General features: G+C 33.3%; 1 protein-coding gene across 1 annotated transcript; it reads right to left on the reverse strand.

The window, feature by feature from the left end:
- Nucleotides 1–31,494: 31,494 nt before the first annotated feature.
- On the reverse strand, nt 31,495–46,677 carry LOC131855650 (uncharacterized). Its single transcript, XM_059206947.1, has 2 exons — nt 46,635–46,677; nt 31,495–33,107 (listed from the first exon to the last, which is right to left on the reverse strand). Exon 2 carries the CDS (start codon nt 33,102–33,104, stop codon nt 31,707–31,709), a length of 1,398 nt encoding a protein of 465 aa, XP_059062930.1. The 5' UTR covers nt 33,105–33,107; nt 46,635–46,677; the 3' UTR covers nt 31,495–31,706.
- Nucleotides 46,678–52,497: the final 5,820 nt, after the last annotated feature.

Genomic DNA, 52,497 nt, shown 5'->3' on the forward strand with positions numbered 1-52,497 from the left:
ACAATTTTTAAATTACAATATGTCATTACTAATTTGGCAGTAAATATACCGTTTCGTATATCAAACTAAAAGATATGCCCCGTCGATATCAATCATGCTATAAAATTTGAAATAGAATCTTGTATTACATATATTTGGGGCTCACACAATATCCGTTTCAATAGTTAGAAAAAATTCTTCATATTAAAAAGAAGAAAATAAATTTAGTAAATTCGTCAAATGGTTGAAAACACTACTTTATAATAAGACCTATTACCACCTCACTTAATATTCATTTCAATATATAGCAAACAATATTGATATTAAAAAGAAAAATATAACTTTATTAAATTCGCTAAATTGTTGGGGCAGTAAAGTCCTCGAGTGGCGACCACGGACCGGAAGACGCAGCGTGGGAAGGCCTCCAGCAAGGTGGACCGACGATCTGGTCAAGACCGCTGGAAGGCATTGGATGCGAGCAGCGCAGGACCGATCGTCGTGGAAATCTTTGGGGGAGGCCTATGTCCAGCAGTGGACGTCTTCCGAGCTGCGATGATGATGATGATGATGATAATTGTATTACTTTTTCATTAATATATCTGTTCAAAAATGTAAGTAGGCAAATTTTGGCTGCCCTCTTTTTTCCCTGCCATAATGTGGACTGTTGAAAAGAATAACTTACCGAGCCAACACGCGCGAGAGACGTTCCTAACCTAAAAGTAATAAATTAAAAACCTTTTCAACTCTGTCAACATCAACGTTAGTATTACTAGCAGATAGACACAGTGCATGCTTATAAGAGCAAAAGAGAACATAATTTTCTCATCAAATCATTTGGGAATACAAAATAATCGAAATAAAATTTTCTCTCTACAAGAATTTTGTTATTGAAAAAATAAATATGCAGGCCGCATGTATCTTGCGGGCCATGTTTTGGACAGCTCTGCTTAACTAATAATCCCACAGTTATTATATTTTGGCATTAGACACGTGTTAAGTGGACTGCGTCATCCGCATGAGCCACATTACTTGTATTCTCCGTAAAGTACATATTACCAAGATATGTATGAAGATATATAAATAAACATAATTGTATAAAATCATTAAAATATGACGGCCTCGGTGGTCAAGTGGTATAGCACACTGCTTTACTTCCGAAGGTCGCGGGTTGTTTCCTCGCACGGCACAATCATTTGTATTCATGAGTATGATTGTTTATCGGTCTGGGTGTTTTCTATATATATTATGTATACATTTGCAAAAAATATATGTATTTGTATCAGTTGTCTAGTACCCATAACACAAGCTGCTAAGTATGGAACTAGATGGCGCTGTGTCCTGAAATACTATATTATTATTATTATTTAATCAGTTCCATTATACATATAGAACCTACATATAAAACCTAAACTTTAATATAATTTACATATACATTTTAATGTAAATATTTAATGTGACAATGATGTTGATTTGTATGAGTAAATTAAGGAAATTTATTACCTTAAAGGTAATTTGTTGTAAGTTGTTTCTCCAAATAAAGATTAAGGTACTGGACAATGAACATTTTATAATACTGTGACTGGAATTCAACAAACTAAATAAGTATGTAGACTCGTTTAAATAAAAGTACTATTGATCAGAAAGTATATTAAATGTACGTGAGTATACTGTGAGTATAGTTGGCCGAGATATATCGAGTTCCAATAGTAATAACTAACAAAGACGTGTGAAGGTAGACGAATATGTTTACTCATAAATTATTTATTTAAATATATACGAGTATAAAAAGATTTTTTTTATACTGTAGTGGCAAATAAGCATGCGCCCCACCTGATGGTAAATAGTTACCGTAGCCTATGGACGCCTGAAACACCAGGGGTGTCACGTGCTCATTGCCGACCCTTAATATAAGAAGGGTTTCTTGAAAAACCCCATGCTGTAGTCTCGTGAGAAAACCTCAGCAGGAAGTTCAGTCCACAATCTAAGTGTAAAACATAATTCATTCAACATCAATCATACGCTGTATTCACACAATGATAATCGTACATACATACAGAGAAACACACACGCATATACTACTATGTTGCCTAGTATTGCCTGAATTTTTCTTATTCTACTCAAAGTTGTATCTGCCTTACCCATGAGCCGAGCGTGGGGGCGGATCTATATAACAGGTTTTCGATTGCGATGGTGAAAGGTGGCCGTAGGCATCATGTCGAACAATTCCTCAGAACACAGTCCGTTGTATAATCGGTAGAACACACAAAGCGAAGCGAAGTCTCGCCTCAAAGTAAGTGGCTCGATACCGTCAGAGAGATTGGAATCATCGACAATTCTCATAGCACGTCTCTGAACCGAGTCAAAAGGACCGAGCTGATATCCAGGTGCTCCCGCCCAAAGATGAGAGCAGTACTCCATGTGCGGCCGAACTTGAGACTTATATAAGAGGAGTCTCTAGTCCGCAGTGAAATACCACTTCGCTCTATTGAGCACACCGAGTTTTTTGGACGCCAGCTTAACCTTTTCTTCGAGGTGACTACGGAACTCAACTGTGCTAGAGATGTCGATACCGAGAATCCCAAACTCTTAGAGATGGTAATGGACGTGTTCTGGAATTGCGGAGCCACAGCAAAAGGGGTTTTCTTAGCGGTGAACGCGCAGGCTTGTGTTCAAAGTTCAATTCAACCCTACCAAGAGGTAGGGTTGAATTGAACTAAGTTCAGTCGCCCCCAATCGGAGACTCTGGTGAGAGTACTCTTACTAGTACTTCGAATACTAATCATGGAGTGGAATAAATAAATTTTATTATTATTTACCATCTACTCGCTGCTCTTCAGTTTACCCGTGATCATGGCCGTTTCTGCCGAAATATCGGGAACTCGATATAAATAAAACGTGGTAAGATCCCGTGATTTACTTATCATAAGTACTGCTGATGTTAATATTTTTCTATATCTATACAGCTTCGTATTTTATACCTTATTACTTTAACAACAATGTCTTAAAACACAAATTATGTTTTTAATAAATTTCTTATTTCTAATGTATCACTTCATTGTGAAATTTGAAATTGGTTTATTTATTTTATAAACGAATTGAACTAAAAATCAATAAATTTCTCATTTCTAATGTACCACTGCATTATGAAATTTGAAATTAGTTTATTTACGTTAGAAATGAATTAAACTAATTTATACTATTTAAATTTATAAGATATAAATTAAATGTTGTATATATTTACTGTAACTATATTTAATATACATGTGAGATTGTTTAATAATTATTAAGAACAAAGAGTTCAGTTATCAGTTAATTCGTGAGTTCTACAAGTGACAATGAAATAATAAGTTATGTTAGTATGTACGTATTTATTGTAAACTTATTTTATACTTTTTTGTTTAATTTCTAAATTAACTTCTGTAAATATTTAGTATGTTATATTAAAGTATTGAAATTGGACAAATTAATAATGTTGTTTTTTATACGTTTTATTTGAAATTTACTATTTTTTATGAAGATTAACATTAGGTTTAGTTTTGTTGTATGTGCCCATACATTACGACTTGTAATAAAATTTATAATGAACACGACTATTGTACGAATTCAAAGTTTCATTTAGTCTTAAGATATTTTTTTTATAATTGATGCTACTTCAAATAATTTGTAAAAATCACGGGATCTCACTACGTTTTATATTTATATACTGCAGATTACTCGTGATCATGGCGGTTGAAACACTGCCGAAATATCGGGAACTCAGTATATAAATATAAAACGTGGTAAGATCCCGTGATTTTTACTAATTATACGTTCAAATAAATTATATATTTTTTTTTAATTGGAATGTGTTTATGACAAAGTTAATAGTGATGTAATTAATTAATCACTTTATAAATATACAAAAATGTTGTAAATTTACTTTGTATTATTTAAATAAAAGTTGATGTTGAATTGTTTTTTTATTTGTCATTCATCAAGCTCCTATTGATAGTAGAGTAATGTTTGTAATTAAATTTCTCGTTATCACAAGGAAATTAAACACGGCCGCATCCTGCATTAGAAGAAACAGTTTTCTAATTGAAAACGTGTCGGTCGACATTGTGATGGAAGCGGTTTTAAAAATAAAAGCTGTTATAATAATAATAATAATAATAATAATAATGTTTTATTTGTACAACCTCGAGATTACTAAATTAAAAAGGAGAGTACATAACAGTTAAAGTTCATTAGCTAGGTAATCAAAGAGAAGAAAGTTGTGCAATACAAAGTGAGGACCCTGATATCCTAAACTAGATATTACACGTGTGTTATATATATCAGTACTCTCTTGTCACATATACTATATATATATCGAGATCGAATCGAAAGCCAGGGCTAACTATATTTAATTGTACCGTGCCTTTATGAATAAAGTTTATTATTATTATTATTATTTATTTATTTTTTCTCAACTTTTGCTGGTTTTCTCCACACTTACGGGCCGAAACCAAGTAAGTGCAGTGTGTGTGTATGTGTGTGTGCGCGTGTATGTATGTGTGAGTGTGTGTGTACTTATTGTGTGCCTGGTGTGACTGGTGTTATATCATTTTCATCGATTTCGAGACATTTTCGGACTGTACGACAGGTATTTAAGATGGCAGCCTTTTGAATGGTGATGTAAAGTGTTTTTTGTATATCTAATTGTTTCAGGCTATGATGTGTTTGGGTATGATACCTGTAGATGAGAGGACTATGGCTATTATATAAACTTTTTCCTGTTTCCAAATTCTTGTTCTTATTATTATTATTATTATTATATCAAATCAAATCAAAACATATTTTTACATGTAAAAATATGTTTTGATTTCAGCCGCTTATGAAAGTAATTTTTTTTTATATTAATAATTTTCACTACGATGCAGTTCACTATATAAATACAATTTAGATAAAACCAACAAGAAACTCAACTGATTTAGTTGAGTCTAAGTCGTTAGATGTTGTTACTTATAAATGTATGTTAATAAGCTTGTTATTTAACTACATTGCATTGTATAACTTTTAAAAAAAAAACACAGAACACTCTAATTTTGAATTTTTCATTCTGAGCTACATCAATGGAGGGAAAATACAAGATCCTTTGTATTAGTACATAATATTTGTTTTATTTTCACAAGAACAAAAGGATAGTACAAACAAAATTATTTTTTAAAAGACTGTTCTGGCAAGAAACTCGATTATTTTTTTTATATTTTGTACTTACATAGTCTATGTCTAACATTAAATGAAAATTCCATGCATGAACAACTATTGTCTATATATTTTATATAGTCTATAATATTCCTCGATTAATGAGCTTTCGGACTACTCTAATGCTGGCCGCAGCTGGCCTTTACAGCTTCACCGGACGATAAGGAGCGAGTGCAGATGGCACTCCAAACTAAAGGAAGAACTTATAGAACGGCTGAAGGCCAACTTCCGCCTGACGGATACGACTTTAGTCTGAGGGCACCGCTAGGGGTTCGGACCTCGGCTCTGGACGTCATAATATCGATCCCCATTTGAATTGGACGGGGGATCGATCAAAGGGGGATTAATGAGCTATGTTACACGGATACAATTATCAAAATCGGTTCAGTATATCCATAAAGACCCTACAAACTTACAAACTTTAACTCTTTGTAAGATTAGTCTACAACAGAATGGCATCACAGAGGTCACAAACTATTTCAGTACGCGGTGTTTCACTGACAAATTACACATTTCAAAACTGAAACTCAGCTTGCAGGGCGAGTTACTGTATTAGGTATGATAGAGAATACCTCCATCTCAATTATCAGTTGCCAAACTACTTGTTTGCTTTGATAACTGTGTTTCGAATTTATAATAAATATGGTGGTAAATATTTACGGCCTCGATGGTCTAGCGGTTGTGCACACCGCCTTACATCCGATGGTCGCGGGTTCGATTCCTCGCACGGTACAAACACTTGTATAATTGTTTGTATAGGTCTGGGTGTTTTTTTATGTATAATACGTATGTATTTACGAAAAAACAATACAATACAAATACATAATTTGTATCAGTTATCAAGTACCCATAACACAAGCTTTAGCTAGCTTAACTTGGGTCTAGATGGCGCTGTGTGAATTGTCCTGAGATTATTATTATTTATTATTAAATATCTAGATAATAATAATAATAACACCCCTGTATAATTTACACAGCGCCATCTAGTGCCAACCTAAGTATATCTTGTGTTATAAGTACAACACACATGATAAAAACACTTAAATATTTTTTTTGCAAATGCATATATAATATACATAGTAAATGCGCAGACTGGTACTTGTACTCAGGAATACAAAAGTATGCACCGTGCGAGGAATCGAACCTGCGACCATTGGAAAGTAAAGCAGTGTATTATACAACTACACTACTGAGGGCGTCGAAAACATAAAGCTACAACAAATCGTCGCGGATTATTCATATCCAGCAGTACAGTATTTGTATGGATTATCTTTATATACAAATAAATAAAAATAGAAGTATTTGATTGTAATTTTAATATATAATAAAAAAAATATATACGATCCGCCTCTGAGATGGTAGAATAAAATAAAAAAAAGCTTGTAGTGGAAAGGGTTAATTTAGAGATGTTATTGTTAATTTTTATATTAAACACTATTTGACATTGGAAACAGAAGCTCAAACTGAAAGCTTAACTATTAGGCACTTACATCAAAAAGGTAATTAAATAGAAATAGAAATAATCTTTATTCAAATAAACTCATTACAAGCACTTTTGAATAGTCATATTTTGATTCTACCACTCATTCGGAATGCAGATTCATCACAAGAAGAATGAGCAAGAAACTTGTGTGTTGCTCTTTTTAATAGATGTTTTTTTTTTATATAAATAATTACAGTATAACAAGTAAGAGGCATGCGATAATCAACATAGAAGTCGCTACGCACTCATTATTAATGTAATCAGATAATGTTGTCAGTGCTCTGGATTTAAAGTTTTTCTATAAAAACATTATTATCGTTAACGAATTCTTCAATTTTATAGTAAGCTTTTTTGCAAAGGAACTGTTTTATTTGACATTTAAATCTTTTTTCTGGCAGATTTATAACAGACTCTGGTATTTTATTGTAAAACCTTACGCAATTGCCATAAAACGAATTACTAACTTTAGCCAAACGACATTTAGGTAAAATCAGTTTGTTATTGTTACGTAAGCTTTTATTAGTGCAATCACTAACTCTTTTGAATCTGTCTATATTCCTTCTGGCATAGATGATATTTTCATAAATGTATTGAGAAGCAACGGTGAGGATATTTGATTCCTTAATAAAAATTGTCTTCTGTTATAAATATATAGAATTTGAAAAGCAGCTAATATTTGAAAGCGATTAGCTACAGTAGTCCCGACTAATCGACTGAACTCATCACCAGTACCATTTTGTTTCATTCGCAAAACGTACCGTGAATAGACACTTTATACTATAGGCAAAAGTGAGGTGATATTCTTGGCGTATAACCAAAGTAAATAACAGAACCACAGAGAGAGCCCGACGTAATGTAGGCACTCACCTCAGGTCGTTACGTCACAAAATGTTCACGGTTTAAAACCATTCCTTTGTAGAGAGGCTGCGCAAAGTTTTTACGACGCCCTAGGGCTAAACTTTAACACTGTTTTAATTAGTTGGGGTTATTTTCTCGCTCTTGCCAAAATTGAGGTAAACTCACTTGAAGTTGTCGCGTTATACCCGTATGTGTTTAGTATATGACCTGAATATTTGACAATTTATATCAGGGATTCGAAATCATATCATTTTTATTGGGAAGTTTCAGAAACGATGACTATAGTGAGTCACGTGATGTTGATGGCGACATAATAGTGACGCCACCAACATCACGTGACTCACTATGGTTCCAAATTTGAAATGTAAGTAGTTTGTGAGTATGGATTATTGGGAAGTTTCAGAAATGATACATCGATGCAGTAGTACTTTTATTTTATTCCTTTTTCAAATTACACTACACATAAATTGCGTCGCTGTACATTCACGTGTGGTCGTCTCGGTCGCCTCGAACAGAGAAAGAGCAGCCCGCTCTCGCCTTGTTCCCGGCCTCTTTATCTCTATAACTATTGGTGGCGGTATAATCGTGACGTCACCAACATCACGTGACTCACTATGGTTCCAAATTTGAAATGTAAGTAGTTTGTGAGTATGGATTATTGGGAAGTTTCAGAAATGATACGTCGATGCAGCAGTACTTTTATTTTATTCCTTTTTCAAATTACACTCCACATAAATTGCGTCGCTGTACATTCACGTGTGGTCGTCTCAGTCGCCTCGAACAGAGAGAGAGCAGCCCGCTCCCTCCTTGTTCCCGGCCTCTATATCTCTATTACTATTGGTGGCGGTATAATCGTGACGCCACCAACATCACGTGACTCACTATGGTTCCAAATTTGAAATGTAAGTAGTTTGTGAGTATGGATTAGTGGGAAGTTTCAGAAATGATACATCGGTGCAGCAGTACTTTTATTTTATTCCTTTTTCAAATTACACTCCGCATAAATTGCGTCGCTGTACATTCACGTGTGGTCGTCTCGGTCGCCTCGAACAGAGAGAGAGCAGCCCGCTCCCTCCTTGTTCCCGGCCTCTATATCTCTATTACTATTGGTGGCGGTATAATCGTGACGTCACCAACATCACGTGACTCACTATGGTTCCAAATTTGAAATGTAAGTAGTTTGTGAGTATGGATTATTGGGAAGTTTCAGAAATGATACGTCGATGCAGCAGTACTTTTATTTTATTCCTTTTTCAAATTACACTCCACATAAATTAACGCGAGCGCAGCCGCGGGCAAAAGCTAGTTAATATATAAACCTACAAACGTAGGTAATCTACAGAACAAGGGAACTAGAGTCACACATATTGTCAACGATTTGAGTCACGCGGTGTCAGCTGTTCGCCCCGGAAATGAGGAAAAACCTTTGGACACAATTGCAGCAAGTGTGCCCGGAAAAAGAAATGAATCGCTTATACCCGTTGTCGTAATATTGACCAAAGTATGCGATATGTCATGTTGTATTAAAGTTTGAAGAATTTCGTGACAAAAGAAATGAGTTATGTAGCTGAATATAAAATATTAGTGGAGGGACATTATGACATAGTCAGCCAGACCGAGAGGATCTCAAGTTGTTCAATTTTAGACTACCTGTGCCCGCTGCCTGTGGGCACAGGTGGTCTAAAATAAATTGACCCGCGTGAAATTTATATACCTACGTGTTATTCTGATGTATAAGCTATATTACTGTAAAGTTTCATCAAAATTTATTCAGTAGGTTTTGCGTGAAAGTATAACAAACATCCATCTTTAATCACACACTTTCGCGTTATGGTATTAGTAAGATATTAGCTGCTTCTTTTTATAAAATGCTGCATATGTTTACGTCATTCAATGTCACAATTCATTAAGATTGGATCAGAAAGAAAGAAAGAAAACTCTATCATCTACGAGATTTTAATCTTTGATTCCTGAGACTAGGACAAATATTATTGGATTCATAAAGTGAGAATGTCGTGTCAATTAGGTACAATTTAGCATTTATAATATTAACATTAACACAAATAAAACCACTCTATCATCTACGAGATTTTAATCTTTGATTCCTGAGACTAGGACAAATATTATTGGATTCATATAGTGAGAATGTCGTGTCAATTAGGTACAATTTAGCATTTATAATATTAACATTAACACAAATAAAACGACTCTACCGTCTACGAGATTAATCTTTGATTCCTAAGACTAGAACGATTATTATTGGATTCATAAAGTGAGAATGGACGTTCGCACCTCTCCAGTCATTATGACGTCACGACAGATGTCCGATAGAAATTATGATGTTGACGACATGTCACAACAATGTCACAACATTGTCACGGTATAATTTGTCACTCAAACGCCCACACCCACACCTGTATGTTCAGCGGTCTGTAACAATTTTATGATACATGAGAATAGTTATTATGCTACCAAATAACGTGTATAGCTGTATTCCGTTTACAACGTATCCACGTGCTGTAATTTATTTTCATGGGGAACGTAAAGTTTTTACGTTGTACGAAAAGATTGCCGGGGAGCAGCGTAAATATGTGGTAATTTAGTACACTGCGTATGCAATCCACTTTGGAATCTTTATTTCATTTACCGTGGATTTTCTTAATTTAAAAACTAAAAGCATTTTCTATTTTTTCTTTCCACGAGCCGCTGTTCTTTTCTGTTATCTATATAGGCACGAATACATATTCTTATCTTCTATATCTTTACAGAATTATAATAAAATTGTGATGAAGCGAAAATAGTACTTTTGTCTGTTTGTATTTTAATCTTTCATTAGAAACGGCTGGAGCGATTAGAATAAAAAAATAAAAAAGAATAAAACTATGCAATACATACATCAGTTTCCACCTACCAAAATATCGTAATTCTCAATGCAACTGTACATTTTTATTTATTAGCATATTGAATTTAAAACTATGCAATACATATATCAGTATCCACCTACCAAGATATAGTAATTTTCAATGCAACTGTACATTTTTATTTGTTAATATATTGAATTTAAAACTATGCAATACATATATCAGTATCCACCTACCAAGATATAGTAATTCTCAATGCAACTGTACATTTTTATTTATTAACATATTGAATTTAAAACTATGCAATACATATATCAGTTTCCACCTACTAAAATATCGTAATTCTCAATGCAACTGTACATTTTTATTTATTAACATATTGAATTTAAAACTACGCAATACCTATATCAGTTTCCACCTACCAAGATATAGTAATTCTCAATGCAACTGTACATATTTATTTATTAACATATTTAATTTAAAACTATGCAATACATATATCAGTTTCCACCTACCAAGATATAGTAATTCTCAATGCAACTGTATTTTTATTTATTAACATATTTAATTTAAAACTATGCAATACATATATCAGTGTCTACCTACTAAAATATAGTAATTCTCAATGCAACTTTACATTTTTGTTTGCTAATATATTGAATTTAAAACTATGCCGTTTCCTCTTACTAACATATCGTAGTTCTCAATACAATTGTAAATTATTCAGCGTAATATTAGTTCTATAAAACGTTGTTACGTTTTATGTTTGGTGAGAAAGTTTTTGTTCAAAATATCGGTTTCTGGGGAAATAAGGGTAGATGTATGTGTAGGTGTATAGATATGTATGTAGGTATGTACCTACAATATTATATATGCTGGCTTACTATTTGTATTTAGCAGTTAAACCCAAATTAACTACCATAGTGGGTACTGCGTCGCAACTAGAAACGTCGGATCCCGTTTGTGAACTTAAACAATTCTAATAATCCTTCACAGTTAATCCCAGACTGTACCTTCCAAGAGGGTTGCTTCAAATTTAGATTCATTGAGTAAATCCAAAATTTCACCAGTCTAACCAGACCCCTGAACTTACATGAATTACTTCTTCACGGGTGTAGTCTGCACGCATATTAATAAATAACATATATCATGCTACGTTGGCCAGTCTATATTGGTACATTAGCAACAGCTGTTTCCATTTCATATGTTTGAAATGATTATATTGCATAAGTGGTACAATTATTTCTATAGATTTTGAGTATTTTTTCTTATCTATAGAAATTATAGATATCTATATAATAATAACAATATTTTTTAAGCTTACTATAAAATTGAAGAATTCGTTAACGATAATAATGTTTTTGTAGAAAAATTTTAAATACATAGCACTGACAATATTATCTGATTACACTAATAATGAGTGCGTAGCGATTTCTATGTTGATTGTCGCATGCCTCTTACTTGTTACACTGTAATTATTTATATATAAAAAAAACATCTATTCAAAAGAGCAACACACGAGTTTCTCGCTCATTCTTCTTGTAACGAATCTGCGTTGCGAATGAGTGGTAGAATCAAACATATGACTATTCAAAAGTGCTTGTAATGAGTTTATTTGAATAAAGATTATTTCTATTTCTATTTATGTAATTTGAATGATTAACAAGTTGGCTAGCCCAACCGATGGTAACTAGTAAACGTTCATGAAGGAAGACTACTGGCCGCAGTGAGTTGTGTATACGAAATGTATACGCAATATATTTTGGCAGGTATCTAATGTAATAATGAGTTACTTAAGTTACTTTTATTTTAAAAAATAAAGTTAAATTCCACGCGGACGAAGTCGCGGGATCAGCTAGTAGGCTATAAATTTCATGTAGATCAAACCGCGGGCACAGCCAGTACAACATACAGCTAGTGCCGATTTGGCACTGTAATTCAAACAGTTACATGTCAACGAAGATAACATTGTACAAATAAGAAACAAATATTTATAATAGCAAAGTGCTTCCAACAAAACGCGACGCCTTCTGCCTGAACGGTTTTAATGAAAATAGTACAAATATTAATTTCAGACATATATTACATGTCAGCCAGTTAATTAACTACAGTGTCTGTAAACTTATATTAATACCTATAGAAATATCACCAAGTTTATTTCTATTATTATAAAGTAACTGGCTGTTCTTGTCTTCTCATTTTATCATTACGTAGTATAAAACAAAGTCGCTGTCGCTGTCTGTCTCTATGTATGCTTAAATCTTTAAAACTACGCAACGGATTTTGAAGCGGTTTCTTTTAATACATAGAGTGATTTAAAAGGAAGGTTTATATATATAATACATGTACCCGTGCGAAGCCGGGGCGAGTATCTAGTTAATATTATAAACACGAAAGTTTGTGAGTCGTTGCTGTCTCTGGCTGATCCTATGTATGCTTAAATCTTTAAAACTACGCAACGGATTTTGAAGCGGTTATACAGTATGAATACATATAGTACATAATTTATGTATATATCATATCAAGAGGTAAATTAGTTAGATTTCAACATACAAGTCTAAATCTAAATTACCTACAAATTAGAAGAGGTCTTTGCCACAAGGCATTCTGTACTGCGGGATATAATGTAATTAATAAAATACATACATATGTAATAAAAATTCTCGTGTCACAGATTTCGTATTAATACTCCACCGAAACGCCTTTACCGATTTTTATGAGATTTTGTATGCATATGGTCTAACATACCCGATATCTGAGAATCGACCAATATCTATTTTTTATACCCCATAATGATAAGAGTGGTGATTCACCCGAAATGTTTATTTTTTATTTTTTTGAGAATGTTTCTTATTTTATGTAATATGATTAGACGTTTTTTTCTTTATAGGAACGCCCTTATTTCCATAGACTGAAGGACCATGCCGTTTATTTTTTTTTTGTAACATATAACGACATATAACTTAATAAAGATATTAATTTATACTAACTGCGCCCGCGTTTTCACACGTATGTAGCCTATATCGGCTATAAATTTAATCAAAACAACATACCTTATTATGATGTATAAGGTATATTACTGTAAAGTTTTATCAAAATCCGTTCAGTAGTTTTTGCGTGAAAGAGTAACAAACATCCATCCATACTCACAAACTTTCGCGTTTATAATATTAACTAGTTACTCGCCCCGGCTTCGCCCGGATATACATGTATTATACGTATAAACCTTCCTCTTGAATCACTTCAAAATCCGTTGCGTAGTTCTAAAGATTTAAGCATACATAAGGACAGACAACGACAGCGACTTTGTTTTATACTACGTAATAATAAGACATGACTTCTGATATGACAGTCGTATAAAAAAATACGTTAGTACACTTTAAAATATAAACACGCCCAAAATATGATTATGAATGTACAGCAGATGATGCTATGCAAACTATAAAGCCTGTATAACAACATAAATGTAGAATTCCTCCCCATCTTTGCATAAAATAAATATCTCCTTAGCTCGTAAAGACAACATGCCTAATATGCTTATAAAATATGTACCTACAAGCTGAACAAAGTCGTTGTCAACTCAACTAAAATTGGGTCAAAATATACATGCTCCGGAGTCAACGTAAACTTGTGATGTAAAAGTGCTTCTCTCGTGTGTTACTTTACTAACGATATTTCTTTTCAATACCAAAGGTTGAAAAGTTGATTGAAAAAAGTATTATCTGGAGGAATATTGCAATGTTTAAGTTGTATTAATGAAATAAAAAATGGTTAGAATGTATTGTACACTGTTCTCGCCACGGAATGTATATAAAAAGAAACAAAACATGTTCCATGCGTGACGTTCCAAATTTGAATTTGTATTAATGAAATAAAAAATAGTTAGAATGTGTACACTGTATTTATGACGCCACGGAATGTTCGAGAAGAAGTCAAAAAATGTATATAAAGTGAAACAAAACAACATGTTCCATGTTTGACGTTCCAAATTTGAATTTGTATTAATGAAATAAAAAATATTTAGAATGTGTACACTGTATTTATGACGCCACGGAATGTTCGAGAAGAAGTCAAAAAATGTATATAAAGTGAAACAAAACAACATGTTCCATGCGTGACGTTCCAAATTTGAATTTGTATTAATGAAATAAAAAATGTTCAGAATTTTATTGTATACTGTATTTAATAGTGACGCCACGGAATGTTCGAGAAGTCTAAAAATGTATATAAAGTGAAACATAACAACATGTTCCATGCGTGACGTTCCAAATTTGAATTTGTATTAATGAAATAAAAAATGTTCAGAATTTTATTGTATACTGTATTTAATAGTGACGCCACGGAATGTTCGAGAAGTCTAAAAATGTATATAAAGTGAAACATAACAACATGTTCCATGCGTGACGTTCCAAATTTGAATTTGTATTAATGAAATAAAAAATGTTTAGAATTTATTGTACACTGTATTTAATAGTGACGCCACGGAATGTTCGAGAAGAAGTCAAAAAATGTATATAAAGTGAAACATAACAATATGTTTCATACATGACGTTCCAAATTTGAATTTGTATTAAAGAAATAAAAAATTGTTAGAATGTATTGTACACTGTATTTATGACGCCACGGAATGTTCGAGAAGAAGTCAAAAAATGTATATAAAGTGAAACAAAACAACATGTTCCATGCGTGACGTTCCAAATTTGAATTTGTATTAATGAAATAAAAAATGGTTAGAATTTATAAAATTTCCGTGTGGTTAATTTTCCGTGGCTTCACTATTTAATAATGACACCCCTGAAGTTTTAAGTGACTTTATGCTACGGTAACCATTTACCATCAAATGGGCCGTATGCTTGTTTGCCACACAAGCAACACACAAGTTTCTTGCTCATTCTTCTTGTGATGAGTCTGCATTCCAAATGACTAGTAGAATCAAAAAACTTGACTATTCAAAAGTGCTTATATTAAGTTTATTTGAATAAAGATTATTTCTATTTCTACCATCGTAGTATAAAAAAAATTCAAACTATAAGTCTCGTGTTATTGATTGTTATCTAAATTTATTATTTCAATTTTAATCGACCCCTCTAGCGTTGAATTTATATTTTTCTATAAAAACTAACAACTTGTAGAAAATAATATACGTGATTAGTTGTAATTGGTTTATAAAATTATTATTTAAAACATAATATTAATAATAATATCAAATAACCCTGAACAATTAACACAGCGCCATCTAGTCCCACAGTAAGCACACCTTGTGTTATAGGTACTAGACAACTGATATAAATACTTACATACTATTTTTTATAAATACATACATAATATACATAGAAAACACCCAGACAAACGATCATACTCATGAATACAAACAAATATTGCACCGTGCGAGACATCGAACCTGCGACCATCGGTAGTAATGCGCGGTGTTAAACCGCTAGACCACCGAGGCCGTCAAACATAAACAATCATATTATACAAGATTATTATATCTATAGCTGCTCCAATAAATAAAGTATAACCGGTTATGCATTACAAAACAAAATGTTTGACGACAAAAACACAAGTTTCTTCCGCTGAACGATTCGCAAACTCTGTAAGAAGTTGCCGCTATCAGTGAGTTGCCAACTTTTAGGCCCCACTTATCGGAGCCCTTATCTTGCTGATGGCGCATCAATATGGAATACTTCGTGTACCTTACTACTGAAATGGAACAGATCTTTTACCCAACTTGCGAAGACACTGTAATGTCTTTAGAAAATGTTCGTATTGTTAAAAATAGACAATTTTATTCTATGGTTCCATTCTTAGCACGATATCAACATTTGTTTTCATGATTATGATTGTTTGTTTGTATGTTTGATATATTCTATATATATTATATACATATTTACAAAAGCACTTAAACTACTACTTAAATATATTTTGTATATAAGTATTCTATAGGTTGTCTAATATGGTTCTATTCCTAGCACGATGTCAACATTTGTTTTCATGATTACGATTGTCTGTATGTATGTCTACTATATTCTATATATATATTATGTACATATTTACAAAAGCACTTAAACTACTACTTAAATACATTTTGTATATAAGTATTCTATAGGTTGTCTAATATGGTTCTATTCCTAGCACGATGTCAACATTTGTTTTCATGATTACGATTGTCTGTATGTATGTCTACTATATTCTATATATATATTATGTACATATTTACAAAAGCACTTAAACTACTACTTAAATACATTTTGTATATAAGTATTCTATAGGTTGTCTAATATGGTTCTATTCCTAACACGATGTAAACATTTGTTTTCATGATTACGATTATCTGTATGTATGTCTACTATATTCTATATATATATTATGTACATATTTACAAAAGCACTTAAACTACCATTTAAATACATTTTGTATTTAGGTATTCTATAGGTTGTCTAATATGGTCGGGAGTTCTATTCCTAACACGATGTAAACATTTGTTTTCATGATTACGATTGTCTGTATGTATGTCTGCTATATTCTATATATATATTATGTACATATTTACAAAAGCACTTAAACTACTACTTAAATACATTTTGCATTTGTATTATATATTTTGTATTTAAGTATTCTATAAGTTGTCTAATATGGACGCGGGTTCTATTCCTAGCACGATGTAAACATTTGTTTTCATGATTATGATTATCTGTATGTATGTCTACTATATTCTATATATATAGTATGTACATATTTACAAAAGCACTTATACTACTACTTAAATACATTAAGTATTTATATTATACATTTTGTATTTAAGTATTCTATAAGTTGTATAGTACCCATAACACAAGCTCTGCTTATCTTCGAACTAGATAACGCTGTGTGCATTGCCATAATTATTAATATTTCATTATCAAGTAGCTATTTCATTGTATTTAAAAAATCTAATGTTTCGAGAACCCGTAGTTGTGGTTACTGCGAGTCCTATTTGAGTTCAAGCGGTCGTTTCTAAACTACACTAAAAGGGGAGTCGGCGGTCAATTGACTTTGAAACTAGATCCTTTTTGCTCTTCAGGCAGGTTTTAACAATGTACATAAGTAGAAGCCATAAATTGTCTACACGAGCCTTCACATCAGTTGTGGCAAATTAAATCCGTGAGTAAATTAAGTGTGTATGTCACCATTTCATTGCATAGTATAAAACAAAGTCGCTGTCGCTGTCTGTCCCTATGTATGCTTAAATCTTTAAAACTACGCAACGGATTTTGAAGCGGGTTTCTAATAAATAGAATAGAAAATCATTTATTCAAATAAACTTAATTTAAGCTTTTTTGAACAGTTATACCAATTTTTTTTAAATAAAAATAAAAATAATACAGTATGTGCATATTATGTGTATATTTACTGACGACCTAGGTGGTCTAGCGGTCTAGCACACCGCTTTACGTCCGATGGTCGCGGGTTCGATTCCTCGCACAGCACAAACATTTGTATTCATGAGTACGATTGTTTGTATCGGTATGGGTGTTTTCTATGTATATTATGTATGTATTTACGAAATAAAAATTATCTATGTATTTGTATCAGTTATCTAGTACCCATAACACAAGCTTTAGCTAACTTAACTTCGGTCTAGATGGCGCTGTGTGAATTGTCCTGAGATTATTATTATTATTTACAAAAAAATGTATATAAGTGTACTTATATCATTAAATAATGATATAAATACATCAAAAAAATGTATTTATATCATTATTTATATTATTAACCGGGTCTTAACACGAACTAATTTTATGGCAAATAAAGTAGTCGAAACGTCGAGAGAGGTAAATACCTTTATTTACCTTTATTTGTCATAAAATTAATTCATGTTAAGAGCCGATTAATATTAAAAAAAGTATTTATATCAGTTATCCTGTACCCATAACACAAGCTCAGATTTCCTTGGGATTAGATGACGCTGTGTGAATTGTCTTCAGATATTACTATTATTATACAACCCATAAGATAAATATAGCTTCGGATATCCTCTTGCGGCTAGTAGGGAGCGGCCTGTCAGCAGATCCGCCTTAAAAACTTTCAATTTCAGTAAATCCAATGAGAGTAGAAATCAAGTTTCTAACGCTCCAGAGGATTCCGCAGAGGCAACTAGTATTCTAGATTTAATATCGCCATATTTAGGTATGTATCAACACTAATTTATTTATCTATATTATTTATAACAATAATTATTGTGTTGAATTACAAAATTAAATAATCTAAATCTAAAATAACAATGTCAAAATAATAATAATAATAACAATAATAAACAAACAACGAACAAACTTGCGAACAAACCTGATATCGTGGTGATGGATCGGGCACTTTCGAGGGTGTTTTTGGTGGACATCACCATACCGCATGACGAGAACCTCGTGAAAGCCGAAACTGAGAAAAAGAGAAAGTATCTCGACCTGGCTCACGAGGTGACCGAAATGTGGGGGGTGATGTCCACCGAAATCATTCCAATCGTTATGTCGGTGAACGGTCTTATCCCAACCAGTCTGGAGCAACATCTCAGACGGTTGGGATTCCGGGGCGGCTCACTCCCGGGAAAGATGCAGAAAGCGGTGCTGTTAGATTCTGCCCGCATTGTACGCCGGTTTCTCTCCCTGGGCCCTGAACCCGGCCGACTGTGCTTCTGCCGGGGGTATGTTGCCATCTCCTCTCCTTAAGAGGGGAGATGAGAATTTTTGGGAAAAAAAAAAAAATAATAATCTCAGGACAATTCACACAGCGCCATCTAGACCCAAGTTAAGCAAGCTAAAGCTTGTGTTATGGGTACTAGACAACTGATACAAACACATAGATATTTTTTTTCGTAAATACATATTATACATAGGAAACACCCAGAGCGACACAACCAATCACACTCACGAATACAAATATTTGTGGCGTGCGAGGAATCGAACCCGCGACCGTCGGAAGTAAAGTGGCGTGCTAAACCGCTAAACCACCGAGGTCGTCAATGTACTACCACATTTTTAACAATCAGTATTAATTTCTTTTCATAGTCTTTGAGATCCGGCTACTATTTATTTTAAACTAGTAGATCCGCGAACTCCATTCCACCTCAGAGGGGCTTTGAAGTTTAGTTACGCAATACATTTCTGAACGCACCCTGTTTCACAGGTATCAGCAGTTTGTATAGGAACATGTTGTTTTTACTATTCTACATGCAATTTCTTCATATTTTATCACGTATAAACCTTCCCTGGACTTCTACGAATATTTCAAGACTAAAATTAGTCAAATCGGTTCAGCCGTTCTCAAGTAATGAACAGCAATTCATTTTTATACACATATATAACATAGAGTTGCAGTGGCTGACTGTTTATATATAAAAATAATATTGCGACTATAAAAGTATAAAAAAAAAAGAAAGAAAAGAGAAGAAGGAAAAGAAGGAGGAAAGGGGAAAGGGAAGTGAAAAAGGGGAAAAAAAAAATTGCCGAATTACGACAAAAAGTGAACTGTGAAATTAAACAATCAATAATTAAACAAAACCTGGACTATAACAAATAGTGAACTTTGAAAATAGTGTTAGAATAAGATTTCATATAATTGTATATGCAGTGTAAGAATTCATAATGTGTATTGTTTCATTATGAATTCTTACATTGCACAATGTAATGAAAACTATGAAATTAGTAGTAGTGTAAGATTTATATAATTGTATATGCATATTGATAAATCTAATCCTCCAAATAAAGATGGGTGACACTGCATGTTGTCAACTCACCCGGCCGGCCAGCGGTGGTTCTGGGCCAGACGGATAAGGTCTGCCTCGGTGTCACTGTTAGGCAAATTGTAACATCTCGGCTGGAGTTGTACAAAAATGGAAATTAAATAAATATTATAATATTAAAGTAAATTAAAAAAGGCACGGACGAATATGTCTGTGGAAAAATGTATTTAAATATAAAAAAAAAAAATAATATTGCGACTATATATTGAAATTTAAGCTATCCTAACTTTCAAGTTGGATCAAATTGCAGACAATGTACAAATCAAATTTGCAATCGGTTCAGTAGTTTAGGAGTCCATCGCGGACAAACGACGTGATACGTAATTTTTATATATAACTAGCTTTTGCCCGCAGCTTCACTCGCGTTTATCCCCTTAGGGGTAGAATTTATCAAAATCCTTTCTTAAGGTATGCCTACGTCATAGTAGCTTTATGCATGCAAAGTCTCAGCCCAATCGGTTTGAAATTGACCAAGTTTCATATAAACTGTCGTCCCTTATTTTATCCCCTTGGGGGTAAAATTAATCAAAGTCCTATCTTAGCGGATGCCTACGTCTAACATCTACCTGCATGCCAAATTTCAGCCCGATCAGCCCAGTAGTTAGGGCTGTGCATTGATAGATCACTATGTCAGTCACTTTTAAATTATATATATTTAGAAGATAAGATTGCGGATGAAATGGCAGCACATATTATACATCTTGTATGGGTATACGGATGCATTTCGGTAATGAAGTTCGACCGTGTAGTTTCGTAATAAACCGCTAAGCCCAAAGCTTTGGCACATTAATCTAGCGAGATTGAGGAGTCGTGTCGCAACCTGCTACGCGGCACTTACCAAACTTTGACTATCTCCAAACTCCGGATAGGTTCTCGTGTGACGTTATCAGATGAGATTCTAAACTTATTGACTCGCCTCCATCCAAGTTATAGCTCGATACCATCTACGTCAGGGGTGGCAAGTCGATGGCGACTATTAGTCCAGTAGATCGTGGCAAGCTAAGAAATATATTCAAATTCAAACTCAAAATATCTTTATTCATGTAGCTAGTATTACAGACCCTTATGATATGTCAAAGCTACCGTCAGTTCGGAATGATTTCGCTCGTGTTCTTTTCAAATAAATATTCAAAATATTTATAATAATATAGACAATAAGATACCAAAGGATATATTGGAATTACCCTTAAATAAATTCAAAACATCTGTTAAATCATATTTACTGAGCAAGGCCTATTACTCACTAAACGATTACTTGAATGACGAGCGTGCATGGCAATAGTTTTCATGTTCGGGATTTTCATTTAATGTTAGACATAGACACCTATATAAATACCTATGCATTGCAAATAAACTGGATTTTAAAAAAAAAGTAATTCAATTGAGTTTCTTGCCAGTTCTTCTCAATTGGATCTATATACCGAACTGGACGGTAGGGAAAAAAATTATAATGTAAAAACTTGACGTTCATAAGCGGCTAAAATGTCCTATATGAATAAATGATTTTTGAATTTGAATTTGAATTTGACTCAATTTTAAATTCAAAATTAGGAGAATACAGTAACCACCAGCATGTGCTCTTGCAAAAGCAAAAAGTCTAATCAGATGTAGGGACTGGTCTGCTCTTATCACTACGACTGATTTAATCTTATTATGTTTTATAATTGAGCCTAAATAAATGAGTGCTGATTGGTAGTTTGTATTCACACGTTTCGACTTGTAGAATGTGAACTTACAAGGATTATTTAAAAGGGAAACACAAGTTTCTTGCTTATTCTTCTTGTGATGAGATAGCTTTCCGAATAAGCGGGAGATTTAAAAAAAAATGTTGACTATTCAAAAGTGCTTAAATTAAGTTTATTTGAATAAATGATTTTCTATTCTATTCCACTGTAAAGCTAACTTATTGTGAGGTAAATAAATAAATAAATCTTGGGCCTAATCAAGTTGGCCACCCCTGATCTACGTAACTCAAATTGCCTTCACAATGTATATTACAACTGACAATGTATAATTTTGTTGCGGTCGCCTGCTAACAGACATTATAGTCGATGGTATCTGTTTCCTATCAATGTGTTATGGAATATATATTTTATGTAATTCGAATAACAAATCTACTAATTAAATATTGTAATGGGTGAAAACTGTGATTGGTACAGTTTATGCTGTAAATAATATAAATGACGTAGTGGAGTAACTTGAAACAGTCATGCTCGCTATAAAGTTCAAACTTGTAGCGGCGTGGTGGGCCGGGTCGATGTGCTCCCTCTAATATGGTTGAGTGCAATGATGGCTGGCTCATCCGTCATACTCGTGAACGGGTGCTGCTTGTGGGGACTGGTCTGTTCAGGTTGCGAACTCTGATTAGATTTTCAAATTTTTTTTATATAGCATATGCTGGTGGTCACTCTATTCTCCCAAATTTGAATTTAAATGAAATAGTATTATTGTAAATATGTACAACATTAAAAAAAAATACGAGCTGAGTTTCTTGTCAGTTCTTCTCATCTCGAAATCATTCTAAACTGACGGTAGATTTGACATATCATAAGAGTCTGTAATAGACCTACATGAATAAAGATATTTTGAATTGAATTGAATTGAACTATAATCTCCACCACAAAGTTCACAAAATAAATTTGTGCTAAGCTGGAGGTGTAAGATTATTCTTCCAAAGGTGCTTCTCTAATAATAGGCCGACGAGACTGCGTTCCGAATGAGTGGTAAAATAAAAAAAATATATGACTATGGAAAAGTAACTTTTACTAAGTTTTAAATAAAGAATATTTTATTTTAATACTTTATTGCACCTACTGTGAGCCTAAGTTACTCCTTATTACATCAGCTACCTGCTAAAAAAGTCCCGTCAAAATCGGTCCAGCCATTTCAAAGATTCGCCGGAACAAACAAACAGACAGATAAAAATTGTAAAAATGTTATTTTAAGGTACGTACCGTATTTATATTCATATGCATGTAGTAAAAAACGGTTATATCAATATTACAAATAGACACTCCAATTTTATTTATATGTTTATATGTCCATTGCCAAAATAAAGAGAAAAAAAGTTATGCAAATTTTTTTTTTTTTTCGCACTACTCTAATGCTGTTGGCCGCAGCTGGCCTTTACAGCTTCACCGGACGATAGGGGCGAGTGCAGATGGCACTCCAAACCAAAGGAAGGACTTATGGAGCGGCTGAAGGCTAACTCCTGCCTGACGGATACGACTTTAGTCTGAGGGCACCACTAAGGGTTCGAACCTCGGCTAAGGCCGTCGTAATTGCGATCCCCGTTTGAATTGGATGGGGGATCGATCTTAGTTTCCATAAACAACAGTACAATGAAATATTCAGTATAATTAGCGATCTAGAATACTTGCCATACCAAAGCAATCACTCTGACATTGTCTACCTTCGTGACAAGAATACCTCAAGTCTACCTTCACCCTGTAACGACGCGGCCATGCCTCACCCTCAGACCGGAACGGTTCCCAGTGGATTGCGCTCTCGTACACCTACTGTTGCTGTTGTAGATAACATAATAGTAATATTTATACCAGTGACTGAGTGTGTGATTGTTCTGTAAGTCTGTATTTTATAGAAACAGTCGGCATTTTGTTTTATTGTATTTAAGAGTCTGCTTGGAAAAAGTCAATAGGTCTTTTATGGGAATAGGTATAAAAATTTACAATAATATACCAAAAAATATATTAGAATTACCCTTAAATAAATTCAAAACATCTGTTAAATCATATTTACTGAGCAAGGCCTATTACTCACTAAACGATTATTTGAATGACGATCGTACATGGCAATAGTTGTTCATGCACGGGATCTTCTTTTAACGTTAGACATAGACACCTATATAAATATACATTGTAAATAAACTGGCTTTAAAAAAAAAGAAAAATAATTGAGTTTCTTGTCAGTTCTTCTCAATTGGATCTATATACCGAACTGGACGGTAGAGAAAAAAATAAAATTATAATATAACCATGCACGCTCGTCATTCATGTAATCGTTTAGTGAGTAATAGGCTTTGCTCAGTAAATATGATTTAACAGATGTTTTAAATTTATTCAAGGGTAATTCCAATATATCCTTTGGTATCTTATTGTACATTTTTATATTAAATGTCAAATAAAACAGTTCCTTTGCAAAAAAGCTTACTATAAAATTGAAGAATTTGTTAACGATAATGTTTTTATAGAAAAACTTTAAATCCATAGCACTGACAATATTATCTGGTTACACTAATAATGAGTGCGTAGCGATTTCTATGTTGATTATCGCATGCCTCTTACTTGTTATACTGTAATTATTTATATAAAAAAACGTCTATTAAAAAGAGCAACACTCAAGTTTCTTGCTCATTCTTCTTGTGATGAATCTGCATTCCGAATGAGTGGTAGAATCAAGATATGACTATTCAAAAGTGCTTGTAATGAGTTTATTTGAATGAAGATTATTTCTATTTCTATTTCTATACCTATTCCCATAAGACCTATTAACTTTTTCTAAACGATACTTAGTTAGGTATCCTATCGTATGTAAGACTCCATTTTCAGATTTAGCGTCTCGTTTGGGCAGTATGCATGTTGTACCCAGACTTGTAGAGTAGCCAGCCAAGCTCCTCCCAGAAGCGGAGTAACCTCCCAGTGTCTTCACATGCTTCACAGAGCTACTGGTCCAAGTACCAACTGGTCCAGTCAATAATGTGTGTAATACAAAACAGTACAGACTACTGTTACGGCAGGTAGTTTTTATAAAGACTTAAAAACATTGTGAGATGAAGAAATCTTAATTTATTAATATCGGACAAGAGCTATTTTGTATCAAAAATGTTAAGCAAGCTTACTTTGTCAGGATTCATGAACGAACTTTTCTCATTATTCAGAACAGAGAATCTTGGAGACAAAAGATGCTGCGAGCTGATAAACACTACTGCCTGAAGAATTCGCATTAACAACTTTGGAAATCAACTTACCCCATGCTAATTAATGTGAAATGTTGTCAAGTTTTTCCGTCAAAGTTTACATTAACTCAACGGAACTACTGTTCGCGAATACAGCCTCGTACACTCCAGATTCGTATATAAAACAAGCCGTTCCCGCGACTTCGTCCGCGTGGAATTTAACTATACTTTTCTAAAATAAAAGTAGCCTAAGTTACTCCTTATTACATCAGGTACCTGCCAAAAAAGTCCCGTCAAAATCGGTATAGTGATTTCAGATATTAGCCAGAACAAACAGACAAATATTGTAAAAAATGTTATGTCTATGTACTGTATTTATATTCATATGCATGTAGTAAAATATGGTTATTTCAATATTACAAACAGACACTCCAATTTTATTTATATGTATAGATTAAAAGTTACATTTTGCTTTATGAAAGGACTTCTTTATGTAATTGCCTTTCCTTGGTGAGTGGAATAAGACAGTGAAATTACAGGACAATAATAATAATAGAATTTTCTAGAAGGGTATATTAAGGTTTCTTAAGGGTCGGTAAAGCGCACGTGACTCTTCTGGTATTTCCGTTTTATCGTTTACAACCAGATGGGCCGTATGCTTGTTTGCCATCATTTTAGTATTTAAAAAATAAGAAATTATACTAACCCTGGACAATTCACACAGCGCCATCTAGTTCCAAACTGAGCATGTTTGTAACTCTGTTTTATGGGTACTCGACAATGGTTAAATACAAAGATACATTTTTTTTATAAATTCATACCTAATATACATAACAGACACATAGGCCAATACAAACAATTATACTCATTTGTTTTGTATACAAATCATTGCACTATGCGAGGAATCGAACCTGCGATCATTAGAAGCAAAGCAGTAAAACTGCTAGATCGCCAAGGACACAAAATACGATATGTTTATTATTCTGGAATAGCAACATTTGATAACGTTATAACCGCAGTGTGGTTCTTCTACATAGGCGACGTACCATTATTATCACTTACCATCAGGCTAGCCGTCAGCTTGTTTGGTATTTCAGTTATATAAATAAAAAGGATAGGTCCTACTTGATGAGGTCCTATGTTTGACTGGAATTACTATATATTTATGAACACTATATATATGTTAAAACCTAAAATATAGAAATAAAATTGTTTTTCTCTACTTGCCTGTTTGTTCTTGCTAATCTCTAAAATGGATAGATCGATTTTGATGGGGCTTTTACTCGTAGAAAGCTAGTATTATAAGGAATAACTTAGGGTAGAATCTTTATTTCATTTAATAAAAAATAGTAATATTCCACTTAGAGCATATATAATTTTTTATTTCCGCCAGCGATTTCAATAAGTAGAGTAAAGATTTGATATTTTGTCTGCAATGGTTAGACTGGATGTATTTATATAATTGAAAAATAATTACATATATACATAAATTAATAAGTAGCTATTTATTTTAAAAACTACTAACTGGAAGGGTTGCCAATAAGATGTAATTACATAGTATAAAACAAAGTCGCTGTCGCTGTCTCTCCGTCCCTATGTATGCTTAAATCTTTAAATATACGCAACGGATTTTGAAGCAGTTTTTTTTAATAGATAGAGTGATTCAAGAGGATGGTTTATATATATAATACATATACATCTGTGCGGAACCTGGGCGAGTAGCTAGTATATAATAAAACCGAGAACATCCCAGTTAATTTAGTCACATAAATTATGTTATACAATAATGAAATGCAAACTTACAATTCATGGAACATCTTAGTACTCACCCTAAGTAAACGATACAGATTCGATTCACAAATTCAAATATAAACTCCACAGAACGGTATAATGTGTAACGAAATATAAAATACTCTATAGCCGCACCGATCCTAACCATCTGTTGGTTTCTGTTCAATTATTAAAAGAATCTCTCCCTTACATTTTGGATAATGAAAATTTAATCATCTTCTCCCTTAAGTCAGCACTTATCTGACTCAAGATAAAATTCTCAGTTCAAAAGCTATAAGAGATTTTATGAATATTATGTCTCCATTTTGATTCGGCGCGTATTAATCCAAAAAGGATTTGAAATATGCAGACATGTTGTTGTTGTTAGTCTTATAGAGGTTTATGATATTTCAGGAGGTAACGCAGGATTTTTTTTAGCTGTCCCGGCAATCGTAGTTTTGCCTTAAAATAAAAAAAAAATTAGGGGTGGATTACCCCTAACATTTAGGGGGATGAAAAATAGATGTTGGCCGATTCTCAGACCTACTCAATACGCTCACAAAATTTCATGAGAATCGGTCAAGCCGTTTCGGAGGAGTATGGGAACGAAAACTGTGACACGAGAATTTTATATATAAGATTTTGTCGCTTGTTATGACTTATGGAAGAGATAGCACCTGCACGTCTGCTACCAAGTTAAGTGCTCTAGCTGTGGATGAGGTATGTATAGTAAGTGTTTATAATAATTTATCTATTTATGTGAATACAAACTACCAAATAGTAAGGTACATAAAAGTAATCGAAAGGTGGGCTGTGCTACAGTCTCTCCAGCGGTGCCAAATTGACTATCGATATATCATAGCGTTGAAATGTTTGTATGAAAACGCCACTATGTCAGTTCGTCTCCACGACCAGAATTCGAAGCCTATCCAACTGCAGCGAGGTATCAGACAAGGCGATGTCATATCGCCAAAGCTGTTTACCGCTGCGTTGGAAGATGTCTTCAAGCTTCTGGACTGGAGCGGGCTGGGCATCAACATTAACGGCGAGTACATCAATCACCTTGGATTTGCCGACGATATCGTTGTCATGGCTGAGACCCTGGAAGATCTTAGCAAAATGCTCGAAGACCTCAGTAGAGTCTCACAAGGAGTAGGTCTTAAAATGAACATGGACAAGACGAAAATTATGTCAAACACCAACGTCGTACCTGCTCACGTAAAAATCGGAGATTCTACACTCGAAATTGTCGATCACTACATATACTTAGGGCAAACTATCCAGCTAGGTAGATCCAATTTCGAGAAAGAGGTCAATCGTCGAATCCAACTCGGATGGGCAGCGTTCGGGAAGCTCCGATATATCTTTTCGTCCAAATTTCCGCAGTGTCTTAAGACGAAGGTTTACGACCAATGTGTGTTGCCAGTGATGACTTACAGTACAGAGACGTAGTCCTAACTATGAATGAACATGAACTATGAGTAAGCTCTGAGTTACTCTGCGTGATAGAATCAGAAATGAGAAGATCCGCCGAAGAACTAGAGTGACCGACTTAGCCCGAAATGCCCTGAAATATTACTTAAATAACAATCTAAATCAGTTATGGTTATCAGAAGAGACTAGTTCCTATAAGCAGCCCCACTTCACAAGTATAACGGGTGAGCCAGCTATCACTACGCTCAACTATATTTTAGGGTGCCCAATGACCTGTTCCAACACTTCTCTGGACATTTAAGTGCATGACTAACTCATGACTCCCGCCCAAGTCATCAGTAATATTAATAACTAGCTGTTCCCGCGACTTCGTCCGCGTGGAATTTAACTTTAATTTTCTAAAATATAAGTAGCCTAAGTTACTCTTTATTACATCAGCTACCTGCCAAAAAAAAGTCCCGTCAAAATCGGTCCAACCATTTCAGAGATTAGAACAAGAAGACAGACAGACAGACAAAAATTGTACTAAACTGTACATCTTGTTTAAATGTGTAACTTGTAGCGTAGTATACTAAGTAAAAGCAATTAGAAAAATATTAAAGTACCCAAAGAAGAATATAAAATAAATACTCTTTGACTAAAACTACTAGATTTAAGTTATTATTCTAGTATATTTATTACTACTACCGGCATACAACAATGCATTGTTTTCAAAAACACAATCAGAAGTTTATACAGCAAAATCCTTACCATAGTTGACAATAGTTTCGAACTTTCTGAATTACTGACTAATTTGTAACAGCTGCGTACATGCCGCTCGTAATTTACAAAGAGGTGTTAGTTGTATGGCCTTGAGAGGTGGCATAATACGTTTAAACTGAGGTAAGTAGCGTATTAATCTGTATGTAGTTAACAAAGCTTGAAGTTGTATCCGTTTGTTGCTGAAACTTGTAACAAAGATTCATTAATATCCCATTGATACTATCATTTCTTAGTGCAATGTTTTCATTACAACGATAACTGCTGTAGACAGCAGTTATCGTTGTATCTATGTTTGTATCTATATCCGTCATACTCGTGAACGGGTGCTGCTTGTAGGGACTGGTCTGCTCTAATCGCTATGACTGATTTCCTCTTATTAATTGTTTAACCAGTTGGTTATGTATTCAATATTTTTTCTTTTTGAGTATTTAATTGAATTAGTGCTAATTGGTGGTTTGTATTCACACATTTAAACTTAAAAATGTAAAGTAATAATAAAATTATTTAAAAGAGCAACACGCAAGTTTCTTGCTCGTTCTTCTTGTGATGAGACAGCTTTCCGAACGAGCGGTAGATTAAAAAAAATGTAATGACTATTCAAAAGTGCTTCAATGTAAGTTTATTTGAATAAATGATTTTCTATTCTATTCTATTCTATTCTATAGCTGCATTAGAATGCAGCTATAGATTTATAATGTTATTTAGTGATAAGTGATTAATTAAAAATGGTAAAGTCAATAATCAAGAACATGATTCAGAGTAAAGTAAATCATCTAAGGCATTCAGAGTAACCTGAAACGAAACGGCAGAGACCAGAGCCTAAGTAATCTTTGTGACATTGACAAGTAGATTGATGGATGGGTGAAACTGACGTAGTGTATTATTATAAAAACAAATAAGAGATAGGTAATTGTACGCATTGGGGGTTTATTAGTTGGGACTGGGAGGATACCACAAGTAGTGAAGGTGAGTGTTAATGCATTCTAAAAGGGCCCTTCAAACCTACACCCGTGTCACGATTCTCGGGTGCTACTTGGAGTTCTCTCCCTGAACCGGTGTCCAGCATCACAGCCTAAGTCGTCATCACAACTAGTGGTTTTAAAAATGTATACCCACAAACTTTCATGTTTATAATAATATTAGTAAAATTACTGAGCAATAATTTATTTGCAAAAGAATTTATATTTTACAACAATAGTTTAATCTATTTTACAGTAAAGTTTCATCATAATCCGTTAAGTAGTTTTTGCGTGAAAGAGTAACAAACATCCATCCATCCAACTATACATCTATACCCACAAACTTTCATGTTTATAATAATATTAGTAAAATTACTGAGCAATAATTTATTTGCAAAAGAATTCATATTTTACAAAAATAGTTTTCATTTAAATAATATTGATTTACATTGCGATTTTCACTTTCAATTGATACGGCATGGTCTGGTGACTTCGACCTATTTCACATTCCAACGGTTCATTACACCGCATAATCTACTATTACACTAATGTACACATCACGTTACATACGTACCTACAATATATACACCGTGACTGGCAATAGACTCTAGATTTCTATTCAGTAAATACGATCCGCTGATCCGAAGGATAATAATTTTGACTTGAGCATATAATATCGGCGCTCCTTCCAACCTTATCACAATTTCTAATGTCATTACACAATTATCAGGGTTAAATATAGTGACAAATTCAATTTAAAAATGAATCTGTATTGTTGTAAACATGTACAACGTTTATTTGAAAAGAATACGAGCAGAGTTTCTTGCCAGTTCTTCTCATCTAGAAATAATTCCGAACTGACGGTAGATTTTTATCATAAGAGTCTGTAATAGATCTACATGAATAGAGATATTTTGAATTTGACAATTTGGTATATATATATATATATGAAATAAACAAATCTATCTGTAATATATATTGAATTATTTGGTATGACGTAAAATCCTTCTTTTTTCTTCTCATCAGAAGACCGGTCAGATGGATTGCCAGCCTCCTAAATCATTAGGTCGAAAAGTCTATTACCAGTACATATAATTTTCTAAATATCTCAAACATTTTTTTCAGAAAATTAACATAATATTTTTGACAAAATTAATTAATCAAATAGACCTTTTTAAATATCAAAATCATTTAATATTGATTAGTTTTAAATAATAATGTTTATATAAAAATCTCGCAATCTATACACAGTCTCTTAATAAAAAAATGAATATTTTAAAATTACAGATGTAGCTAAGGAATGTATTATAGAACAATTTGTACATAAATCTACCACAAAACATTTCATATTTTGGATCCGGATTTTGTTTTTATCAAAAATAAAGATATGGTGATATTAAATCTACATACCATTAGTCGTTAAGTTTATCTCAATATTTTCAAATGTTTCTGATAATTTACAGACGTGCGAGACTTCGGTATGAACTCCCTTAACGTATTCCCACTGCAGTAATCAGCATCAATGATACTACATCATATTCAATCAGTACCAAAACTTATTAATAATTAATATTAGTGAAGTACCTCTCCAAACTTTAAACAGACATTATAGAACTAATGCACATTTTTTAGCCATAAGACTAGAATCAAATATTGATTACGTATCCTACCTATTCCTTGCGTATCAAGGAACACTGACGGGTATAAACATTTGTGGATCACCTAATTTTGGCTCAAAACGGATGTTTACTTTTGTATCACCATCACCCACTTCAAGGAAACTATTCCAGTCCAACATCCAATAAAATCCGTTTTTCTTTGGAGGTGGCAGTTCTGAATCTCCAGGTTTTTCTGGTGCTGCTCCTCCAAAAGAATCTTCCAAATCTGTGATTGACGCTCCTGTGTCAGCAGATGCAGATTCGGCAGACTGATCAGATTCGACAATATTTTTATCATTTGCGTCAGTAGATGCGCTTGTGTCATTATTAAAAGTTTCGATTGTAACATTAATTTGCCTCTTATTCTGTTCATTATTGATATTTATTTTATCATTTATACTTTCTAACGGATCAATGCCTTGTTGCAAGGGTATAACTTTAACCGAGTCGTATGATATTGGCTCATAATTTTTAATATTTTCTGTTGACTTTGTTTGTCGACTCTTAGGTAAATCTAATGGTAGAACTGTTTTCTTATTTTCTGACGATGATGTCTCTAATTGAAGCGGTCTGTTTGAGAATAAGGGCTCTTGCAAATAATGCGGTGTCAAAGGATATTCATCTTCATTTCGAATGACAGGTACATGATCCGAATTGGATGAAATCAAGTCATATGTGAGTAATATATTTTCAGGTAATTGCACTGATCCGTCTACAACTTTCGCTGGCGGCAAAGGTTTGAAGCCTTCAAGGGGTAATAGGAAATGATCACTTCCTGGACTACCTTTTAAACCATGCTCGTCAAGGAAAGCTTGTAACTCAGCAGGAAAATCACGTTCTTTTTCTTTAGAATTTTGAGTACTTCTATTTTTATCCCTTATTTTATTAGTTAATCTTGAAGATTTAATAGGACTTGGTGTAACTTTGGATACCGGTACAACTTCCACTCTAGGTGGACGGGTGTACAATTCCTGTAAAGATGACCCATCGCGTGGTGTATACGGCAATACCACCATTACCGTTGGTTCACCTTTTTTTGTTGTACTTTCAATAGTAGTTGTTGTTGCTTCAGTAGATACAATAGGTGTTGCAGTTGTTAATACAGAAAGTGTAGATATTTCATTCTCTTTCTCATTGGTAATAATGTTATCATTAATATTAGGTAGTTGAGTTGCTACATGTGTTACATTTTCTTGACTCTGAAATGTATTCGTTTCTTGTGCTTGCTTCGTTGAAGATTTTGTCTTTGCATCTTCAGCTCTAATATTATTAAGTAGTTCAATTATTTCGTCTCTAGACAAGCGTGGTAGTTGAACATTGGCTTGCAGTATATTTTGTACTTGTTTTACTGTCTTTTCCACATCAATGGCGGCGAAAACTGACAATACAAATGTTGCAACCCAGCAGCATTGTAACAGCCTCATCGTCTGTAAAAGAATAAATAATACATTTAAAAATCTTAAACAATATGATGAAAGTCAGAATGAAGTAGAACTGACTGTATCCGTCAATATCAAACATTGACTGATGTCAGTTCTACTGAGAGGAGAAATAAAAATCACAGTAAGTTATGACAAAATTTAACTCCAGAACAAAATATTATAGTTCGAAATGACTATAATTATTTTAAAGAGCTAGTTTATGTTATTTAACACACACACCACTTTGGTTTTATCGAAGAATCTTCTTTAACAGTTAACAGTACAGAACATCTAATAACAATAAAAAATTATGGTCATTGTCACAATTATAAACGATAATATCTTGCTAATTGTGAGTATTATTTAATTGTAGAAGCACAACAACTGCTTGATGATGGTAGCGCACGCAACTAACTTGAGACTTTCTCGCCGCTCGAGCCGGCTCATTAAAATTCTGATGGCCGATGTGACGCAACAAGGCCTTTCCCACGTGTCTGTTTAAAAGTAAACCAACCATATTGTATCTGACTACGGCGAATAAAATCATGAATAGCGAATTGAATCCTTTTGTGATAATAACTAAAAACTCCTACGAATCCCTTGTTAAAATATAAGAGGAAGCGTTTATTCTTCTTACAAATGACGATAATTTCTTAAACGAAATAAAACTAAATCAATAGATAAAATAGGTTTATCACACGGTTTTTTTAATGAACAGACAAGTAAGGAAACAGCACCAATCTACTCAGAACCTGTGAACTTTTATAAATTACATTGATATGTAAAAGAGTTTAGAGGAATATCTAAATAGGAAGGAATTTGAAAAGATCTGTATGTAGTTATATGTGTGTCCTTTATGCCATACCATGCATATCTTCAAGCGAATTCTACACCATCGCATCTAATGTTCATTCAATACGCTCATTCAGTTAACAAAATAACACTAATATTGGCACATCATTCACGATTGGCCTCATCCCGTTATTTGTGGTCGGACAGTATGTCATTCTCTTCCACTGATCCCTATCGGCCATCACATCTGAGCATACTCTTTTTTTATAAACATCATCTTTCACACAATCCATCCATCTTTTTTTGCCCGTCCTTTCCCTTTACATCCAGATGTCCAGCAGTGGACGTCTTCCGGGCTGCGATGATGATGTACAACATTTTTTTTTAAAGAATACGAGCTGAGTTTCTTGTCAGTTCTTCTCATCTCGATTTGACATATCATAAGAGTCTGCAATAGACCTACATGAATAAAGATATTTTGAATTTGAATCCCCTTTACAACCCAAAATTTGGATCCATATAAATATTGTATACATAATTCCGACTGATAAATTAGAAACAAGACCCCGTGTATTATAAATAGGTTCGTAATTATATGTAAGCACACGACTCCGCGACAGGCAGCACGGAGATACTAACGATCTCATTAGTCAGTGAATATGTCGGTGACTTGTAGGAAATGCCTCATCTCAATATATAATCATTTACTTGTAACACAATTATTTATTTATGCTGCCGACACGTGTATTGTATAATATTTCGTTATGTTCTAACTTAGATACGAGAGTAAAAAAACGGATTTATAAAACGTTCATTCATTCATAATTTAAGAGCTACGCTCATGTCGGTGGAGCTCTTGCCACTTTTCGCGATCTTCTATCATGCTCTTTAATTCTTGATACGACACAACTCCCATTTTGTCCTCAATTTGTTAGATGCAGCTATTCCTTGGTCTTCCCCTCCCCCTCTTTCCTTCTATTTTCCTCTCAATAATTTTCATGAACTCATCGTGCCGTATCAAGTGTCCTAACATTTTTCCTCGTCTATTTTCTATTGTATTCAATATCTGCCTTTTTTCTTTTACCCTGTGTAGTACTTCTTCGTTTCTTACTTTATGCGAAACTATTTGTCAGTCTGTATATAACATATACAGACTGACAAATAGTTTCGCATATTAATTTTAATTGCATGAAAAGGACGAATAGGCTTTTATCTCGATAAAAACTGACTACAATTAATAGTTTTTTTTTTTGTAAAAGAATAAATTTCAAAACAATTTGAACAACTTAATAATTAAATCCAAGAGCAATACCAAATTACGTTAAACGAAAAAAATATTAATGTTGTGCACAAATTTCCAAAAACAACTAAACAATTTCACGTTACATAATAAATATAGCACTTATTATAATATTTTTATGTCTCCTACATATAGTCCAGCAGTTTATTTATTTATTTTTAAGAAGAATAATGCTGTAATTATTTTGCACACCGCTGTACGTCCGATGGTCGCGGGTTCGATTCCTCGCACGGCATAAACATTTGTATTCATGAGTATGATTGTTTGTGACGCTCTAGATGTTATCTATATATAATATCAAAAATCTATGTATTTGTATCAGTTTTCTAGTACTCATAACTTGAGTCTAGATGGCGCTGTGTGAATTGTTCTACCACCGCACCTCTCGCCATCGACAGGAAATTCATCCCCACACACTGGAACCTAAGTGGTCCCGAACAGTGCGGTTTCAGAGGAGTTTCCTCCCGCGTACACTTAGATTGTGGAATGAACTTCTGCCGAGGTTTTCCCACGAGACTACAGCATGGAGTTTTTCAAGAAAGGTATATTATGGTTTCTTAAAGGTCGACAACGCGATAGTGATACCTCTGGTGTTTCAGGCGCTCATAGGCTACGGTAACCATTTACCATCAGATGGGCCGTATGCTTGATTGCCACCATCGTAGTATAAAATAAATGTCCTGAGATTATTATTATTATTTACAGACGTTGATATCATAAGCATATTATTAATATTTTTACAACAAACAATACGGGATTCCGTATTATCTAACATTTGCAACAATAATGTGATATTATCGTTTATTATGACAAAAACCAGATACGTGACTGGTTATTCGAAAGTGAAAGGATGGCCTCCAATATGTACACGAGTGCGCACGCTCCGAGATGACTCTTAACAATACCACACGTACATTACCCGTGCAGCGATTACAGTATCCAATGCCACTAATATTAACTCGTCGATGGATGTTACATCCACGTTTGTAGCAATGAATAATTAATGTTTACAGGTAAATAGTAAGTCCTTTGCGGTTATTGAACGTTCTGCGGTATTGATGTATTACGCTATTAATGTTTACAGAGTAATCTTATTATATTATTATGTTGAATATAAATCGAAATATTCATATATTTATTTATTTATTTAAACCTTTATTGACCAATAAATTATTATACAAAAGGCGAAATTAATGCTATAGGCATTCTCTACCAGTCAACCTTCAGGAAGTGCCGAAATACTTGATGGTTAAGATCAAGTGTTAAATAATCTTATATATAAAATTCTCGTGTCACAGTTTTCGTTCCCATACTCCTAACGAAACGGCTTGACCGATTCTCGTGACATTTTGTGAGCGTATTGAGTAGGTCTGAGAATCGGCCAACATCTATTTTTCATGACCCCCAGTGTTCTATGACAAGCTGCAAGGGATCTACGACAGCGGTCATCTTGTTTTAACTTTATGTTTTTACACTAAACTTTACTACAGTTAGAAATTTACAAAAAATCTGTACCAGGGGTCTACCCCGAAACCGAAAAATATGGTTAGGGGTCTACAAAAAAGTTTGGGAACCTCTGGTCTATAACATAAGGATGAACTAACGTCTCATTACAGAACGTTCATATTTTACATCACGAGGTTACAAAAAAATCACATTATGTAATTTCTTTCCATGAACCCCGTTAGAGTGTTATACAATATGTTTACTAACGTAAGATAAATAAACATAAGATAAATAACAAGTTATGATGACGGTAGGGAAAAAATAAATTTATAATGTAAAAATTTGATGTTCATAAGCGGCTAAAATGTACATGAATAAATGATTTTTTAATTTGAATATAAACTATTAAATTTTTACTTGAATGTGTATAAAAATTGTATACAGAAATAAAAATCGAAATAATCGTTCTTCAAATGAACTTAATACAAACATTTTAGAATACTTTAATTTTTTATTCTAGTACTCATTCGGAAAGCGGTCTCATCACAAGAAGAACGAGCAAGAGACTTCCGTGTATAAATATAATATTGTTCAAATGACAAACATATTATAGTCAACATTTATTTGAAAAGAATACGAGCTGAGTTTCTTGTCAGTTCTTCTCATCTCGATTTCATTCCGAACAGATGGTAGATTTGAAATATCATAAGAGTCTGTAATAGACCTACATGAATAAAGATATTTTGAATTTGGAATTTTTTTGAAAAACTATTTATTAATATTTTCTGAAATTAAGTGAGAGATCCATATGGGAGTTAAATATCGTCTTAATTTAAAATTAAAATTAATCGAAATGCATTTATTTAATGTAAATAGTTTTTTAATTTATTGGATATCAAAGAAAACTGGCATGCACAGTCGGTATTATCCCATTATCTCTGGTAGTCAACCGGAAAATAACTGTTAGCACCGATATAAATGTGTTGTAAAATCGGCGCAGGGTGTTATTTTAAAGTCTAGTCACTAAACTACAATTTACTATTATTTTAATCATCATTACATAATACAAAACAAAGTCGTTATCGCTGTCTGTCTCTGTGTATTCTTAAATCTTTAAAACTACGCAAAGGATTTTGAAGCGGTTTTTTTAATAGATAGAGTGATTCAAGAGGAAGGTTTATATATATAATACATGTACATCCGTGCGCAGCTGGGGCAAGTAACTAGTTTATAACAAATACAACTAATATAAATACTTTGATATGTATGTTTTAGTAAATATATACATAGAAAACACCCAGACTGATAAAAATCATACAAATGTTTGTACCGAATCGAACACGGGACCATCGAAAGTAAAACGGTATGCCAAACCGCTAGACCATCGAAGCCGTGGTGAGTAGCTAGTTATCTAATAATTTAACCATGCTTTTGTATATACTGTAGTACTTATTTTTATATCTAAGGATTATACTAATGTACTTACTACAAAATGGCGTGTACAGACGAGCCCCTTTCTAAGGTAGGAACGTATTGTTGGCACAATGAATTTAAGCGCGGCCGACTAATCTTGAATAGCAAAGAAAATACGGTTACGGATCCCTTAAATGGATGTTTGAGATGAAAACATTGAGTATGCAAGCCAAAAGGTAATTTGCGAAAATACGAGAACAACTTAATCTGCCCTCATCCTCAGAAACGACGATGTACTCAAATAAGTTCATGTAAAAATTATTATATTTATAACACATTGTATAAATAAACTTTTATACACAAGTACATGTGATAAGAAAGGAATGAAACTTGTTGGATGTAAATATTGGAATTCTACCAAAGTAGGTAGGTGATAGAATGAGTGGACTGTATGTGTGATGTAAATCAAACAATGGATAGAAAACGGTAAATTCTTATAATGAAGATACGTGTACAAACGATTGTACGACAAAGTGACAATAAAAATATATGACAATTCTAAAAGAAAATACATTTAAAATCGATAGAAAAATTGTTGAGAAACTCTTTTGATATATTTAAAGTTTTCTTGTATTATATAATCAAAACTATAAAAACAAAATTATGTATTATGTCACTTCACTCTCTACCATCTCTTTCCAGTCATAAATAGTTTTACTACATATTTCTACAACAAAAATAAACATATAAAATTATGCAAAGAGTTTGCAACAAAACTCTATTCTGCACAAAATAAGAAGAGAACAAGAGTAGAGAACTACAACGCAAATATGAGTACATCTATGCAAGATAAAAAAAATAAAAAAATGGCACTTTGCCAACGGTATGATGGGTTAATTGCTGTAATGCAGTAGAATAGAATAGAATAGAATAGAAAATCATTTATTCAAATAAACTTAATTTAAGCACTTTTGAATAGTCATAACAATTTGTTTTTTATCTACCACTTACACTACAGTATATCAGATAATCAATTTGTCAAATTATAATGCTATAGTAACTGTTTTCAAAATTATAAAGTTTTACAATAATCATAGGTTATAAAATTTAGGACTGATCTGATCCAATGAAGTTTATTTTGATTGTTGTAATTTAATTCAATCTACACCTATATATATATATATATATAATAATAATAAGTGTGGGGAAAAGCAGCAAAAGCTGAGAAAAAAATAAATAATAATAATAATCTCAGGACAACTCACACAGCGCCATCTAGTCCTAAGTTAAGCTAGCTAAAGCTTGTGTTCCGGGTACTAGATAACGGATACAAGTACATAGATATATTTTTTTCGTAAATACATACATATTATACATAGAAAACACCCAGATCGATACAAACAATCATACTCATGAATACAAATGTTTGTGCCGTGCGAGGAATCGAACCCGCGACCATCGGACGTAAAGCGGAGTGCTAAACCGCTAGACCACCGAGGTCGTCATAATAAATTTATACATGGTTATATATTTCAGAATTCAAATAATTATTATATACTTCTACATTTATGTAATTAAATATTAAGTTTAATATAATTTTTAAATGTAAATTCATTAATTCTACTGTATAATTTGTATATTAGCACTAAAATTTTGCCAAAACAATGACGAAATATGTGGACAATTTTATTTATACTGACATTATTTTAATATTTATACCATATTTAATGCAAATAAATACATTTCCTTTCATATATAAATAAATTGCTGTAAGTATGTATTGCTGTATTTAAGCACATCACTTCAAAAGGGCTACAATTATTTTAGATAGTGAACAAGGAAATATTTGTATGAAAGAAATGTTTGATAAATCGTATGGAAATATAGAAAGTACTGAAAATATTTCTAGATTTAACGGTTTTTACATAGGTTTAATAAGAAGAAATTTTGTTTATATTAAAAAAATGTGAAACCCTAGCAAGTGATATTACAATATATATATATATATATATACTAGCTGTCCCGGCAAACGTTGTTCAAGTTCAAACAATCAAACAGAACGAGGATGACAGACAGTGTACATTTTTTGTTGCATTTGTAAATAGAGAATCGACTTTCATACAACTCAGGGTCGAACTATCCACTTCAATAAGTCTTTCTCAACTTACCGTAATAGTTAACTGCAAGTAAAAATAAACAATTTCTCTTAATTTATAGTTTTTCCTCATACATTCACCACGGGGTGTATTTATAAGTATAATTAAATATATATATATATATATATATATATATATATATATATATATATATCCACAAGACTTCCTGAGATCGATTTCCTGAGAAGTTTTATTCCATTCTATACCTTCTAAATATTGGAACTTGTGAACAACTTGATTACGTAAATTCAACGCTTAATAAGGAATTGTTATTTAAATGAAAAAAACTAAATATATATAACTCAAAGGTGACTGACTGACATAGTGATCTATCAACGAACAGCCCAAACCACTGGACGGATCGGGCTGAAATTTGGCATGCAGGTAGATATTATGACGTAGGCATCCGCTAAGAAAGGATTTTGATTAATTCTACCCCCATGGGGATAAAATAGGGGATGAAATAGTTTGTATGAAACTTTGTCAATTTTAAACTGATCGGGCTGAGACGTTGCAAACAAGGATTTTGATAACTTCCACCCCTAAGGGGATAAATTAACGCGAGCGAAGCCGCGGGCAAAAACTAGTATTAAAATAAAGTTATTGTTAATGTGAAACTTTAACTTAAATACAAGTATGTATGCAAAATTTGTATTCATGAGTATGATTGTTTGTATCGGTCTGGGTGTTTTCCATGTATAATATGTATGTATTTACGAAAAAAAAAAAATCTATGTACTTGTATCAGTTATCTAGTACCCATAACACAAGCTTTAGGTAGCTTAACGTGGGTCTAGATGGCGCTGTGTGAATTGTCCTGAGATAAAAAAAAAAAAAAATAGTTGTATAAGTATCATAAGTATCAAAATGGGATATATACGTTTGAGATGTTCAATCACGGTCATGCAGGTGAATTTTTGAATTCAATATTGACATTCATTCCGAAAAACATAACTGAATTTGAAAGCGCAGAAGAAAAAAAGCAGAGAGAATGCACAAGAAGAAAAGATATTATGACCAAGACAGTACCTAGGTTAGAGGTTGTTAAACACAGTGCAACGTGCAGTCAATCAGTCTGTAAAACTATTTAATAGATTGCCTAGTGATTTAACAGATGCTATTTATAAAACCAATTTCGAAACTAAACTTAAAAAATATTTATTAAAAAAATGCTAGCCGCTTATAAACGTCAAGTTTTTACATTATAATTATTTCCCCTACCGTCCAGTTCGATATAGATCCAATTGAGAAGAACTGGCAAGAAACTCAATTGAATTACTTTTTTTAAAAGCCAGTTTATTTACAATATATATTTATATAGGTGTCTATGTCTAACATTAAATTTTATTGCCATGCACGCTCGTCATTCAAGTAGTCGTTTAGTGAGTAATAGGCTTTGCTCAGTTAATATGATTTAACAGATGTTTTGAATTTATTTAAGGGCAATTCCAATATATTCTTTGATATCTTATTGTAAAATTTTATATCTATTTTTTTTAAAGTCAGTTTATTTATAATGTATAGGTATTTATATAGGTGTCTATGTCTAACATTCATCATTAATAAATGAAAATCCCGTGCATGAACAACTATTGCCATGCACGCTCGTCATTCATGTAATCGTTTAGTGAGTAATAGGCTTTGCTCAGTAAATATGATTCAACAGTTGTTTAGAATTTATTTAAGAGTAATTCCAATATTACCGTTACTGTAGCTCAATTCGAAAATTATTATTGGTATTATTATTATTTTGACATTATAATTTTAGATTTAGATTATTTAAATTTGTACTTTGAAATTAGACACAATAATTATTGTTATGAATTAATAAATAAAATTCAGAGTAGAAGCTAATCTTTATATTGTCATATCTAACTGATTACCAATCTATGTATAAATTATGGCCACGGTGGTCTAACGGTATAGCACACCAGTTATATTCCAATGGTCGCGGATTCGATTAATAGCACGATGCCAATGTTTGTTTTCATGAGTACAATTAACAATATCAATAAAGTAAAAACTTTTGTTTAGGTCCCGAAGATATTAATAATGTTGGTTTTTTAAAATCAGTTTAAAAAAAACTCGTGGCTTTTGTAAATATCTACATATTATATAGAGGTCAAAGAGTCAGTTCTTGAGCAACGTTAAGCAATACAAACACACAAACGACCTTTAACGAACAGTAATATTAGCATGTTCCATGAAATCCTGTCTAATGACAAACTTTAATAACTTCAAGTGAACTATTAGCGCTGATGACGTAATCATATTAGTGTCCAAGTTTGTGGTGAGTGTTAGGTTCATAAAAACCCCTGTACAACCCTGTCTAGGGGTTTTTAATTACAGAATAAGGCATTGTAAGTAAAAACTAGACATTTCTGTGGTCTAATCTACTTAGATTAGACCACAGAAATGTCTAGTTTTTGTGAAAATAAAGTTCTTAAGAAAATAAAGTATACAGAAAAACAGATAAATTCACACAGCGCCATCTAGACCCAAGTTAAGCTAGGTAAAGCTGGGTACTAGATAACTTATACAATACATAGATATTTTTTTCTGACCACCGAGGTCGTCGAAGATAGATTTAGTATTACTATGTAATATTATGTTACCTGTGGTATTACATATACTGTAATCTATATATATATAAGTGATTTACTGTTCGTTAGTCTTGCTAAAACTACTTTAATTCTATTTAATAAAATAGAATAGTAGTTTTAACAAGATAGAAGTTTTTCTAGAATAGAATACTATTCTAGAAGAAATTTCATGCAAAACAGTAAATACAGCACTATGACGTAGACACCCCCTAAGAAAGGATTTTAATAAATCCCATCCCTGAGGGGATTAAGTAGGGGATGAAAGTTTGTATAAATCTTCTTAGATTTTCGACTGATTGAACTGAAATTAAAGTTTGGAGTTACTATGATGAAGACGTTCGCTTAAATAGGATTTTGGAATTCAACCCCTATGGGGATAAAATAAGGGATGATACAGGATGTAAATGTATAAGTTTGAACCTATCAGTACAAATAAATTATGACGAACAAAATAATTTATAGTTCTTTACGCTACTTTTATTTTAGAAAAATAATGTTAAATTCCACGCGGACGATGTCGCGCGAACAGCTAGTTGGACAGTATAATATTTATGCCCATAATACAGATAAGATTGTTTGGTATAAACCTTCATTCAGATTATCACGAATAATTGGACCAAATAAAAAGCCTATTAAGCGCGTGATGGAATCGCTTTAATGTATAGCTGTATTGAATGTTCTATTTGGATTCAGATTAGTATGTCTACAAGTTATTTCGACGTGGTGGGCAGGATCGATGATGGCTGGCTCATCCGTCATACTCGTGAACGGGTGCTGCTTGTGGGGACTGGTCTGTTTGGGTTACGAACACTGATTAGACTATTTGCTTTTGCAATAGCATATGATTGTGGTCACTCTATTCTCACAAATTTGAATTTAAAAATGAATCTGTATTATTGTAAACATGTATAATATTAATTAATTTGAAAAATTATTAAGACGCAGTTAAGACGCCATCGAAGAAATCTTGTTTAGTGGCAATGAAACGTGCTGTTTTATTTAATTATTAAAACCTAATTTTAAAAATATAAAATTCTATCTACCCACCCCTGCTTCCATGTATTATTGTTGTAGAAATATGTAATAAAACTATTTATGACTGAAAATTGTATTTTAATGTTAAGATGGTAGAGAGAGAAGGTGACACAATATAATTTTGTTTTTATATTTATGATTACAGAATACAAAAAAACCTTTAAATATATTAATATCAAAAGAGTTTTCTCAACAATTATACATATAAACATTCCTCTTGAATCACGCTATCTATTAAAAAAATCCGTTGCGCAGTTTTAAAGATTTAAGCATACATAGGGTCGGACAGACAGACAGCGAGTTTGTTTTATACTATGTAATAAAAACCAATAGCTGTACGCCCCGGCTTCGCTCGTATGTTAACCTATAAACCGTCCTCTTATATCACTCTATCAATTACTTACAAAAAACCGCTTCAAAATCCGTTGTGTAGTTTTAAATGTTAACTGACACAGCTCTTTGGCTCATCCGTCATACTCGTGAACGGGTGCTGCTTGTAGGGACTGGTCTGCTCTAATCACTATGACTGATTTCCTCTTATTAATTGTTTAACCAGTTGGTTATATATTCAATATTTTTTCTATTTGAGTATTTAATTGAATTAGTGCTAATTGGTGGTTTGTATTCACACAAACTTAAAAATGTAAAGTAATAATAAAATTATTTAAAAGAGCAACACGCAAGTTTCTTTCTCGTTCTTCTTGTGAGTCTCATCACAGCTTTCCGAACGAGCGGTAGATTAAAAAAAATGTAATGACTATTCAAAAGTGCTTCAATGTAAGTTTATTTGAATAAATGATTTTCTATTCTATTCTATTCTTATAATTAATATTTGCTAAGAATATTTAGGCTAGTTGGTTTTCATTACATAGTATAAAACAAAGTCGCTGTCACTGTCTGTCCATCTCTATGTGCATACATAGAAAAAATCCGTTGCGCAGTTTTAAAGATTTAAGCATACATAGAGATGGACAGACAGTGATAGCCTAAATATTATTATCAAATATTAATTATAAGAGCTCTGTCAGTTAACATTTGATTAAAATACCCAATATACTACTAGATAATATCCGTCAGTATTTCATATTTTTATTTTAGGTTATTTTTATATAGTTTCGTTTAAAAAAAGTCAATAGGTATTTTATGGGAATATGTATAAAAATTTACAATAAGATACCAAAGGATATATTGGAATTACCCTTAAATAAATTCAAAACATCTGTTAAATCATATTTACTGAGCAATGCAATATGCATTACTCACTAAACGATTACTTGAATGACGAGTGTGCATGGCAATAGTTGTTCATGCACGGGATTTTCATTTAATGTTAGACATAGACACCTATATAAATATACATTGTAAATGGCTTTTAAAACAAAGTAATTCAATTGAGTTTCTTGCCAGTTCTTCTCAATTGGATCTATATACCGAACTGGACGGTAGGGGAAAATAATTATAATGTAAAAACTTGACGTTCATAAGCGGCTAGAATGTCCTACATGAATAAATGATTTTTGAATTTGAATTTGATATATTCCTCGGTGAAGAATGAAGAAATAGGTACAGTCTGTGAAAATTTTCATTTAATAGAGAATTATATTTTCATTACAATAATGAATGAAGCGTTTTGCGGAAAATTTATGGATTTTGCCTAATAAATATTTATTAGTAGATAGGTAGTTATGTAGTAACGCTAAAGGTAAAATGAGTTGATAATTTATGTGCATATTTTGTTTATTAATTTTCATTGTTTCTGAATTATATATTCAACTGATTCCTGATGAATAAGTGGAGGAAATCTCGAGATAACTGCGTTTATCTATATCTAAGTATATCTAGCGACTATGTATAATCAAAGAAATACACTCACTAGTAGTTAAAAATATTTCTTTCTTTCTTAAAATTAATTGATGTAAAATTTATATATTACAGTTAGGACTCAATGAAATAGATATGAAATTAATAAAAGAAAATATTTAACTAATAACTCTTATAAAATTCACACAGCGCCATCTAGTACCAAAGCAACCTGAGATTATTGAGTAACCATAACACATATGGTTACTAAATAACTGACAGATTTTTTTTTAGTAAAACATCCAAACCATTATATTAATACAAATGTTCGTATCCGGAATCGAACCCGTAATCATAGAAGATAAGAACTGAATATAAGACAATAATAATAAAATAACCCTGGACAATTAACACAACGGCATCTAGTCCCACGGTAAGCAGAGCTTGTGTTATGGGTACTAGACACTGATATAAATACTTAGATATTTTTTTGTAAATACATACATCATATACATATAAAACACCCAGATCGATACAAATAATCATATTCAAGAATACAAGTTTGTACGGCGCGAGGAATCGAACCTGCGACCATCAGAAGTAAAGCAGTGTCCTAAACCGCTAGACCACCGAGGCCGTCAATGTACTAAGCATACGTCGCTATCGTACGTAACATACACACGGAATAATAAATACAAAAACCATATTCTCGGCACAATTATATCACTATATAAAAAATATATAAAAAAAAAAACAATTGAGTATCTTGCCAGTTCTTCTCAATTGGATCTATATACTGAACTGGACGGTAGCGAAAAAATTATAATATAAAAAAAATTACGTTCATAAGCGGCGTAAACGTACCACATGAATAAAAGATTTTTGAATTTGATTTAAAAAAAAAATCATCACTTACATAACGAATAACTTATAAACTTAAAAATTATATCACCATCACCAAAGTCACAGTAATAAACACGGAACCTACCGCAGTACCACGTGAGAGGATGGCGTTGATGTTCACCACTGCACTGCCGTTCGGACGACTGTCCCACCAGCTGTTACCCCACCGTCGACGGTCATGTCTAGGGTTGCCAACCATACTTTATAATAACATATCTACTTTATACTTTTACATACAAATAAAGTATGCAAATATACTTTATTTTCAACCTTCACTGTGATGCGTAAAACAAAATACTCATTATGGGTACGTTTTAAAATTACTGAACGAAATGTTAGATGTCAATTGTCAGTTGTGACAACTCAAGTGTTAAAAGCACAATTCCACTCCACAACACAAACACAGACAAAACATAAATAGAATAGAATAGAATAGAATAGAAAATCATTTATTCAAATAAACTTAATTTAAGCACTTTTGAATAGTCATAACAATTTTTTTTAATCGAAACGAACGAGCAAAAAACTTGTGTGTTGCTCTTTTAAACAATCCTTGTAAGTTCACATTTTACAAGTCGAAACGTGTGAATACAAACTACCAACCAGCACTAAAATTAGTAAAATATTTTTTCCATAATACAATTTTTTTTTCTTATCCAAACCAGTTAATACGTTTTTTTTGTCACAAAAATTACGCGAAGGAACGAGAATCACGTCTTAAGGAAAGTGTATAATACGAACGTGGATGGAAACGGATGGGACGTCCTAAAAAAAGATGGATGGATCGTGTGAAAGATGATATGAATAAAGGAGAGTATGCTCAGATATGACGACCGATAGAGATCAGTGGAAGAGAATGAATTGCACCGACCACAAATAATGGGATAAAGGCAAGGTAATAATGAAAAGGTTGGCAACCCTAATCAAGTCCCCACCACACTGTACTCAATGCCATTCTTGACACCTGTCTGACTTGTTGTACATTCCAATCAGTGTGTAATAGCTTTATGACATTTGACGACCTCAGTGGTCTAGCGGTTAGTACCCTGCTTTACTTCCGATGGTCGCGGGTTCGAGTCCTCGCACGGTATAAACACTTGTATTCAGGAGTATGATTGTTTGTATCGGTCTGGGTGTTTACTTGAATAAAAATTATTTATTTGAACGTGGGTGTTTTATAAATTCTGCATTGATAAATATTTTCATGTTTAATTAAAAAAAATTCAAAATTCAAAATATCTTTATTCATGTAGGTCTATTATATTCTCTTACGATATGTCAAATCTACCGTCAGTTCGTAATGATTTCGAGATGAGAAGAACTGACAAGAAACTCAGCTCGTATTTTTTTTTAATGTTGTACATATTTACAATAATACTATTTCATTTAAATTCAAATTTGGGAGAATAGAGTGACCACCAGCATATGCTATATAAAAAAAAATCTAATCAGTGTTCGCAACCTGAACAGACCAGTCCCCACAAGCAGCATCCGTTCAGCAATTATATCTGAATCTTAATAATAAATGCGAAAGATTGTAAGTATGGATGTTTGTTACTCTTTCACGCAAAACTAGCGAATGGATTTGAGACTTTGTAATATACTTATTAGAATAATACAGTATAATATTGCAACTTATGTATTAAAATATCACCGCGGGCACTGCTAGTATATATAATGTATCCCTTTATACTTTTTTTACGGATGATAATGGAATGTTGCACTTGCCTTACACTGGCGGGGCACCAGTGGAGGATGATATGATAAACATGGGATATTTTATACGGTTTTGCACCAGTGGAGGATGATATGTATTAAAATATCGTCTGCGCTAACGGTTTACACTGCTAGTTTATATAATGTATCGTCTGCTTTACGGTTTACACTGGCGGGGCAAGTTTTTTGGGATGATAATTGAATAGTGCACTCGTCTGCGCTAACGGTTTACACTGGCGGGGCACCAGTGGAGGATGATATGATAAACATGGGATGATAATTGAATAGTGCACTCGTCTGCGCTAACGGTTTACACTGGCGGGGCACCAGTGGAGGATGATAAGATGAACATGGGATGATAATGGAATGGTGCACTCGCCTGCGCTAACAGTTTACACTGGCGGGGCACCAGTGGAGGATGATAAGATGAACATGGGATGATAATGGAATGGTGCACTCGCCTGCGCTAACAGTTTACACTGGCGGGGCACCAGTGGAGGATGATAAGATGAACATGGGATGATAATGGAATGGTGCACCCTTGCCTGCGCTGTTTTACGCTAGCAGGTCAGATGATAAGATGAGCATGAGATCAGGTCAGTAAACCTAACATAGTCATTGTGACAAATTCACCAGTAATTTATCACGATGGTTTCCAGAGGGAACCTCGTGGAGGTCTACCTGACATGGTACATTACTAACAATTCCCTTCCCTCGCTTTATATTTATTAGTATACATACAGTATTGTCGTGTACTCACTATTTTCAATATTACTATTTTCAATGAAAAAATTACTCAATGGACACGTGAAGAGAAAGCCGCCTGATTACGTCGGAAACCTGGCACTGCAACTTTCTATTCCTGGTCGAAAAGAAAAAGCTGGGAAGATTAGGTCTCTTTAGATAAAGTGGCGGACAAAAATAGGACCCCACCACCATGTTATTTAAGGTTTAAGATATTTACAAGAGCACCACGCGAGTTTCTTTCTCATTCTTCTTGTGATGAGTCTGCATTCCGAATGAGTGGTTGAATAAAAGAAACTACTGATAGAATTCGCGAGTTTCTTTCTCATTCTTCTTGTGATGAGTCTGCATTCCGAATGAGTGGTTGAATAAAAGAAACTACTGATAGAATTCGCGAGTTCCTTTCTCATTCTTCTTGTGATGAGTCTGCATTCCGAATGCGTGGTTGAATAAAAGAAACTACCGATAGAATTCGCGAATTCCTTTCTCATTCTTCTTGTGATGAGTCTGCATTCCGAATGAGTGGTTGAATAAAAGAAACTACTGATATAATTCGCGAGTTCCTTTCTCATTCTTCTTGTGATGAGACTGCATTCCGAATGAGTGGTTGAATAAAAGAAACTACTGATAGAATTCGCGAGTTCCTTTCTCATTCTTCTTGTGATGAGTCTGCATTCCGAATGAGTGGTTGAATAAAAGAAACTACCGATAGAATTCGCGAATTCCTTTCTCATTCTTCTTGTGATGAGTCTGCATTCCGAATGCGTGGTTGAATAAAAGAAACTACTGATAGAATTCGCAAGTTCCTTTCTCATTCTTCTTGTGATGAGTCTGCGTTCCGAATGAGTGGTTGAATAGGAGAAACTACTTAATGAATTTTAATGAAAATTTACAGTAATATAGCTATTGCCTGGTCTGTAAGAGATTGCTTTAAGCGATAAGGCCGCCTTTTGTTCGCATATCCTTCTTTTTTTTTATTTCCTTTTTGTAATTATTATTATTATTAATGCATTAGAATAATACATAGGCTATATTTTATATTGAAATTTATATAGTTTGTTTAAATTATCCCTTTATGTTCATCAGTATGCATACATATTGTCGCGTACTGACTATTTTCAATATTACTCAGTGGCGAGGAGAAAGTTGTCCATCCAGCCAATGTCAATACCGAACTGTACGCGGAACTGATCACGTAATAGTTACGAAATTAAATTACACTTATGTAGTTTAAAAACTGGTTCTGTTCAACGGAATTAGTTCGCTGGATTATAGAGTTTAAGTTAAGTAGCATAGCTGAATTGCTTTATTTGTAAACGTCGAAGTGTAGCGGTTAATTGGCGTACTTCCTTATTTCCTGGCATGTAGGTTTGTTTGTATCGCATTGTGTTGTTATTTATAAGACCTTCATTGACAGTTGTACAATATTATATGATTTATGTCACGTGCTATAGTCGCAGGTTCGATCTCCGCGCAATGATAACATTTGTTTTGGTCTTAATAGTCGAGTAAAGTTTTAAATTAAACATAATGTTATCAGTTTTGGCGCAATATATAAAAATAAGATTTGTTATAGAATATTTTGTGTTCACAATCAATATGTTCGATGACCTCGGCCATCTAGCGGTTTAGCACACCGCCTTACTTCCGATGGTCTCGGGTTCGATTCCTCGCAAAAAGTAGCCTAAATTACTCCTTATTACATCAGCTACCTGCCAATAAAAGTCCCGTCAAAATCGGCCCAGCCATTTCAGAGATTAGCCGGAACAAACAGACAAACAAAAATTGTTAAAAATTATATTTTGGTGTATGTACCGTATTTATATTCATGTGCATGTAGTAAAAACACGGTTATTTCAATATCACAAACAGACACTGCAACTTTATTTATATGTATAGATAAACTTAGGTTTCATTGTAATAGCACTCGTGCGAAGCCGCGGCGTAGCACTAGTCCTGTAAATAAGTTTAATACAAATAGCCAACAGAGCCTTGTGTATTATAACAAAGTGGCACGAGATGGCTAATATTAAAACTATATTTATATAGCAGAAAGAGCATACGCTCCATTTATAATATGGGTTCAAAAGACTAGCTGCCACAACTATTTAAAGAGAGTTTAACATCCTTGTTTTCGGAGGCCATTCCACAAATTATGCTAACATGTATTTATAAGGGACTTACAATAGTAATTAACTGCAAAAGTAATTCAAATTCAAATTCAAGAATCATTTATTCATGTAGGACATTTTAGACGCTTATGAACGTCAAATTTTTTACATTATAATTTTTTTTTCCCTACCGTCCAGTTCTTATGACTACTCTAATGCTATTGGTCGGAGCTGACCTTTACACCTTCACTGGACGACAGGGGGCGAGTGCAGATGGCACTCCAAACCAAAGGAAGGACTTATGGAGTGGCTGAAGTCTCCGCTCTCGCCTGACGGATACGACTCTAGTCAGAAGGCACCGCTAGGGGTTCGAACCTCGTCCCAGTCCGTCGTAATATCGATCCCCGTTTGAATTGGACGGGGGATTGGTCGGAGGGGTAATGTAGATAAAATATTTGTTCGTTACAAACAAACATTCAGCTTATTATGACGACCTCGGTGGTCTAGCGGTCTAGCACACCGTAGCAGGTTCGATTCCTCGCACGGCACAAACATTTGTATTCATGAGTATGATTGTTTGTATCGGTCTGAGTGTTTTCTATATATATCATATATGTATTTACGAAAAAAATATCTATGTATTTGTATCAGTAAGTACCCATAACACAAGCTTTAGCTAGCTTAACTTGGGTCTAGATGGCGCTGTGTGAATTGTCTTGAGATATTATTATTATTATACATAAAACTCCCATGTTTGCACCATGATCGACTATCCAAACTACCAAAAATTATGACTATTTGTTTGGTAGTCACCACGGTACGTAATACATAAAAAAAGCAATCTCGGATCAAGTAAACTGGCCAACTTCTTACATTGGTCTGGAAGTTTAAACGGTTATTGATATTACGGGCTCAACTAAAACAACTTCATGTGTTTGCATAAAGTCAGGATACATTACATAATATTATCATATTCGGGAACGTTTACTATGTTTGTTTTAATGTTAATTTACTTATTATAATACTAACTGGTCCGCGCAACTACGTCTGCATTACAATTAGCCAATTTACATAATATCTTTTTAAAGTATAGCCTAATACTCGCCCCGGCTTTGCAGGGGTGTACATGTATTATACATATAAACCTTTCTCTTGAATGACTCTATCTATTAAAAAAAAATTTTCAAAATCCGTTGCGTAGTTTTAAAGATTTAAGCATACATAGGGACGGACAGACAGCGACTTTGTTTTATACTATGTAATGATGTGTTATTCCGATGTATAACCTATATTACAGTGAAGTTTCATCATAATCCGTTAAGTAGTTTTTGCGTGAAAGAGTAATAAACATTCATTCATCCATCTATCCATACAAAC

This window comes from Achroia grisella, unplaced genomic scaffold (assembly GCF_030625045.1).
Source record: "Achroia grisella isolate CSIRO2021 unplaced genomic scaffold, CSIRO_AGI_Agris_v1 utg146, whole genome shotgun sequence".
Classification (NCBI taxonomy): Eukaryota; Metazoa; Arthropoda; class Insecta; order Lepidoptera; family Pyralidae; genus Achroia; species Achroia grisella.

Bases quoted from the DNA above. Each gene is read 5' to 3' on its own strand.
- LOC131855650 (XM_059206947.1), bottom strand. From the start codon at position 33,104: ATGAGGCTGTTACAATGCTGCTGGGTTGCAACATTTGTATTGTCAGTT.